The sequence below is a fragment of the Xyrauchen texanus genome, chromosome 15 (assembly GCF_025860055.1).
Source record: "Xyrauchen texanus isolate HMW12.3.18 chromosome 15, RBS_HiC_50CHRs, whole genome shotgun sequence".
NCBI classification, from domain to species: domain Eukaryota; kingdom Metazoa; phylum Chordata; class Actinopteri; order Cypriniformes; family Catostomidae; genus Xyrauchen; species Xyrauchen texanus.
In genome coordinates, this window is record NC_068290.1 from 45,229,482 (window position 1) to 45,301,570 (window position 72,089).

The window sequence follows — 72,089 nt, forward strand, 5'->3', positions numbered from 1 at the left end:
ATTCAAATGTCTCAAACAGATTAAAGATAAATTAGGTAAAGTCATTATTGTTTTAGCAGAAATGCAGGGTCAAAGGTTGATTTTGGCTAATATTTGTACACCTAATGCTAATAATAAAGGCTTTTTTTAGATCTTGAAGGGATGTTGCAAGCCGCTGGTACCCCTCGTGATATAATATTGGGAGGAGATTTTCATCTTTTGATGGACTCAGTCCTTGATTATAGTGACACAAAAGTGTGTAAGCCCGCTAGAGCAACATTGATGCTTCACAAGACGTGTAAAAATCTTGGTTTCACAGATATTTGGAGACTTTTGAAGCCATCTAGTTGGGACTATACATATTTTTCATCAGTCCATAAAATTTACTCTAGAATATATATATATATATATAAGTAAACACCAACAATTCAAATGTCTCAAACAGATTAAAGATAAATTAGGTAAAGTCATTATTGTTTTAGCAGAAATGCAGGGTCAAAGGTTGATTTTGGCTAATATTTGCACACCTAATGCTAATAATAAAGGCTTTTTTTAGATCTTGAAGGGATGTTGCAAGCCGCTGGTACCCCTCGTGATATAATATTGGGAGGAGACTTTCATCTTTTGATGGACTCAGTCCTTGATTATAGTGACACAAAAGTGTGTAAGCCCGCTAGAGCAACATTGATGCTTCACAAGACGTGTAAAAATCTTGGTTTCACAGATATTTGGAGACTTTTGAAGCCATCTAGTTGGGACTATACATATTTTTCATCAGTCCATAAAATTTACTCTAGAATATATATATATATATATAAATATATATATATATAGTCACGGACCAAGTAGTCCGGCAATGAGGAAAACAGGAGTTTCTTGTTGAAAAATGGGTTTTTTTTTATTTACCCCAAAAATACTAAACAATAGAAACCAAAAAGTTAACAACTAGGCTTATAAAAGAGGTCAACAAAATATAAATTATACTCAAAACAGCATACAACAAAACAGGATATGAACTGAACAAACTGACCTAACTGAATGAGACACAAGGGAACATATATAGTGGCTTGGCCAAACCAATTTACACATAAAGGAAAAACAAAATGGACGACAAATACAAACAACTACAAAGTAAAACAAACTAAACCCAAAATCCCCCTCCAACATGACAGCACTTGGTATGGCTTAATTGGCAGGTCACAGGATATCACAGTCCTCCACCTTTGGCCACGCCTTTCTTCCCCCAGGACAGACCTCTCCAACATGGTAACAAAGAAACAATGATTAATAGAACAAAAAATATTTACATAACCCTACAATGTGAAAATGTGTGCACTCCATTTAAACAGTGTATGGCTAAAGCAAATAAATGTATATTATACCTGAAATAAACTATGTGATAAATCATGAATTGTTTGGGGTGTGGCTAACTGCAAAAATAACTTGACCTGTGTACTTAAAACATGGCTTGTGTGCTATATTACCCTTGCGTTAAATCATATGATGACTGCAGACAGTAAGACACTTCTTCCATTATACCGGAATGTAAACGTTACAGTTAAGCTAACCTCAGGTTACATTAGCTCGCTCGCTCATCATAACGTTAAAGATATGGCTGTGAAATTATTCGACATAATTCGTAAAATTACACCCATTAAAATTAAGTAGTCTATGTATATGATGGTGTATCAACATAATAACAACAATAGCATGCTAGCTGGTTACCAGGATTTGGAGAAGGATTTTGAGTTTCGAAGATCTCTAGCGCAGTTGACCAGACAGAGTGTGAGAGCCGTTATGCAGATTTGCTACTTTCCCGCGCGATATGGCCAGGATGTGACGTTTTTTTGTAGTCAATTTGTAGTCCATGATGATTTTTTAAAAAATCAGCTTCAATATCAGATTAAATTGACCTTTTAGTATATGCAATTGTGTCTGCTGTCATTTTACATTTACATTTACATTTATTCATTTGGCAGACGCTTTTATCCAAAGCGACTTACAAAAGAGGAAGAACATCAGCGAATCATCTTAGGGAGACAGTGGTACAAAAAGTGCCATATTACAAAGTTTCACTATCATCATAATAGTATACAAAACAGATTTAAGTGCAACAAGAAATGTAAATATATATATATTTTATTTTTTATTTATTTATTTTATTTTTTTTTTATTGACCGGTTAAGTGCTTTTGGAAAAGATGTGTTTTTAGCCGTTTTTTGAAGATAGAGAGTGAGTTAGCTTCCCGGATTGAGTTGGGAAGTTCATTCCACCACCGTGGTATGATGAAACTGAAAGTCCGGGAAAGTGTTTTGGTGCCTCTTTGTTTTGGTACGACAAGGCGACGTTCCTTAGCCGACCGCAGGCTTCTGGTGGGAACGTAGCTCTGCATAAATGTTTTAAGGTATGCTGGAGCAGACCCAGTGACTGTTTTATATGCCAGCATCAGGGCCTTGAATTTAAAACGGGCATGAACCAGCAGCCAGTGGAGAGAGACAAACGTGAACTAAATGTATGCTAGGATTTAAATAAATAAAAACTCGCAAAATACATAGACCTAGGCCTACAACTTTCAAGATCATTCAGGCTAGGTCTAGCTGTTGAAAATCATTGATTTACAATGAGTAATAAATATTTATATATATGAGTAATTTCAGACATTTTAGACATTGTTTTGACTTAAATTTCACATCAATTTGACGTCTTATTTCCTGACATCAAGTCAACATCGATTTAATGTCAATGATATTGACCTGAGATGTAGGGACCAGAAAAAACATGTCAGATTGATTCCTTTGTTGTGCCTCTTTACAACCACAAGGAAATAATTACAAAATATAATGGAAATATGCATATTCATGCATGTCATACATGGTGGTCAAAATCTTGACTATTTGTTGATGTCAAATTGATGTCAAGGTGCCCGCTGGGTGGTTATTCATCCTGTGTGGCTTGGGCCATCACAATAAATATATATATATATATATATATATATATATAAAGTCCATCATTTAATCTGTTGTTGATTGCTTAATTGGAAACATTTTATACTCAGATCATGCCCTGTTGAGTTCCTGTCTGTCACTCTGTCACACACTGTCACGTTGTGTCGAAGAAGCGACACTAGGGGTCTCTCTTGAGCGCCGAATATACCTCTGATCTATGAAAAATGGCCAATGAGAAGTTGGCAGACAGAATTTGCATGTCCCGCCCTCGGACTTACGGGTATAAAGGCAGGGAAATACGTCTGTTTCATTCAGAAATGTTCTTGGGAGCCGGTGGTCGTGTATGCAGAGAGCCGCGAGTCACACACCTGTTCCTCTACCTCTGAGCGATCTGCTGTTGGATCTACGCAAACTTAAAAGAGTGTTGTTAAAAGAGTATTTTCCTCTTAAAGAGCAATACACAGTGGCGTTGAACGTCATTTCAGGACATGTCTTTATAAAGATGCCTTTCCGCCCCTGTGTAGTTCCTGGATGCGGGTGCACCTCCGCCAGGTACGTCCCCGCGTGTACCCGGCTGGCTGTTAGGCGAGATCCAAGTTCTTTATGTATTTAAAGCTGTGCCACATGTTATCTACCATTTTTGGGAGTAGTATACACCTCCCTAAGGCGGAAGATTCTCTGGAAGTGGTGATTACTGCTTTTGGAAAAGGTCATCAGTAAATTATTCCCTGCTAGATTCAGAGTCTAGGAGATAGAACTTCAAATTCTCTCAAGAGATTATGGGAGAAAGAGTTAAACTTTGTATTGGAGGAGGGAGTGTGGACTAGGATTCTAAAAAGCATCAAGTCGGTATCTACCTGTATAGATGCAAGGGTGTGACTCATGCAATTCAAGATTCTACATAGATTTTTTTGGACCCCATCTAGATTGTATAGGCTTTGTCTTAAAGACACACTCTCATGCTGGCTTTGCCTATCAGAGGATCGAGATGCGACCCGTGTTTTTTGGTAGAAGGTACAGAGATTTTTGTGTGACGTGTTGGGCATTCGGATTTCATTTACCCCAGACTCTGTGTTTTGGGTGATGAGATGGTCATTGACGTAGGAGATATAAATATAAAAAATACGGTCCTGACCATTGCTATGACAGGCAAGCAGATTGTTTTAAGGGGTTGAAAGTCAGTTGGAGTGCCCTCAATTTGGGAGTGGTGTGAGGAGATGGAGAGGGTGGCCTTCGAAGAGGTCACTTGTAGAAGGCTGGGGATATGAGATTAATTTAAAGGGAAATGGGGTAGTTATTTGTTGTTTTTGTGGGACTCTTGGAGTAGGACTTTGGAGAGAAAGGTGTAGTTTTAGAGTTGTATGATTATTATATATATATATATATATGTTTTCTATTTTATTACATTTTTACATATTTATTTTTATTTTAAATAAATAAATTTAGAGCTGTGTCCGGGTCCTCGGCACAAAGTCGAGTTCATTCCATGTGGGGGTTGGTCTCCGCCAAGGCTGCGCTTTGTCACCAATCCTGACTGTGATATTCATGGACAGGATATCGAGGCGTAGTCAGGGTGGGGAAGGTGTGCGGTTCGGTGGGCTGGGGATCTCATCGCTGCTTTTTGCAGATGATGTTGTCTTCATGTCATCATCGGTCCCTGACCTTCAGCTCTCACTGGATCGCTTGGCAGTTGAGTGTGAAGCAGCTGGGATGAGGATTAGCACCTCTAAATCTGAGGCCATGGTTCTCAGCAGGAAACCGATGGAGTGCGTACTCCAGGTAGGGAATGAGGTTTTGCCCCAAGTGAAGGAGTTCAAGTACCTCGGGATCTTGTTCACGAGTGAGGGGACAATGGAGCGGGAGGTTGGCCGGAGAATCGGGGCAGCGGGGGCGGTATTGCACTCGCTCTATCGCACCGTTGTCACGAAAAGAGAGCTGAGCCGAAAGGCAAAGCTCTCGATCTACCGGTCAATTTTTGTTCCTACCCTCACCTATGGTCATGAAGGTTGGGTCATGACCGAAAGAACTAGGTCGCGAGTACAAGCGGCCGAAATGGGCTTCCTCAGAAGGGTGGCGGGCTTCTCCCTTAGAGACAGGGTGAGGAGCTCAGTCATCCGTGAGGAGCTCGGAGTAGAGCCGCTGCTCCTTTGCGTTGAAAGGAGTCAGTTGAGGTGGTTTGGGCATCTGGTAAGGATGCCCCCTGGCCGCCTCCCTAGGGAGGTGTTTCAGGTACGTCCAGCTGGGAGGAGGCCTTGGGGAAGACCCAGGACTAGGTGGAGAGATTACATCTCCACACTGGCCTGGGAACGCCTCGGGGTCCCCCAGTCAGAGTTGGCTAATGTGGCTCGGGATAGGGAAGTTTGGGGCCCCCTGCTGGAGCAGCTGCCCCCGCGACCCGACTTCGGATAAGCGGTTGAAGATGGATGGATGGATGGATATTTTTATTTTCTGTGTGTCTGTGTACTTATGTAAGACCACAGGGATGTTCATTTGGGGTCAGGGTGGGGTTCATGAGTGGGGAGGGGTAGTAGAGGGAGTTAAATGTTGATTTATGTTAAATCTGTTTTGTTTTTATTTGTCTTTTTGGAATCAATAAAAATTTTAATAAAAACATTTTTGACAGCCAATGCGTTTTTGACAGCCAGTTGCATTTAGCAATTAATCCTGTTCTAGATTTGTCCTGATTTGTTGCATATTCTCTTTCATATATGAGAAATAAAACATCAAAATATATTTAATTCTATTATTTTCTAATTGTCTTGAAAATATTAAGAACATTTTACAGCATATGAGCATTTTGTTGATCCATTTGTTATAAATATAAGTGCCAGGACTCTAAACCCACACAAGTGAAGAACTCAATTTCGTGGATGTTTTCTCCTGTTTATGTCAATGTTTCCCATCATGGGTGTTTTATTTGTTCCCGTGTTTACCCGTTATTTTGTACTTGTTTATTTCTTTTCATTAAACTCTTTTGCCGCACCTAGATCCAGCTCCTGAACTTCCTTCCTATACGTTACACACATACAATCTTCTGAGGTGTGTGTGTCTTTAAGACAAGCCTATACAATCTAGAGGGTGTCCAATAGAATCTATGTAAAATCTTGAATTGCAATAGGTGCACCCTTGCATCTCTAGATGCAGACTTGATGTTTCTTAGAATCCTAGCCCACACTCCCTCCTCCAATACCAAGTTTAAATCTTTCTCCAATAATCTCTTTATAGAATTAAAAACTCCGACCCCCCCATCTCTGAATTAGCAGGAGTAATATACTACTGCTTTTAGAAAAGGTCATGAGGCATCAATCACCTCTCACAGAGCATCTGCTGCTTTGCAGAGTGTGTGCTACTCCCAAAAACAATGCAGAGCAGGTGGTGCAGTTGCAAATACCTATAGAACTGAGATCTGGGAATCCCAAAATGTTGAACCACATTTTTGAAAGATTTCAATACTCCACTCTCATATAGGGCACTGAGTGTAGTAACCCCCTCACAATCCACTTTGACCAGCAGAAAGGGACATATCAATACATAATTTAGGGTTCAGCCATATGCTTGAGGCAACATTTAAATACATTTCTGAATTAAACTCTCTGGACACTTTTGTCCATACTGAGTGCAAATGCGAGATAGCAGGGTGTAACTTCTCTGAGTAGTTTGATAGAAAGGTTTTGCAATAGCAAAATAGGGGCAAGAACTTCCTGTTCAATACAAAGCCAGGGAGGGTCTCTCTCAGATGGAAGTGACATGTCTGAGACCGAAGGCATAATAATAAAACAAAATCTTGGGTAGGCCTAGCCCACCTTTGTCAATCATCCTATGTAACTTAGTAAAATGTAATCTAGGATGCTTACCATTCCAAATGAAGGACTTTGCTATGCTGTCAAATTGTTTGAAATAAGAGAGGGGGACATGTACAGGGAGAGATTGTAACAGGTAGATACTTTTTGGAATACAATTAATTTGAATAACTTTAACCTTCCAAATCATAGATAAATGTAATGAAGCCCACTTGCCCACATCACTCGAAAACCTTTTATAAAGGGGTCAAAATTAGCTCAAATACATAATGCACTGTTTGGGCAACTGGAAGGCGGCAGGCTGGAAAACCGTTACTGGGCAGTATGCTGTCAGAGACAAAGCTTCGGATTTTGAACAATTGACTCTGTATCCGGAGAATTTAGAAAAGGAATTAACAATTCTATGGAGGCAAGGCATAGATCTAATTGGGTCAGAGACGAATAATAAAATATAATCTGCATAAAGAAAAAGCTTATGCGCCACACCTCCTGCCACAACCACTGGATAATCACCTTCCCTTCTTATCGCAGCTGCTAATAGTTCCAGGGCTAGACAGAACAGCGGCAACTATATGATTTATTTTTCTCCATATGTGGCAACACCTCTAAACTCACCAGGGCATGATCTGAGACTAAAATGTTTCCAATTGAACAGTCAACATCAGATGAAATGAGAGACTTTATATATATATATATATATATATATATATATATATATATTAGACTGATGAAAAAAAATCCCTACCAGATGGGTTCCAAAGTCTCCAAATATCTGTAAGACCAAGATTTTTACACATCCTGTGAAGCATCACTGTTGCTCTAGGGGGCTTGCACACATTTGCTTCACTATGATCAAGGATTGAGTCCGTCAAAAGATTTAAGTCTCCTCCCAATAACATATCATTAGGTGTGCCAGCGGCTTGCAACATCCCTTCAAGATCTATAAAATAGCCCTGATCATCAGCGTTAGGTGCGTAAATATTAGCCAAAATCAATCTTGGCCCCTACATTTCTGCTAAAACAATAATGACTCATCCTAATTTAGCTTTACTCTGTTTTAGATATTTGAACTGTAGATGATTTCTTATCAATGTAATGAATCCCCTGCTCTTACTAGAGCCAGCACTAAAAAAAATATGTCTACCCCATATATTCCCAAATTTTTCAGCTTTCTCCTAGGAAAGTTAGTGTTTCTTCAAGAAACACATATCATATTTCTTATGTTTATGAAAATAAATAACCTTCCTTCTTTTTATGGGGTGTCCCAACACATTCACATTCCATGCGGAGAGAGACAATCCACTCATTTTAACAATTGACATATATATAAAAAATAGATTGTGTGTAAAAAAGAAATTTATTATAACGACCACATTCCAACAATAGTGCAACAGTCAAACCCTGAACATCCCCTGGAACAAAACCAGCATCCATCCCTTTAAACTCAAAAAGTCCATGTACTCCTACGAGAGTCCCCACAACAACTTTGCCGTCGGATTGCTCAAGTGCAGTGTATCTATACACATTTTGTGAGACAGAATTACACAACAGAAAATAATCTATAAAACAAACTCCAGCCAATGGGAGGCATAAGCACAAAAAACATGCAGATTCATCCACAAACTCCAGCCGCTAGGTGGAACCCTCACAAAATAAACAAAAAAGGCACTTAGTTCCTTGAACAGTCAAGTGAATGTTCATCGAGTCAGGCCCACTAACTTAGCTGTTACATGAGTACAACAACTGACCTCATCAGTCAGAAACAACCTGCAAGGAATATTCCATGAAACATACTCCAGCCAATAGGAGGCAGAAGCACAAAGAACGTGCAGACTCATCCACAAACTGTTCAAAGGAGTGTTATACCACAAAACAAACTCCAGTCACTAAGTGGAACCAGCACAAAAAGAAACAAAAAAGGCGCTCAGTTCCTGAGAATGTTCAGTGAGTCAGGCCCACTCGGCTGCAACATGAGAACCACTCAGACTTTTTGAAGGACATTGCTAGCAGTGGGCATTTAAATATTTTGTGGCCATTGTTTGTATCTATTCTCAATTTGGCCAGGAACATCAGTGCAAAAGTGACCTTCCGTTGATGTAAGAGTTTCTTGCATTCCTTGAATTGATTACGTTTCTCTCTTGTCAATTTCACAAAGTCTGTGAACAAGATTATGTTATGCATCTTCCAAGAAATCATTCTTTACTCCTCGCCTCATGCAATACAAGATCACACAAGTGAGAGACGTACACATTTGTAATTGAGTAGTGCAAAAAGATGACACTTTCTAAAATGCTAAATGTAAACATAACATACTATGAAATAGTGTTCTATGGACATAGCAGTTATTGAGGCAGCCAGGTTTAAAGTGACAATGAATTAAAGTGCATCACTGGACATTGGACGTTGGAAGGTGTACAGGTGTGTGTGTGTGTGTCAGTCAGTCCAGTCCCTGTATTGAGGAGTCTGATGGCTTGGGGGAAGAAGCTGTTACACAGTCTGACCGTGAGGGCCCGAATGCATTGTGGGGTCATCCACAATGCTGGTTGTTTTGCGGATGCAGCGTTTTATGTAAATGTCTTTGATGGAGGGAAGAGAGAGACCCCTATGATCTTCTCAGCTGTTCTCACTATTCTCTGCAGGGCTCTGTGGTCCAAAATGTTGCAAGTCCCAAACCAGGCAATGATGCAGCTGCTCAGGATGCTCTCAATAGTCCCTCTATAGAATGTAGTGAGGATGGGGGTGGAAGATGTGGTTTTCTCAGCCTTCGAAGAAAGTAGAGATGCTGCTGGGCTTTCTTGGTAATAGAGCTGTTGTTGAGTGACCAGGCTAGGTTCTCCGCCAGGTGAACACCAAGGAATTTGGTGCTCTTGACAATCTCCACAGAGGAGCCGTCGATGTTCAGCGGAGAGTGTTCACTATGTGCTTTCCTGAAGTCAACATCCATCTCTATTGTTTGGTCCACATTCAGAGACAGGTTGTTGGCTCTACACCAGTCCGTTAGCCGCTGCACCTCCTCTCTGTATGCTGACTCATCGTTCTAGCTGATGAGACCCACCACGGTCGTGTCATCAGCGAACTTGATGATGTGGTTCGAGCTGTGCTTTGCTGTAGTCATGAGTCAGCAGAGTGAAAAGCAGTGGACTGATCACACAGCCTATTTGGTGCTATTTTTGTTAAATAACCCGACTTTTGCGGCACATGGACATCAGAGCAACTGGTGTTCATGTTTACCATTGCCAGACACTGCTCAAATATAGGATTCATGCAACAACCAAGCTGCATGATGACCTGCAGGAGGCGCTACGCAAACTGGGCTTGCTGCGGAGACCAGGCCTCCAGTCCTCGGCATCGCCTGATGGTAGTGGCCGGGGGAGAGGATGTGCGAGGAAGCGGAAGCACGGCAAGAGGGCGGGGGTCCATGCTAGGCTAAAAACAAACCCTAGACGGCCGGCTCACTCGTCTGTCCTGCTCTCAAATGTTTGCTCCCTGGACAATAAACCGGACTACATCCGACTCCAGCAGGCTACACAACGTGAGTTTAGAGACTGCAGCGTCTTTGTTGCTCAGCGACAGAGCTCCGGACATGCTGACAGAAATGCAGCTCTGTGCGGTAAGATTTGTGGTGGTGGCTTGTGTGTTTACATCAACACGGAACGGTGCAAGAACTCTATGCAAGTCTCTAGCTACTGCTCATCGCTGGTGGAGCTTGTGACTGTTAGATGTAGCCCTTTTTATTTACCACCGGACTTCACCACTGTTATCATAACATTCCCCCCAGTGCTAACGCTAATGAAGCGCTCTGTGAACTGTATTGGGCTATGAGCGAACTGCGGAATGCTCACCCTGACGGACTCACATTGTCACCGGAAATCTCAAGACAGTGCTCCCTAAATTCCATAAGTATGTGGACTTTGCAACAAGAGGGGCGAACGCGCTTGATCTTGTTTACACAAACATCCCAGGCTCGTACCGGGCGGAGCCCCTCCCCCACCTCGGCTACTCAGACCACATCTCTGTTATGCTAATTCCAGCATACAGGCCGCTCGTCAGATGCACAAAACCACTTCAGAAGCAGGTGAAAACCTGGCCAGCAGGAGCCATCTCAGCTCTTCAAGACTGTTTTGAGTGTACTGACTGGCAAATGTTCAGGAAGGCTGCAACATATGGTGACTCTACCAACTTGGAGAAATACACAGCATCAGTGACCAGCTACATCAGCAAGTGCATTGATGATGTCACTTTCTCCAAGACCATCACCACACGCTCCAACCAGAAGCCGTAGATGACTGCGGAGGTGCGCGTGCTGCTGAGGACCCAAGACTCTGCCTTCAGAGCAGGCAACAAGGCAGCCCTATGAACAGCAAGGGCCAAAATGTCCCGGGCCATCAGAGAGGCAAAGCGCGCACACGCCCAGAGAATCCACAGTCACTTCCAGGACAGTGGTGACACGCGGCACATGTGGCAGGGCATCCAGGCCATCACCAACTACAGGACAACATCAGTTGCCTGTGACAAAGATGCCTCCCTTCCAGATGTGCTGAATGACTTCTACGCTTGGAGCGTTCTGTAGTTGCTAATAGCCCCATAGAGTTCACAGAGCGCTTCCTTAACATTAGCGCTGGGGGTAATGTAAACTCCTGTTATTATGACTCTGGTGAATTCCCATGGTAAATAAAAAGGTCTGCATCTAAAGTCACAAGCTCCCACAGCGATGAACAGTTGCTAGAGACTAGCACAGAGTTCTTGCACTGTTCCGTGTTGATGCAAACACACAAGCCACCACAGCGAATCTTACCGCACATTGCTGCATTTCTGTCTGCACAAAACGAGGCGAGCCTGTCTAGCTGAATGGCGGCGTCCGGAACTCTGTCGCTGAGCCACGTCTCCGTGAAAACAAAGACATTTTAGAGCAGGATAGACAGGAGAGCCGGCCAGCCTTCTAGGGTTTGTTTTTAGCCTAGCATGGACCCCCGCCCTCTTGCCGTGCTTCCGCTTCCTCGCACACCGCTTACGACGTCCTCTCCTCCGGTCACCGGCATCAGACAACGCCGAGGTTTGGAGGCCTGGTCTCCGCAGCAAGCCAAGGTTGCATAGCTTCTCCTGCATATCATCATGCAGCTTGGTTGTTGCATGAATCTTATATTTTATTAGTGTCTGGCGATGGTAATCACGGAACACCAGTTGCTCCAATGTCCATGTGCCGTAAAAGTCGGGCTAATTAAAATTGCACCATTTTGGATCCGGAGCGACTGCTGCGTGCTACCGCACCGCCAGCTTGGAACTTGAATGTCAAGCAGACTCGAGAAGAGCTAATTTAGGAATTTCACCATATCTCTGTCTTCTTTGTCGTCAGAAATACCAACATTTCAGATGTTTTGCCGGTTACAAGTCTTAAGGCCTTTCAACTTTCCCAGATGCGCTCCAAGTTCCACCTTGGTTGCTAACGGGTTAGCAGCTAATTCCCTCTCCGATGACTCCAGATAATCGATCCGTTTCTCAACATCCTCAACTCTTGTAACCATCTCAGTGAATTCCGTCTCAATGGCAGTGATCGATTGACGTATAACAGCAAGATCCCCCAAGTCATCAACGACCTTCGTCAGCATTGCCGATATGTTCAAACGTTGACGCTGAAGCTCTTTCACCTCACTGGTCAAATAGTCCCAGGCTTTCGGCCTGCTGCTCAGGGGCTTCAGCTTGAGCACATAAGAGTCTCTTAATGACTCCAGAGCCAGAGGATTTTGAATTCTTTGACATATTGTCTTCATAGAACAGCTATGGAACAGGGTGTATCGAATCTCACTGGTTTAATTCACAAAAAGCATTAAAACTAGCAAACTGCGCAGAGCTCGACGTTCATGTGTCCAAACTGTGCATGGTGCAACGCCTGTCCCCCTAAATGTAGATTTTCAGCAGATGGAGTGTTGTATTTTATTTAAAATGTAATTGCTTTTCATTTACCCTCTTTAGCCATAGCAAAAAATATCTTTGACAATATAAACATTCTATATTAGACAATCTATAAAAATAGCCAGTAAAATGGATTAATATGATACCTGCAAAAAATTATATTTGTTTTAAATATTATAAGCTCAAGATTGCTATGGAAAGGGGTGAATGCCACCCAAACCCCTTCTTTCTTTCGTGGACTTAAGATGAACATACAGTATTTTACTTGAAGTTAACACAAAATACGTCTTTTATAAAAAGAACAAATACATCTTATTATAGCATACCAATTTTTTGCATACAGTCATTAATCTTTAAACTTTTAATAAATTAGTAGCCTTTTTTATGCTTTTTAACTTTTTTTTTTACTAAAGACAATGTACAAATTGTACATCAAGAAAGAGAAATAAAAATTATTTTGAATAACCATATCAAATAACCATTCACAACATATTTGATAAATAACATGTGTAATTCATTCATTTACATGTTATATTTTATTTCAAATAAAGTGTAAAGAAAGTTAAGGCATCACCTCCATTTTTAAAATATTAAATGAGATAGGACATCAAACCTAGTATTTTAATTAATTTTGTTCAAAAATCAAGAATCTTAAGGAAACAATCTATCTAAATTAATGTATTATATTTTTTAAGCCAATCCCATTTATTACATTCCAGACTTTTATTATTAATTATAACATTTCATTTTCTCCATTTGGTATATTTCCAAAATCATTTCTCTCCATCTTTGAAATTGTGTGGGTTCTGGTTTAAGACATTTTTTTTTTTGTAAGGACAATGGCATTTTATCCAAAATAAGGTTTTCTTGATGTATTTCTATTGTGCAGTTAAATATTAAATTAACCTGTCTAATAACTTCATTCCAATAAATTGTCAATAAAGAGCAATATAGAATTTCACTGTAATAAGCATTTTTTTATTTTCTCCACAATTTCTCCCCTTTTCCATGTTATTGTATTTACTTTGAATAACAGGTGTCATAAAAAAAAATCTAATTTTTATCTTCCAAGCATATTCCATCCAAACACTGGATTGAGTAGTATGGAATGTATTTTTATATTTTATTTTATTTTTATTTTTAATTCATCCTCCCACCTACATATAATTTTATTCAGAGTGTCCTGTATATCTCTTACAAGTGCACTCCTAACATTTGTATTGGATTAGTTGTATTGTATGTATCAATTATATAATTTATTAATGGATGCATTTTTTTTATTATTATTTTACTTAAACTTCTGTTATTAATTATCTTCTTACCTTTAAATAATAATAATCCAAAAATGAATTTGGAAGCTCACAATTTTTTGATAGGTTTAGACCTCTATCTGCCCAAAGGTATCTAATATATTTGGCATGAAATCAGGATCTTTAGAAATGTATCATATCTTTTTTTAATTTTACAATATGATTTTTTTTCTAACCAAATTTGAAAAGTACTATTAATACAAATATTATCTATAAATTTATTTAGGTTGAATTTGGCAGCTTTATAATAATGTATTACATTTGGGAATTCTACAACTCCAAGCCTTTTTGACATCTTAAGAATTTAACACTAATTCTAGGTTTCCTATTATCCATATATATTTACAGAGTAGTTTATTCCATTGTCTAAAACACTTTTTGATATACTAACTTGTAGATTTTGAAAAAGGAAAATAAACTTTGGGAGAATATTCATCTTTATAGTCTCTATTTGTTTTGTAATCAATAGTATCCTATATTTATTTGTAATAGTTGTAAATTATATATATAATGTTTCTTCTTGTTGTGTAAATGTCTTATCTTGTACTGTGTAAATCATGTGTTTTAAGTGATTTCATGTAGAACTCTTGAGCAGTTTAAATGCATTTTATAATTTTTTTTAAATATTTTTAAAACAATATCTTGTGCAGAATTAATTAAAATTGTTATTTTCATAATCACCAGCTTTCAGCAGAGAGCCAAATCCCGTTCTCGCGGGAAGTGAATCACGTTCTCTCACACGTCACTAATTTATGTGCACGAGCGCATAATCTAATCTGAAAGTCAGGATCAAAGCCTGAGTTGACAGAGAGAGTTGATGAGCTACATCATGGTACCAGTTAAACCTGATTGGATTGGCTTGAATTTGTCAACCTGAAACCAATCCTGAAATCCCTGAGTTTGTCCAGCAACCTTCAGGGTACAGTCCTCTGATTGGGAAACCTTGTGTTTAACACTCAATCTTAAGTAAGCGTTGTTTTCTTTTCTTGTGTTTATTGTATGGTTCTGGTTCATTGATGTACATTTATTTTCTAAATGTGATTTATCTGATTTTACTTGTAGAAGGACTTCACAGGTTTAATGCTCATTCTGAAAGGGATTTCACAGGCCTGAGTTTAATGTTTATTCACCGCCTGTACCATAGTGGGGACTTTGAGCAGCGTTTGGCTGTGTGATCCATGAACTCTGGAGGCTTTCAAACTTTGTTGCACCTTTTGCAGATTCTTAAGTGGACCAAGCCTCAGTAATGAATTGAAGAACTTTTTGATTTGATTTACCATGGCACTAATATATTTTTGCATGGGGAAAACTATTTGGATTACAACAACGAATGCTTTCATCCATGGACTTGTGTATTCTTCATTCGTTGTTTGGAAAGGACATTCATCATCATCATTCACATCATACAGATAAGACTATATAATTTCTTTCATACTGCTGATTTGCATTGCGTATGGTGTCTGTCCTTCATTTGTATTTTTTTCAGTTTGGAATGCCCAGTTCCCAATGCTAAGTCTAAGTCCTCGTCATGGTGAAGTGACTCGCCGGATGGTGGAGGATGAATCTCAGTTGCCTCTGCGTCTGAGACATTCAATCCACACATCTTATCACGTGGCTTATTGAGCACATTATCGTGGAGACATACAGTAGTGCGTGCGGAGGCTTCACGCTTATTCTACGCAGCATCCACGCACAACTCACCACACCCCCACCGAGAGCGAGAACCACATTATAGCGACCACAAGGAGGTTATACCATGTGACACTACCTTCCCTAGCAACCGGGCAAATTTAGTTGCTTAGATGAACTGGCTGGAGTCACTCAGCACACCCTGGATTCGTTAGTAAGTGTAGTTTTTAATTGTTAATAATATAAAAACAATTTCTGAACTGCAGATCAAACATTTATTTAAATTTTATCATCAAAATGGTGTTTAAATAAATAAATTCATTAAAACTTTAATCAATTGTTATTGTATTATTTTTATCAAATGAAGTGCTTTTATTCAGAATCTAACAGCACAATCTAAAATACATTGGAGTTATATTTGATCAAATAAAGTGCAGAAACTACAGAGCATTACAGATGTAAGACATTGCCTACATATAACACAATTACTACTGAGTGATTATTATTATTATTATTTATTGTAGTAGTAGTATAACAATGAATATTACATTTCTGTCATACTTTAATTTAAAATGAGCTTTATTATTATTATTAATATAGCTTTTTAAAATTGTATTATGTGTTAAGACCAAGTTGCTCTGACGTCACGACGAGGTTCCCACTCCAGAAAAGCAGGTCGCTATGTGACTACAAGTGATTATTAAACCACAAAGGCTGCTATTTAATTAAATAAGTATGTACTCTGTTTGTGCCTGGTGCTACAAAGTGAATTTGTGCTCTGTTCACTGTCATCTGCTTCAAACATAGCCCTCGATGTACAAGACTGTGTTCCCTGTATGAGCCAAGGAGGATTAAAAGGAATGTGCAGCTGGCGTTGCACAACACTGTCTCCATACATTCACAGTGCGCCGCTTATGCAAACTATATCACATAAAAATCACAGCTTTTGTGTAAAATAATCACACTAGGATATAACGTGATTTTAATATGTGCGCTGAATGTTTACATAATGACATCCTTACGTCAGATGACTTTATCATTACTTTCACAGAAACCCCTCTAAAAAAAATGTACAGTCTTTTGGAATAAAGGTTTAAAATTGCTGGATTTTATTGTGGAGGTGTTTAATGGTGCATGACTTTATTTAAGAATATATTACAGTTTTCAGTTAATATATTTCAGTTTGTCAATAGAGGTATTCATATGTACTGAAGTTACCAATGAGAGCATTAGAGAGAGAGAGAGAGAGAGAGAGAGAGAGAGAGAGAGAGAGAGAGAGTGAGAGTGATGGTGCTGTCAGTGTTTAATTGGGCATGCAGATTGCTGTGGCCCTACAGATGAGCAAAGACACTCTTCCTTTGTCTCCTCCCAAACACTAATGATCACACATACAATGTCCCAATTCACAAAACACATCAGCATGTGTCATTAAGTGAGAGACCTCACCTTTACAACACACACCTACAGTATATTTTTATGATGTCCTGTTTTGCAGGAAATCAGGCACAGAACGAGCAGTATGGCTGGTGGCATTGTCATGCTGGAGATTCATGTCAGGATGAGCCTGCAGGAAGGGTACCGCATGAGGGAGGAGGATGTCTTCCCTGTAATGCAGAGCATTGAGATTGCCTGCAATGACAACAAGTTCAATCCCATGATGCAGTGACACACCGCCCCAGACCATGACGGACCTCTACCTCCAAACTGATGCCACTCCAGAGTACAGGCCTCGGTGTAACGCTCATTCTTTCGACGATAAACGTGAGTCCGACCATCACCCTGGTGAGACAAAATGGGGACTCGTCAGTGAAGAGCACTTTTTGCCAGTCCTGTCTGGCCCAGCGAAGGTGGGTTTGTGCCCATAAACAATGCTGTTGCCCGTGATGTCTGGTAAGGACCTGCCTTACCACAGGCCTACAAGCCCTCTGTCCAGCCTCTCTCAGCCTATTGCGTGCAGTCTGAGCACTGATGGAGGGATTGTGTGTTCTTGGTGTAACTCTGGCAGTTGTTGTTGCCATCCTGTACCTGTCCCGCAGGTGTGATATTCGGATGTACCGATCCTGTGCAGGAGTTGTTACACGTGGTCTGCCACTATGAGGACTATCAACTGTCCTTCCTGTCTCCCTGTAGTGCTGTCTTATGAGTCAGTAGAAAGGTCTCTTTAGTGTCCTAAGTTTTTACAACTGTGACCTTAATTGCCTACCGTCTGTAAGCTGGTAACGTCTTCACGACAGTTCCAAAGGTGCATGTTCATGAATTGTTGATGGTTCATTGAATACAGTGTCCTGAAAAATGCATGTTCCTTGTCAAAAAGCTACACTTTGATGCTGTGCTGATTTAGCGCTTTGGGAACAACTTTAGGTGTGACCAGCTGTGAATATATGTGCAACACATCAATGAAATTGACCAGAATTTATAGCCTCTGCTGGTGACATCATTGGATGCACCCGTAGGAGGGCTATAAATAGATGTGTCACAGGTGTATCGTCAGGTATTTTGTCTGATCACTCTGTATGTGTAATGCTTCATGAGCCTGTCAGAAACTTTCTACTTTCCTCTGTTAGGAGTTAGATTTTGTTAGGCAGTGAGCAGAAACCTTTCTCTTTAAAAAAAAAAAAAAAAAAGAAAATGACTGAAAGACAGAGCAAGCGGTGTGTGTTCCCTTGTTTACGCTCTATGGCTGAGAGGGACACACACCAGTTTTGTTTTGTATGTTTGGGGGAAGAGCATTCTGCTCTTGCGTTGGGGCGGGGCGGGTGCAAGCATTGCGATCTGTTCTCAGTCAAAATGCTTTGCACTCGTCTTGCCTATTTCCAAAGTCAGCGCCCACAATTCCATAGTAATACTTAATTCCATAATTCCATAGAAACATTTGAGTCTGTGGACTTCAAGTTACCCACCTCCGAGCATTACGGGCATGATAATAAATCATCGGAGAATTACTCGAGGTGATTACTCGTGCGGTGGCCAGGCTTCAATCAGACTGACCACGCGAACAAGAGACCCCAAACGCTCCAAGTTGGAGGACAGATTTCTGTCTGGTGGCCAAGGGAAGGGAAGGCCTCATCAGTCCCTTCCTTTCTTTGATGACCTCCATGACGAGCTCTCTCGCTCATTGAGGAAACCTTATACTTCCCGAGTCTTTGTGCCCCTGACGTCGATATATTCGACTATCGTGGGTGCTGAGGCACAGGGGTATTCCGTGATGCCAACAGTTGAAGGGACATTTGCGGGTTATCTCTCGCCTGGCTCGGCATCATCGTTAAAAAAAAACACTCTCCCCACAAAGCCGTGCAGGACCACCTCCACGCTTGTGGGGAAGGCTTATCAGGCAGCAGGTCAGGCTGGTGCTGCCCTGCACACTATGGCAGTGTTACAGGCGTACCAGGCTGATCTGCTTAAGGACCAGTGTGTGGGCACCACGGTCGACGAGGAGGCTTTCTCTGAGCTTCGTCGAGCCACGGATCTGTATCTCCGCACGACCAAACAGATGGCCCACACCATTGGCCGGTCTATGTCTACTTTAGTCAGCACGGAGAGACACTTATGGCTCAACCTGTCGGGCATCAAAGACAAGGACAACGTTTTCCTTCTCGATGCCCCCTCGGGACGGGGTGCATGTATCATCCACTTCAACCCTCCCGATACCCCCATGAAACCTCTCCATTCCCGCTGCCTCTGCTGTTTTGGGAGTTAAAGGCTTCCAGCTAAATGTTGGGTGTACCTGCCTTAGTCTAGGACATGGAACACTCGACATCCCCTCAACAGGAAGTGTCAAAATTTATACCCATCTCAGAGAACCTGGCAGCATGGAAACTTCTGCCAGGTATTTCCATGTGGGTCCTAAGAACAGTAGAAAAAGGCTACAGAATTCAATTTGTTCATCGGCCTCCGCGTTTCAACGCTATGGTTTCCACTACCATGAAACCGGAGCAAGCATGTCTACTGTGGAAAGAATTGCAAAATCTCTTGGTCAAAGGGGCCATAGAACATGTTCCCCTTCCAGAGAAAGAGTCAGGTTATTACAGCAGATACTTCCTGGTTCCCAAGAAGGGTGGGGTGTTGCGTCAAATCTCAGATCTTCAAGGCTTGAATCGCTCAGTCAGGGCATTCATTTTGAAGATGCTAACTATCAAGACGGTCGTGTCCCAAATCCAACATCACGATTGGTTGGTTACGATCGGTCTCGTGGACGCATACTTCTTATAGAAATTCTGCTACAACACAGGAAGTTCGGGTTCTTCCATTCGGCCTAGCCCTATCACCCCGCACATTCACGAAATGCATGGATGCAGCACTGGCACCTCTGCAGCACTGGCTCCTCAAACTGTTCGTCAGTATCAATGAATACTAGGTCTCATGGCATCTGCATCCTCGGTGATCCCTTTGGGCCTTCTGCACATGAGACCGTTTCAGTTGTGGCTCAGTCCCCAAAGGCTAATAAGTGTTACGCACCGCACGCTTCGTACCCTTTCTATGTGGTTCAGACCCTGGTTCCTTACTTTGGGTCCCACTCTACGTGCGTCTTGCCATCGCAAGTTGCTAAAGACAGACGCATCCTTGACAGGCTGGGGAGCAGTCTTAAGTGGTCGTCCAGCTCAAGGGGAATGGGAGGGTCATCAGCTCTATTGGCACGTCAACTGCCACTGCCCTGTATTTCTGGCCCTGAAATACTTCCTCCAGCATTTGAGAGGCTGCCATGTCCTGGTGCGGGTGAACAACACAGCAGCAGTCTCTTACATAAATCATCAAGGAGGTCTACGTTCACACCAGCTGAACACTCTGGCACATCAGATTCTCCTTTGGGCCTAGGGCAAGCTCCTGTCAGTCAGGGCAGTTTATATCCCTGGATGCCTGGGAGCAGATTTACTGTCCAGACAGAAAATACAGACGGGGGAGTGGAAACTCCACCCCGAGGTAGTGGAACAAATCTGGGTGAGATTTTCCAGGGCAGAAGTGGACCTCTTCGCCTCTCAACAGACAGCGCAGTGTCCCCTCTACTTCTCTCTGAGTCACCCAACCCCTCTGTGTCTGGACACGATGGCGCATACATGGCCCAGAATGGGCCTGTATGCATTTCCCCCAGTTTCTCTGCTCCCGGGAGTTTTGGCCAGAGTTCGCCAGCAAGGGTCCTGCCTCTTACTGATAGCGCTGCACTGGCCGAACAGGGTATGGTTCTCTGAGATAATGTCTCTCCTCGATTGCTCGCCTTGGGCGATTCCAGACATTCTGTCTCAGGAGCAGGGGACAATATTTCATCTCCGGCCCGAGCTGTGCAACCTTCATGTTTGGCCCATGAAGGGTACCAACTGAGGGACACTGGGCTTTCACCTGAAGTTATCGAGACCATTCTAAGTGCTAGGGCTCCCTATTACGCCAAGTTATGCCAATAAATGGGGTGTCTTTGAAAGATGGTGCAGTGCACATAATGCAGATCCTGTTAACTGCCAGATTGTTTCAGTTCTGGACTTTCTGCAGGAAAAATTGTCAGCAGGCACTCTCAGGGTTTATGTGGCCGCTCTTTCGGCTTGCCATGCCTTGATTGATGTAGTGCCGTTGTGGAGACATCCTCTACTCGCTTACTTCGTTCGTGGAGCCATGCGACTGAGACCTCCTGCTAGGACCAGGATCCCTTAATGGGACAAAGCAATAGTCCTTGAGGGTCTGGTTGAGACCCCCTTCGAACCTCTAGAATCAGAGTCCGATAAACTTCTGACTCCCCAGATGGGTTTTCTTATGGCAATTACTTCTCTAAAAAGAATTGGGGATCTAAAGGCTCTGTCTGTCTTGCCAGCCTGCTTAGATTTTGCCCCAGGAATGGCTGAAGCTAATTTGCACCCTCATCCTGACTACCTGCCTAAGGTTCCTTTCTCGACTGTAAAACATCGGAGCAGGAAAGACTTCATGGACTTTGTCCAGTCCGTGCCCTTCAGACTTATGTCCACCACACTAGCCAGTGGCATAAGTCAGGGCAACTATTTGTTTGCCTTGGGGGCTGCAACAGGGGGGCGGCCGCCACCAAGCAGGCTACGTCGCATTGGGTGAGGGATGCTACAAGGTTCGCCAGTAGGTATCAGGGCTCACTCTACCAGAGGGGTCGCCTCCTCTAAAGCCTTGGCTAGAGGTGTCCCTCTGCAGCATGTTGGTGACGAGGCAGGCTAGTCCTCTCCGCAAACATACATACGATTTTTTAGTTAAGATGTTCATGAGTCATAATCTTATGTCCTTGAGTCAACATCACGTCTCATGCCTGAGACCTCTCGTGCTATATATATAAGTGCTTCTCATAGTACTTCTTTACTTGTTAAATAAAGGTAAAGTTTTCTTTTAGATCCATTACTGGGAACATTATCAGCGCTCTCTCTCTCTCTCTCTTTCATATCCATCTGTCTAATATTTAGAGAAGGATTAAATATTTCTGGTTGAGAACACTCTTTGAATTCTTAAATAAGCACTGACACACACACAGCCCTGCACGGTTTTCTCTTGTATGCGGCCCCTCTCTGGGACCAAATCACAGTAACCTGACCCACAGGGATCCAATCTGTCCAATAATTAGCCACTGTGGAGGACAAAGGATTTATTTGCAGGAATTTCATACAGCTGGGATAGAATAATGTGTTCGTGCGCGCGTGTGTGTGTGTGTGTGTGTGTGTGTGTTTTGGTGGTCACTGGAATATCACCTCTGACTGGTGCCTCATAAAAGACACCAAATGATAATGAGAAAGAGGTTGATAATTGAATTCCTGAAGCATCTCAATCCATCACACATCCACTCCAGTTACTGGAGTTTTTTTTATACATTTATACGAAATGATTTTTATTTTAATTAATTAAATACATTTTAACTTCAGAGGACCAGTCAGAATTACTTTAAAATATCTATAACTTAAAATTTTAAAACTAATTAAATCTGATTAAATAAAATATTTATTGGTGGAATGGTATAAACATTCATCCATTGCATCTACATACTGTAAATGCATTCACTTTATTAGGTACATCTGTACACCAACATATTCATGTGATTATCTAATATGCCATATATCTAATATATCATGTGGCAGAAGTGCAGTGCATAAAATCACACAGATACAGATCAGGAGCTTCTGTTAATGTTCACATCAGCCATCGTAATGGGGGAAAAATTTGATCTCAGTGATTTTGACCGTGGTGTGATGGTTGGTGCCAGATGGGTTGGTTTGAGCATTTCTGTAACTGCTGATCTCCTGGGATTTTCACGCACAACAGTCTCTAGAGCAGGGGTACTCAACTTTGGAAAGCTGGGGGGCTCGGAAAGCAGGATCCCTTTAGCATCGAGGACCGCATTCTTTTTTGAAATTTTATTAAAACATATTTTAATTACTTTTTTTTATATTAATGAGGTGAGCTGACTATGCTACAGTATATTGTATTAAATACATCATGGACACATGTAATTATCACAAGTAAAATAAAACAATATATAGATATATATATACCAAATTTATTTTAACAATGTGGTTCTTTAAAAACATAAAACTGTGATATACTATTATTATAATGATCATATATAGGCCAATATGTTTTTTGTTTATTTGTTTTAAAAGATCTACACTTTTTTCAAGTAGGCCATATACTACCACTCTAAAAATGACAATGTACAAATCAAATGTTCAGTGCAAAAGTTTTAGGCACTTAAGAAAAATTTTAGGAAAGTAACGCAAATCACAAAAAAAAGCATTTGGGAGAAAGTTTTTTCTGTTATTAGTGTTCGCGACTAGCATATATTGCTGTTTAGTTCATTTGTCACCAGAGTTCTGATTCATGTCATGGATCCTTTTCACAGACCTCTCATGATGCGTTTTTTCCTTCTTTAACAACGTAAATGTAGCAAACATTTTATGTCTTCAATTTTATTAACATTGTATTACCCTGGAATACGTTTTTTAAAATTACTATAGCTGTGATGAGGCTTCTAACACAGCTGCTGAGGGAGTCTCTTCTTACTGCTGTTATCCAGCACTGTATATTTGTATCTTGTTTTGCAAAACTGTGAAAGCGTAATAATTTTTTTTCTTTTCTTTTGAAGTTGGAGCAAACAGGTAAGTAAAAATTGTATTTGCTGTGGTCCTCCCGGATGGGCTACAACTGCAGAATACCACATCGGGCACTTAGTGATCCTATGTTCTCAGTGAGTGTATGTAATTGTATATTACACAATTCTGTGAATCCTGATCAACAGTATCTAGGGTGAATCTGCCTTATATCTGATCAGCACAGAACAAAGCACAAGGGAAAATCTCTGGTAGGTTTTCCTATATGACATGTGACATTTGACCTCTGTGATGGGTTGGGGTGTTGAGAAGGATTGATTGTTTTTTTGCTTTGTGGATGACAATTTATATGTTCCATAACCCTACCTTGCCCTTCGTGACCCCTCAGTGAACCAATCGGCCAAGAGCCTTGACCCATGTCTATTAGAGACAGTACTAATCAGCAATGACGCTATTAAAATCATTCTCACTGACAGCTTACCAACACTAATGTTCAAGAAACATACAGGCATACATGCATATTAATAGAGCTATAAGTAAATGATTGATATGAGGGATGTTTTCTATGCATATATATTAAGAATACCAGCATATGCCGTTGAGATGATTTCCTATTTGAATTGTTTATGGAAATAATATTAGCTTTCAATTTGTCTCTTTTGTTCCTATAATGAAAGAATGCTGTAATTGTCATTTGGGTCTTTGCTGTACGGCTCTGTAAACACACACTTGATGTTCAATTTAGAGACAAATGCTCATGCTGAAAAACCTAAAGGCATCAAGAATGCATGCAGAAAAAGAGGAGTAAGAATAAATAAAACAAATGAAGAAATATGAAATATTTGTATAAAAGAACATTTTCTGTGTGTCATCATGTGAACACAGTTCAGGTTTTGCTCAGATAACAGCATATTTCTAGTCTCTCTCCCTATAAAAAAAAATACAAAAGTTATAACGTTGTACCCGAGTAGAATCTTACCTCTCTTCCTCAGTGTCGAAGATGGATGGCCTGGATTCTCCACCAATCACAGTTAAACACATTGGCTGCAGCATTGATTGATGAAGTATTTAAGTCGTCAATCTCACATCACCTGTTTTTTTTCTGCTTCTTTATGTGGTCACTGTGAGGAGACCTGACAACTCTAAAATATTACAAATTTGCCATTTACTTTCAACGCCTCTTTGGATTTAGTGTGTGGCTTTTGTGCAAGTAAAAGTGTCATGAACTACTGTTATGAAATAAAGCAGTGGAGTAGTGGGGGCTAAAGAGGCGGCCATATTGTAAATTTATTACACTTCTTTTTATTAGTAGTAAGATGTTAAGCATTGTGTAATACAAATAAGTAGCCTAGTATTATAAGTATATTTTTGTTATAATTAGACATAAATATTAAGCATTTGTTTTATTTGTGTGCTCTTATGTGCTCTGTTCTCTGTCTTCCAAAAATAAATAAATATACATCAAAATTATATTATTGATATACTGTATCACAAGAGAAAAAGCACCACCGTCTAAAGTTACATTTTATATAATTACTGGACAACTCTGTTAACTTGGCCAGTTCTCAGTTTAATAGCATAAGTTGTTTAAATTCATAAAAATGTTAAATATGTTTGCATTTAGATTTTTTTACATATTTATTGATTCATAACACCAAGAAAAAAACAAAACATATATATAATGAATCAGTCACATTTAACATTAAACCCCCACTATAACCCCTCCCACTTTTTGGCCCACTGGAAGGCACCTGGCTGGAAAGCCATTACTGGGCAGTATGCTGTCAGAGCCAAAGCTTCGGATTTAGAATGGATTCGGATTGATTCTGTATCTTGAGAATTTAGAAAAGGCATTAATAATTCTGTGTAGGCAAGGCTAGTGGGGTCGGTGACAAATAATAAAATATCATCTGTGTAAAGCAAAAGGTTCTGCACCACACCTCCTTTCATCGCTACGATGTTAAGGAGGATATCTGGCGAAAAGTGAGCTGGGGTGGACAGCTTAAGTTCAGAGACAAAACTGTGTTTGTCTTTCCAGACTTTCCGCCTCAGATTGCCAAGAAGCGGCCCGCTTAATATGAGGTGAAATGTCTACTGAGGTCCATGTCAAATGTTAAGTACGGTCTAAAGGGTCTCACTGGCTTCAGAATCACAAAGAATGGCGCTGAACACAAATTTGATTCTCCGGCCACGGCATTGGCTTTTGTGAAACAACACCTACTACCTGATTGAATTGGCATAAAGTACTGGATGTTTTTAATTCTCTCTTGTTCAGAGACTATTGAAAGCACTTTTATTAACTGAGCGGTTTAATAGGTTTAGAATTTGTAAAAAAAATGTAATGTTTGTTTATTTGTATTAGATTACATCCACTGTATTTGTTATTTGTTTGCGGAGATGCGTCCAAGGTAAGAAACACAATATTTACATTTACATTTATGCATTTGGCTGACGCTTTTATCCAAAGCGACTTACAGTGCACTTATTACAGGGACAATCCCCCCGGAGCAACCTGGAGTTAAATGCCTTGCACAAGGACACAATGGTGGTGGCCGTGGGGATCGAACCAGCGACCTTCTGATTAACAGTTATGTGCTTTAGCCCACTACGCCACCACCACCATATCTCACATGCACATTGGGGTTATACCTCAGAGTAGCAAACAGTCTAGTTGGGGGAGTGTAAGGGCGGGGGGGTTTCAAGCTAGGGTTCTTAAAGTGTGTTAATATGTTCTTATTTCTTTGTTTACCTCAAGAGCACAAGATTGGGTCATTGCTTTTTTTCACATGCTTTTTTTGTAATTACTGTTCATTGTACAACTACTTGGGTTTCAATTTCTTTTTACTTATTTTTTTTAAATGATGGGTGGTAGGGCTAATGAAGATGGGTTGGTGTGATGGGTTAGCTGAAACTGTAAAAGTTGAATAATCCAGTTAAGCGTAATAAGGTTATGATCCATCTTAAAAAACTGAAAGCCAATTTTGTGTTTCTTCAAGAAACTCACCTCTGTTCTTCTGACCATTTTAGATTGAAAAAAGACTGGGTGGGACAAGTTTATCATTCACATTTTCAATCCAAGTCTAGGGGTTGTGGCATTTTAGTACATAAAACTACTCCATTTGTGGTATCACAAGTTATTCCAGATCATAAGGGCGGATACGTTATTGTAACAGGATCTTTGTTTTCAACTCCCCTAATTCTTGCTAATGTTTATGCTCCTAATTATGATGATGTTGCCTTTATTATCTCTTTTTTATCGTGTATACCTGACCTTCATTCTCATTTATTAATCCTGGGTGGAGATTTTAACTGTGTGATGTGTGAAAGAATATCACTCAAAAAATGCTATATCGCTTTAAAATTTGCAGCGAGTATTCAATCTTTCCTACATAAGTATGGTATTTGTTTTTTAATGCGTTTCGTTTTTTAAACCCAAATATAATTTATTTTCTCATTTGCATCAGTCCTACTGACGAATTGATAACTTTCATTTATTCAGGATTACTCATATGAAAGCATAGTAGTATCGGATCACGCACCAGCTGTACTTGAACTGAACTTTCCAAAAGCACCTCTAAAGCAGTATCAATGGTCCTTTAACCCTGCTCTCTTAAGTGATAAATAATTTGTCAAATTTATCTCCTCAAATATATCTTCTTTTCTTGAACTTAATAGGACTCAATGTATGGCTTATTCTACCATCTGGGAGACTTTAAAATGTTACTTACGTGGCTTAATAATTTCATTTTCATCTTATAAAAATAGAGAGCAAAAGAGGCAACTAGATGAATTATCTAGTTCTGTTTTGTATTCAGCTCATTCCAATAATGCTGAAGTTGTGGTCTCACTAGATGCTGAGAAAGCATTTGACTGAATTGAGTGAGACTCAATATAATATACTGTGTATATATATATATATATATATATATATATATATATATATATATATATGAAATGTGTATGAAGAGAACCCTATCGAAACACAAACTTGTCATAAAAACTGATGAATGTGAGCGGAGAGGACCAGCCTGCCGCATCACAAACTTGTTCAGGTATGAGCTGAGATGTCGACTCAAGGGCATAAGAGCCCGGAGTGCAGAACATCCAAACTAAAAAAGTCCAATGAATGTGTGCGGAGAGGACAACCTGCCACATCACAAACTTGTTTAGGCATGGGCTGAGATGTCGACTCAAGGGCATAAGAGCCCGGAGTGCAGAACATCCAAACTATAAAAATCTAGGGGAGAAGTAGAGGAGACATTGCGCTATCAACAGAGGCGAAGAGGTCCTCTTCTGCCCTGTAAAATCTACCCAGATCAGTTCCAAGTGGAGGGAGCCCTAGCACTTGAAATGGTCTCGATAATCTCAAGAGAAAACCTTCTGAACCTCATTTGGTACCCTTAGGGGCCAGACATGAAAGGTTTCACAATTCGTGCCAAGGATGAGAAGGTCCTCCCTGTTCGGAATCGACCAAGGCGAGCCGTCGAGGAGAGGAATTAGCTCCGAGAAACATATCCTGTTCGGCCAGCGCAGCGCCATTAATAGGAGGCAAGACCCTTGCTGGTGAACATCGCCAAGACTCCCGGGAGCAGAGAAACCGGGGAAAGAAATGCATACAGATGCATTCTGGGTCATGTATGTGTCTTAACGTCCAGACCCAAGGGGGCTGAGTGATTTCAGGGAGAAGTAGATGAGACATTGCGCTATTCATAGAGGCTAAGAGGTCCTCTTCTGCCCTAAGATCTCACCCAAACTTGTTCCAAGTGGAAAAAGCCCGGAATTTAAAAAGGTCTCGATAACCTCAGGAGAAAGCCCTGTGTCCCTCAGTTGGTACCCTTAGGGGCCAAACATGAAAGATTCCACAATTCGGCGCAGGGATGAAATATTTCCCTGTGCCTGAGATAGAAGATCCTTCCTGTTCGGAATCACCCAAGGCGAGCCATCGAGGGAAGAGATTAGCTCCGAGAACCAAGCCCTGTTCGGCCAGCGCGGTGCTATCAGTAAGAGGTAAGGAACCAAGATGGCGGCGCGAGTACATCGCGAGGCTCGCGGTCTCTCCAGATTCTGCAATTTTGCTATATTTTTGTTGCTCATTTCGGGTCTGTTCGTGCGGAACAGTTGTGCCTTTACATCGTACACCCGATGTGAGCTTTTGGATATTGGTTTGCGAACTTCCGACAGTTTTATGGACAACCTTCGAATGCTTCCTGAGATCGCCAGAACACCCGAGGCTATACACTCTGCCCGGCCGGGCGGAAGTGCTCGCAGGCGGCGTCAAGATCGTAAACAAAGGCGGGGGAAGCGCGGAGGACTAAGAGATAAGCTAAAGCTAACACCACATCGGCTCTCTTTACCCAGCATTTTCCTTGCCAATGTACGGTCGCTGTTGAACAAAATGGACGAGATTCGACTCAACATCACATGCAGCAAGAGACTTTTGAACTGTAATGTCCTAATCTTCACGGAAACATGGTTAAACAGCGGGATACCGGACAACGCTATTGAGCTAGCGGGACGCCATAAATTCCGGGCGGATAGAACAACAGATGGCTCCGGTAAGACCAGAGGTGGTGGATTGTGCATTTACATTAACAGAGCTTGGTGCACAAACTCTGCTATTGTTGGGAGACATTGTTCAGCTAACCTTGAGTTTCTCATGGTTAAATGTAGACCGTTTTATCTACAGCGGGAGTTCACTTCCACCATTATAACTGCAGCCTATATTCCCCCGGATGCTGATGCTAAGCTCGCTATGAAAGAACTTCACACAGCCATCAGTAAACAACAGACCGTCCACCCGGAAGCTGCGTTTATTGTTGCTGGTGATTTTAATCATTCAAACTTAAAGTCAGTACTACCGAAATTTCACCAGCATGTTTCCTGTCACACCAGAGGAAACAAAACTTTAGACCATGTTTACACAAACATGGCTGGAGCTTACGTCGCGAAACCCCTCCCCCACCTGGGGCAGTCAGATCACCTTTCTTTGTTCCTCACTCCCAAATATGCACCTCTCATCAATCGCGTGAAGCCATCAGTGAAGACCATCAAGGTGTGGCCTCGTGGGGCAGATTTCACACTCCAGGAAAGGTTTCTACACACTGACTGGAGTGTGTTTGCTTCTCAAGCCACCAGTGACTCTCACACGGACATTGATTGCTACACCTCCTCTGTACTGGATTATATTAATACCACCATTGACAGTGTTACAACCCAGAAGCAGATCACCATATACCCAAATCAGAAGCTATGGATGAACAGGGAAGTGTGACTCCTATTGAAGACACGCAACACTGCCTTCAGATCAGGAGATGCACAAGCCTATAGCACTTCCAGAGCAAATCTGAAAAGAGGCATCAAAGAGGCCAAGCACTGCTACAAGCTTAAGATAGAGGGACACTTTTCCAACACTGACCCTCGACGTATGTGGCAGGGCATTCAGGCCATCAGTGACTACAAACCAACTCACTCCACCCCCGCAGCCACTGATGCCAACTTCCTGAACGAGCTAAATGACTTTTATGCTCGCTTTGAAAGAGGCAACAGAGATTCTGCCACCAAGCTCAAATCCTCAGCAGACCACCCGCCAATCACACTCTCGTCTACAGATGTCTGCAATGCACTGAGCAGGATCAGCGTGCACAAGGCTGCAGGACCAGACAACATCCCTGGTCGCGTACTCAGAGCATGTCGTGAGCAGCTCGCTGGGGTTTTTACAGACATTTTCAACCTGTCTCTTGCCCAAGCAGCTGTACCAACATGCTTTAAATTCACTTCCATTGTGCCAGTGCCAAAACACTCCAGCCCGAAGTGCCTTAACGACTACCGCCCTGTAGCACTCACACCCATCGTAATGAAGTGCTTTGAGCGGCTGGTCCTGGCACACCTAAAAGACTCTCTACCATCCACATTGGACTCACATCAGTTTGCCTACCGTAGCAATAGGAGCACAGAGGATGCAGTTTCCATGGCACTGCACTCTGTGCTCACACATCTGGACAAAAAGAACACCTATGCACGCATGCTGTTTGTTGACTTCAGCTCAGCATTCAATACTGTCATCCCAACTAAGCTAATAGCCAAACTTGGAGACCTGGGCATCAACACCTCCATGTGCAACTGGATTTTGGACTTTTTGACCAACAGACCCCAGAATGTTCGATCTGGCTTCACCTGCTCCACGTCCATCACACTCAACACTGGTGTACCACAGGGCTGTGTGCTAAGCCCGTTTCTCTACTCCCTCTTCACCTCCGACTGCAAACCTGTGTACAAATCTAATTCCATCATCAATTTTGCGGACGACACTACGGTGATTGGTCTCATCAGCAACAACGATGAGACTGCCTATAGGGAGGAGATCAAGCACCTGGCCACATGGTGCACTGAAAATAACCAGCTCCTCAACACCACCAAAACGAAGGAGCTCATCGTGGACTTCAGAAAAGAGCCAAGAGGCATACACGACACCATCCACATCAATGGAATGGCTGTTGAGCGTGTCTCTAGTTTCAAGTTCTTGGGAACCCACATCTTGGCGGACATGTCCTGGACAACCAACACCTCCTGCCTGGTCAAGAAGGCTCACCAGCGCCTCTTCTTCCTGAGGACACTGAGGAAGAATCAGCTTTCCTCGACTATCCTGGTGAACTTCTATCGCTGTGCAATAGAAAGCATCCTGACCAACTGTGCTACAGTGTGGTATGGGAGCTGTTCTGTTGCAGAACGCAAGGCACTGCAGCGGTGGTGAAAACCGCCCAGCGCATCACTGGGACTCAACTACCTGCCATCGAGCACATCCAGAGGAAACGCTGTCTGCACCGAGCTCGCAGCATCCTTAAGGACTCCTCTCACCCAGCCCACAGACTGTTTTCTCTCCTGCCCTCTGGCAGGCGTTTCAGGTGCCTCCAGACCAGGACCAGCAGACTAAAGAACAGCTTTTTCCCCAGAGCTGTCTCTTTACTGAACTCTAACCCTCACTGATCCCACTCCCCTCATATACTGATAAACTCTCCTCTCCCTCCTCATACCTCATACACTTTGTTATTTGCACTGCTATAATGTTCATTTGCACTGCTGACTATATTATAGTAACAACTGTTTACATATGCATCTTGCACTACTTATCTGACTGGAATATCATTTGCACTGCCGACTGTTTATTTACAGTACCAATTGTTTACATATACATTTGCAAAACCGTACTTTAACTGTAATATGCAATTACTTTCCACTGCACTTTTACTCGGATAGTTTTTGTCCAATTTAATTTGTACTAATAGTATTTATTGCACTTCTGGTTAGACCCAAACTGCATTTCGTTGCCTTGTACCCGTACTTGTGTAATGACAATAAAGTTGAATCTAATCTAATCTAAAGAGGCAAAACCCCTTGCTGGCAAACTCTGGGCAACTACTACCTTAGGGTTACCCTGGGCCCTAAGGAGAATCCGACATGTCAGAAATACAGCTGACAAGAACGTGGGTCTCCTTGATGATTTATGTAAGAGGCTACCGCTGTATTGTCCACCCATACCAAGACATGGCAGCCTCAGGAGGAGGTATTTCAGGGCCAGAAATACAGCCATCAACCCGAGACAGTGACTGTGACAACCGAGCTGACGACCCTCCTATCCCCTTAAGCTGGACGACCACTTAAGGCCGCTACCCCGCCCGTCAGGGAGGTGTCTGTCGTTAGCAGTCTGCGACAACAAGACGCACCTAGAGTGGGACCCAAGGCAGAAAACCGGGGTCTGAACCACATAGAAAGGGAACGAAGCCTGAGGCGCGTGACCCTTTTTAGCCTAGGGGTTTTGGCCCATGGAAGAAATCCCCTGGCTTTTGGCCACAACAAAAACAGTCTCATGAGCAGAAGGTCCAGAGGGATCACCGTGGACGCGGTCGCCCTGAGACCTGGAAATCATTGATTCTGATAACAGTGCAACCTTGACCTAGCCTGACTTTGCTCAGGGTGATCTGAATGGACTCAATCCTAGCGGGAGACAGTTGTGCCCGCATTGTGATTGAACTCCATACGATTCCCCGATAGACAGTGTTCTGAGTGGGAGAGCTAACTCTCAACCCCAGAGAAACAGATGAGCTAAGACGATGTCCCTGTGCTGAACTGCCTGTTCCTGGAACTGCGCTAGGATCAGCCAGTCGTCAACATAATTCAGAATGCAGATGCCCCAGAGTCGCAAGGAGCCAGCGCTACATCATGCATTGTGAATGTGCGGGTAAAAAGGGCTAGGCTGAGTGAAAGAACCTGACTCTGGAAGACTTCGCCCCCGGAAGTGAACCTCAGAAACTTTCCATGTTGTGGCAGAACTTCTAAATGAAGTATAGAAGTGCGTCACAAGATAGATGGTGACCAGCCAAATGAGTTGTAGGGCTTGAGACACGACCGTCTTGACAGGCATCATCTTGGACTTGAATACCCACAGGCAGTTCAAGCTTTAAGATCTAGACGCCACCCCTCACCCTCCATGGGAAATGGGAAGTATTTAGTGTAATAACCTGACTCTCTCTCTGGAAGGGGAACACATACCATAGCCCCTTTAACCAGGAGATTGAGTTTTTTTATTTTTACATAAAAACAAATCCGGTTCACAGTAGTGAGAACACACCATTGAAACACGGAAAAGCGCGAGTGAATTAAATCCTGACACCCTTATAAGACCCACAGAAAAGAATATATCCGGCAGAAGTTTCCACGCTGCCAGGACCTGTTGAGGGGTTGTCGAGTGTTTCGCGTCCTGAATAAAATGCAGGAACAGTGAAAACACTTAGTTTTGACGGAAGCCTCTGCAACCGAAACACCAAGAGGTGGCGGGAATGGAGGGGCTTCGAGGGGGTACCGGGTGGGGTGAAGTGAAGCACGCGCCCCGTCCTGAGGGGAACTACCCCCTAATCTAGGCACAAGACCGTCAGGGTTTTCTCTTACTAGAATTTATAGTCCTGAGGTCTTGCTTCGGGGGCTGGCGAGGGCGGCGAGACTGTCCCCAATCCCTGGGAGGAGGAGCATGACTCGCCACGCTTTGCTTTTTAGCCTCCATTCAGTCAGGACCGAGGCGGGTCTGAGGCTTGCTCGTCAAGCGCAGAACCCACACTCAGGTTGTCCAGGAGGTCAGCCTGGTACGCCTGTAAAACAGCATAGTGTGCAGAGCAGCACCAGCCTGACCTGCTGCTTGATAAGCCCTTCCCACTAAAGTGGAGGTTGTCCTACAAGGCTTTGAGGGGAGAGAGGGCTTCTTAAGTGACGATGCCGAGCCCGGCGAGAGATAGCCCGCAAGCGTCTCTTCGACCGGTGGCATCACTGAATACCCCCGTGCCTCAGCACCCATGATAGTCAAATATAATGACGTCGAGGGTATGTGAACACGGGAAGAAAATATATATATATATATATATATTTTTTTTTATTTTTTAATTTATTTTAGGGGTTCTCCATGAGCGAAAAAGCTCTTCATGGAGGTTATCAAAGAAGGGAAGGGACCCATGAGGCGTTCCCTTTCTTAGACTGGAAGATAAAATCTATCCCCTAATTTGGAGCGTTTTGTCCCCAATCCCTGGGAGGAGGAGCACGACTCGCCACGCTTTGCTTTTGAGCCTCCCTTCAGTCAGGACCGAGGCGGGTCTGAGGCTTGCTCGTCAAGTGCAGAACCCACACTCAGGTCGTCCAGGAGGTCAGCCTGGTACGCCTGTAAAACAGCATAGTGTGCAGAGCAGCACCAGCCTGACCTGCTGATTGATAAGCCCTTCCCACTAAAGTGGAGGTTGTCCTACAAGGCTTTGAGGGGAGAGAGGGCTTCTTAAGTGACGATGCCGAGCCCGGCGAGAGATAGCCCGCAAGCGTCTCTTTGACCGGCGGCATCACTGAAAACCCCCGTGCCTCAGCACCCACGATAGTCGAATATAATGACGTCGAGGGTATGTGAACACGGGAAGAATCTGAGTAACAACATCGAGCAATTCCTCCGTAGATTTTTTATCGCGGATGGAAAGCTCGGAGGCGGGAAGAGAATCGCAATCCACCTCATGATCCGAAGAGGCGTCGGAACGCGCTTCGAGATCATGTGAAGGACCAGCTGGGTTTGGGGAGAGAGTGAGAGAAAGGGATCAACCCGTCTCTTGCTCCTCAGCCAAATCCATGCAAGAGCCCCACGAACGATCTTTTTTTTTTTCGTGAGTGCTGACTAATATATGATAATATTTTCTAAACAGAAGAGAAAAGAGTACAACGTTCACTGCACACTGCCTAACTGATTCTAACTCCTAACAGAGGAAAGAAAGTTTTGACAGGGTTTGTGAAACACACAGAAACAGAATCGCTCTGAAAAAAGAGTTCTGACGACACATGGTGACGTATCCATTTATAGCCTGGCCGCAGGTGCATCTAATGATTACATCAGCTGAGGCTATAAATTCCGGTCAATGTTCATTGACGTGTTGCACACATTATTCAGCTCGGTTCACAGCTAGGGTTGTTCCCCGTAGCGCTTAGCAGCGCAGCATCGTAGTGAAGCTTTTTGTAAAGGGAACATGATTTGCAATTGTGTAAAAATCCCTGGGTGCAAATAGAGGTGGTATGTTGTACCCCAGTCATGTTAACATCTTTGTTCTGTTCTCCTATCCCTCCTACTCATCGTATTTTGATTAAGAATCCAATTATTAAACATTCTCTGAGGATTTGGACTTAAGCTTAAGTGTCTTTCTTCAGCTGCACCCATTGCCAATAATGTTTCCTTTCCACCCTCACTTTTTGATGGGGCTTTCAATATTTGGAAGTCACGAGGTCTAATTATGGTTGATCAACTATTTATAGACAATAATTTTGCTTCGTTTGACCATCTTAAATAAAATTTTTCATTGTCTAATTCACACTTATTCTGGTATTTTCAAACTCGGAGCTTTGCCCGAAAACATCTCCCGGAGTTCCCCTCTGCCCCTCCTAGTGGTGTTTTTAAATCAGCATAGATGTATAAGGGGTGCCTTTTCAAAGATTTATAATATAATTAATAACAAACAAAGCCCATCTAATAGGTCATTAAAATCTCTCTGGGAGGAGGACTTGGGTATTGTGTTAGAAAATTAAACTTGGGATGCTGTCTTCTTCAATTAGGTCTAGGCATAGGCTTATTCAATTTAAGGTAGTACATCATATTCATTGGTCTAGGGTGCAACTCCACAAGATATTTCATGATTTGGACCCCACATGTCCACGCTGTTTTGTGGAGCCAGCCTCTCTGTTTCATTCTTTTGGTCCTGTTCTAAATTATTAAGGTTTTGGGGGGAGAATTTTTTGTTGTTTCTCAGAATTTTTTACCACAGTAATAGACCCCAACCCTTTGACAGCATTCTTTGGGGTTCTTCCAGAAAATGTTAAACTGACAATTTTAGAGATTGATAATATTGCACTTTTCACATTGTTGGCTAGATGACTTATACTAATTAATTGGAAGCTGCCATCTCTGCCAACGTATCATCAGTGGGTTTTTGACCTACTTTTTGCCCTCAAACTTGAGAAGATTAAATCTCTTCATAAAATCTTGGAGCCCATTTTTAGATTACTTTAAGGAGAAGAGTTTTTTCTCTTGTTATTTGGATGTTTACATATTTATATAGATATTTTATTGTGATTATATGTTCATATGTTTGTGGGCATTTGTTATGCTTTTTTTCCACTTTCTAAAAAAACAAATGTTTAGGAGAAGCAATTTATCTACAGGAGTCTGCAGTTGTATGTAAGTGTGTTTATTTCATAGTTTTTAACATTGTTAGAGTGGTATTCATTGCTAGATCAGGTGCTGTTTGTTTACTGTCTTGAACGCGGGTCGCTTAAACGTGTGTTTGGTGTGTGTGCGCTATATTTGTGTTGACTTGTCCCATAGTATTCGCTGAGAGATTTGTTTAGACTTGTCACGTAATATTCATTGCTAGATTTGTTTAGACCTGTCCCGTAGTATTCACTGCTAGATTTGTTTTGATCTGTCACGTAATATTCATTGCTAGATTTGTTTAGACTTGTCACATAGGATTCATTGCTAGATTTGCTTAGACTTCGGGTTGGTTATCCAGTGTGTGTAAAACTATCGTAGTTTTAGTGTCTGCAAACAGTGCTTCACTTGTTTTAGAGTATTATTTATTGCTAAAGTGCAGCATAATTTATTTGCGCTGTACAGAAGTTGCGTTTGTTCCCGCGCAACCCTGAGTTTCGGTTTCGGGTGACCACGTGACTAGCTTTGTTTTGCTAAGTAGCATTAAGGCGTGGCTGCTTTTTTCCACTGAACGGCTCGTTAAAGTGTGTATTTATTGGACTTAATGCTGACGCAGAAGCGGCAGCGGAAGTGGTGGTCCTCATGTAAAGCCCTCCTCGTGTGAAGACCTACTTTGGTAAAGACCAGCGAGTCTACCTGTGCGAGTCCACCGAGCAAGGACACTGACAAGGCTCCACTCACCAAAGCACTTAAGTATTTTTCTATTCTATCTCTTTTATTATTTTACTTATACATACATACTAACATTTCTAGTTCACTAATAACACATGCCTTCAAGCACATCCCTGTTATCTGTTGTAGACCGTTCACAAGATACAGATGCAAGACAAAACGCAACCCACACAACCTACAGCCGCTTTGCACTTCAACACCTGCTCCACTCTCGTTCTCAGTTGGACTCTGGAACTGCCAGTCTGCTGTGAACAAAGCTGCCTTCATCCCAGCTTTCGCCACACAGTCCACCCTCAGCATCCTGGCACTGACGGAGACATGGATACGTCCTGAGGATACAGCAACACCTGCTGCTCTCTCCAACAACTTCTCCTTCTCCCACACCCCTCGACATACTGGTAGGGGTGGGGGAACAGGTTTGCTCATTCATAATAACTGGACTTTTTCACCACAGGCTTCAATATGTAACAATACATCTTTTGAATTCCATGCCATTACTACAATGCAACCCACAAAATTACATGTTGTTGTCATCTATCGCCCCCAGGTCAGCTGACAAGCTTTCTTGAGGAATTGGATGTCCTGCTGTCCTCCTTGCCAGAGGATGGCAGGCCACTTGTGGTTCTTGGCGATTTCAACATACACCAAGACAAGCCCCAGGCCATTGAACTGAATACTCTTCTGGCCTCATTTGACTTGGAAAGACTACACAACACAGCAACTCACAGGTCGGGCAACCAGCTGGACCTCATTTTTACATGTAACTGTACCACCTCTAATATTCTTGTTACACTTTTACATGTCCCTGATCACTACTTTGTTCAATTCAACATGATTCTCCCATCCATTGTAAAACCGACTCCACCTTTGGTTTCCTTTCGCAGTAACCTCCGTTCCCTCTCACCCTCTCGCCTTTCCACTGATGTCTCTGCCTCTCTTCCCACAATAAATGTATTTTCCATGCTTGATGTAAACACTGCCACAGACACACTTAGCTCTACTTTAGCAACCTGTCTAGACAACATCTGTCCTCTCTCCTCTAGACCAGCACGGACTACACCACCCAGCCCCTGGCTGTCTGACGTCCTTCGTGAACATTGGACTGATCTCAGGGCAGCTGAGAGGAGATGGCGGAAATCTAAAGATCCAGCTGATCTAAGTAAATATCAGCTTCTGCTTGCAACTTTTTCAAATAACGTTAAAACTGCAAAAACTTCATATTACCAGACCAAGATCAACAGCACCACAGACACTCGTAGCTTGTTTAGAACATTGAACACACTTCTCTGCCCTCCCCCTCCACTACCTGACACATCACTGACAGCAGATATATTTGCCACATTTTTTACTGATAAGGTTACAGCCATCAGCAATACATTCACTGCACCACACCCTGTCAAACACCTGGCTCCTGTATGCAACTCTTCTTTCCCTATGTTCTCTCCTTTAACTGACACTGAGGTCTCTAAACTCCTCCTCTCCAACCACCCCACAACCTGTTCCGTTGACCCCATTCCATCACACCTTCTCCAGGCCATCTCTCCGTCCATCCTACCGGCACTTACACACATAATTAACACATCCCTTCTTGCAGGCACTTTTCCCACTACATTTAAGCAGGCTCGAGTAACCCCACTGCTGAAAAAACCTGCACTTAACCCCACACAGATAGAACACTACAGACCAGTCTCTCTCATCCCATTCATAGCAAAAACACTTGAAAGGGAAGTTTTCAATCAGATCTCTGCCTATCTCTCACAGAACAAGCTGCTGGATGACAATCAGTCAGGCTTCAAAAGTGGACACTCCACTGAGACTGCCCAGCTGTCTGTCACTGAGTCGCTGAGACAGGTGAAAGCTGAATCCAGATCATCCATTCTGACTCTGCTGGACCTTTCTGCTGCCTTTGACACAGTCAACCATCAGGTCCTACTCTCCACCCTCTCTAAACTGGGCATCACTGGAACTGTGCTTGACTGGTTCAACTTTTATCTCTCAGAAAGGTCCTTTGAGGTAGCCTGGAGAGGGGAGGTATCCAAGCCACACCAGTTACTTACTGGGGTACCTCAGTGATCAGTGCTTGGGCCACTTCTCTTCTCCATATACACAACTTCACTGGGACCCATCATCCAGTCACATGGTTTCTCTTACCACTGCTACGCTGATGACACGCAACTCTACTTGTCTTTCCAGCCCAACGAAACCACAGTGACTGCTCAAATCGCTGCCTGTCTGGCAGACATCTCAGCCTGGATGAAGGAACACCACCTTCAACTCAACCCAGCCAAGACCAAACTCCTTGTCTTTCCAGCCAACCCTGCTGTTGAACACAACATCACCATGCAGCTGGGTCCAACTACAGTTTCACCTTCCAAAACGGTCAGAAATCTAGGGGTAACCATTGATGATGAGCTAAATTTCACAGACCACATTTAAAAGACTGCAAGATAATGTAGATTTACACTCTACAATATCAGGAAGATAAGACCCTTCCTCTCTGTACATGCCACACAACTGCTCGTTCAGTCCCTTGTCATAACTAGACTGGACTACTGTAACGCTCTCATTGCAGGCCTTCCTGCATGTGCTATTAGACCTCTCCAAATGATCCAGAATGCAGCAGCACGTCTGGTCTTTAATGAACCTAAGAGAGCACGTTACACCACTTTTTGTCTTTCTCCACTGGCTGCTGGTTCATGCACGTATTAAATTCAAGGCCCTGATGCTGGCATACAAAACAGTCACTGGGTCTGCTCCAGCATACCTAAAAACATTTATGCAGAGCTACGTTCCCACAAGAAGCCTGCAGTCGGCTAAGGAACGTCGCCTTGTCGTACCAAAACAAAGAGGCACCAAAACACTTTGCCGGACTTTCAGTTTCATCATACCACGGTGGTGGAATGACCTTCCCAACTCAATCCGGGAAGCTAACTCACTCTCTATCTTTAAAAAACGGCTGAAAACACATCTTTTCCAAAAGCACTTAACTGGTCACAAAAAATAAATAAAAAATGTAATCTTAAATCTGTTTTGTAAATATGTTTTTGGATAAAAGCGTCTGCCAAATGAATAAATGTAAATGTAAATGTTAGTCCCTTCCAGATGGATCACAGTGGCTTGCAACATCCCTTCAAGAGCTATAAAAAAGCCCTGATTGTCGGCAGTTAGTTAGTAGAAAAAAATCAACCTTTGCCCCTGAATTTCTGCACATTTTGTGAGACAGAATTACATAACAGAAAATAATCTATAAAAAAAACACCAGCCAATAGGAATAAACACATAGAACGTGTAGATTCATTCACAAAACTTTCTCGAAGGTGTGTTCCTCCAGAACACAAACTCCAGCCGCTAGTTGAACCAGCGCACAAACAAATAAGTAAATAAAGCCGTTCAGTTTTCTTGTAGACTCAAACGAATGTTCAGTGAGCTGGCTGTTTCATAAGAGCAGCAGATGAATTTATCCTTCCAATGTCCTGCAAAAAATACTTCACAAAACTACTCCACAAAACAAACTCCATCCATACACACAAAAAACAAGCAGACTCATCCACAACACTGTCCCGAAGGTGCATTATTCTACAAAACAAACTCCAGCCGCTAGGCGGAACCAGCACAAAGAGAAACAAAAAAGGCGCCCAAATTCCTCAGACAGTAGAGTGTATGTTCAGCATGACGGCTCACTCGGGGGCCACATGAGAAACATCAAATGGTTACTCACTCCATTGTCTCTATGAAGGACATCGCTTTTTGTGGGCATGCAAATATTTTGCGCCCATTCTTAGAATCTATTCTCAGTTTCGCCAGAAGCATCAGTGCAAAAGCAATCTTCCATTGATGTGTTTCTTGGATTCCTTGAATCGATCATGTTTCTCTCTTATTGAATTTGCAAAGCGTGGTAACAAGAAAATGCTGTAGTTTTTCCAAGAAAGCTTTCCTTTGCTCCTCGCCTCGCATAATACAAGATCTTTATCGGATGATCTCAGAAATTTGGCCAGAATTGATCTGGGCCTGTCTCCCACAGCCAATCTGTGATCCTGGTCTCTGTGAGCTCGCTCGATTTCCTGCTTGTGGCCTGTTATGTGGAGCAGACTTGGGAAGAGCTGGTCTAGGAATTTCACCATATCTCTGCCTTCTTCATGCTCAGGAATTCCAACAATTCGGACATTGTTTTGCTGGCTATGATTCTCCAAATCCTCCAGTTTTTCTAAAATGCGTTGCAAATCTACTTTGGTTGCTAGCAGATTAGCAGCTAATTCCCTCTCCGATGATGCCAGATAATTGATCCGTCTTTGAATCGTACCTCTGAACCTGAGAAAAGGCTTGGATGATGACATCACCACTGCATCGGAGAGTGTCCAGGCATCTGACCCGTAAGATTCGACTGGGCTTGCCGCCTTCGGGCCTGCCTGCCCACTCGGAGGTGGACGCGCAGATGGCCGACATGCTTACCCGCGCTGCCGTGAGTTCGGGCTTCAACTGTAACCCCCCGTCCTCCCCACATCCTACGCGGCTGGACGACTTGTACCTTGGTGCCCGGCGGCGCTCACAGCCACACCCCCCCCCTCGGTACCATGGAGGGCACCTTTTACTGCCCGTAACCAACCCCTTCGCTCGTCCGCTCTCACTATTTCCTCAACCGGGCTTTGTACAGAGTCCCGTTCAAAATGCTCACGCTGAAACAGATTCTCACCTGCTTAGAGAATCTTCGCAGGGAGGCGTCTGTCGTTAACAGCCTGCGATAACGAGACGCACCTAGAATGGGACTCAAGGTAAGAAACCTTAGCCACATAGCAAGGGAACAAAGCACGCGGCGCATAACCCTTATTAGCCCTAGGGGACTGGCCCTTGGATGAAATCCCCTGGCTTTTAGCCACAGCTGAAATGGACTCATATGGAGCAGGCCCAAAGGGATCACCGTGGACGCAGACGCCATGAGACGTAGTATTTGTTGATACTGGTGAACAGTGCAACATTGACCTAGCCTGAGTTTGCTCAGGGTGTTCTGAATGGACGTGATACGAGCGGGAGACAACTGTGCCCGCATCGTGATCGAATTCCATATAACCCCCAGATAGGTGATTCCCCGGGTGGGAGAGAGAACGCTCTTTGACATTGAGTCTCAGACCCGGAGAAACCAGATGAGCTAAGACAATATCCCTGTGCTGAACTGCCAGTTCTTGGAGCTGCGCTAAGATCAGCCAGTCGTCTATGTAATTCAGAATGCGGATGCCCCGGAGTCGTGAAGGACATTTCGTGAATGTGCAGGGTTATAAGGCTAGGCCGAATGGAAGAACCCGATACTGGAAGGCTTCGTCCCCGAAAGCGAACCTCAGGAACTTCCTGTGCTGTGGCAGAATTCCAATATGGAAATATGCGTCCATGAGATCGATCGTGATCAGCCAATCGTAATGTTGGATCTGAGACATGAATGTCTTGACAGTTAGCATCTTGAACTTGAACACCCTGACTGAGCGGTTCAAGATCTAAAAATGGACGAAACCTACGGCCCATGATAGTCGAGTATAAAGACGTCGAGGGTAGGTGAACACAGGAGGTATATGGGTTCCTCCATAAGTGAGAAAGCTCGTCATGGAGGTCATCAAAGAAAGGAAGGGACTAATATAGCGTTCCCTTTTTCTTTTTTTATTATTATATTATTTATTTATTAATTTTTTGGCCACCACGTCTTATAGTTTGGAGCGTTTGGGGGGGGGGTTCTCTTGTTCGCGTGGCTAGTCTAGCTGTAGTCTGGCTCCTCAAAGTCACGCTAATCCTCAATCAAATGTGGATCTACTGACAAAACTTTCCACCTGACTCAGTATCTGTTCCATCAAAGGGCTATAGAGAACAAAGTGACAAAACAAAATGAAGAAAATAAAGAAAAAGTAGGACTAAAAGATCTTGAACCTGAGAACGTCCTAAAAGTTCTCACAGATCCAGTATCGAAAATATATGCATACTTTTAACATAGAGCCATACCAATTTTTTATGTTGGAAATCTGATTGTGCATTCAAATTTTACTGTCAAACTTAGAGATATAACTGCAGAAGCTAATGTTGTCCTTCTGCAAGCCAGACACTGTCACTACCATGATGGCAGAAAGAGTAGTGGTGTCAAGCCTACACTCTACCTGGAGAGACAAAAGCAGCTTCCTAATGATGAGCTGTCCATTGACCAGGACACCAGCACTTACATAGGAAGCAAAGGCAAGCTGTATCTGAAGACCTTCTATACAGATCTATACAGATACAAGGTCTCCAGAAGATTTGTACTCACTGTTCCCTTTACAAAAAGCTTCACTATGATGCTGCGCTGCTAAGCGCTACGGGGAACAACACTAGTTGTGACCGAGCTGAATAATGTGTGCAACACGTGACCGACCGGAATGAACATGAACATTGACCGGAATTTATAGCCTCGGCTGATGTAATCATTAGATGCACCTGCGGCCAGGCTATAAATGGATACGTCACCAGGTGTCATCAGAAACTCTTTTTTCAGAGTGATTCTGTTTCTGTGTGTTTCACAAACCCCGTCAAAACTTTCTTTCCTCTGTTAGGAGTTAGAATCAGAATCAGGCAGTGTGCAGTGAACGTTGTTCTCTTTTCTCTTCTGTTTAGAAAATATTATATATATACTGTATATATATACACTCACCTAAAGGATTATTAGGAACACCTGTTCAATTTCTCATTAATGCAATTATCTAATCAAACATGGCAGTTGCTTCAATGCATTTAGGGGTGTGGTCCTGGTCAAGACAATCTCCTCAACTCCAAACTGAATGTCAGAATGGGAAAGAAATGTGATTTAAGCAATTTTGAGCGTGGCATGGTTGTTGGTGCCAGACGGGCCGGTCTGAGTATTTCACAATCTGCTCAGTTACTGGGATTTTCACGCACAACCATTTCTAGGATTTACAAAGAATGGTGTGAAAAGGGAAAAACATCCAGTATGCGGCAGTCCTGTGGGCGAAAATGCCTTGTTGATGCTAGAGGTCAGAGGAGAATGGGCCGACTGATTCAAGCTGATAGAAGAGCAACTTTGCCTGAAATAACCACTCGTTACAACCGAGGTATGCAGGAAAGCATTTGTGAAGCCACAACACGCACAACCTTGAGGCGGATGGGCTACAACAGCAGAAGACCCCACCGGGTACCACTCATCTCCACTACAAATAGGAAAAAGAGGCTACAATTTGCAAGAGCTCACCAAAATTGGACAGTTGAAGACTGGAAAAATGTTGCCTGGTCTGATGAGTCTCGATTTCTGTTGAGACATTCAGATGGTAGAGTCAGAATTTGGCGTAAACAGAATGAGAACATGGATCCATCATGCCTTGTTACCACTGTGCAGACTGGTGGTGGTGGTGTAATGGTGTGGGGGATGTTTTCTTGGCACACTTTAGGCCCCTTAGTGCCAATTGGGCATCGTTTAAATGCCACGGCCTACCTGAGCATTGTTTCTGACCATGTCCATCCCTTTATGGCCACCATGTACCCATCCTCTGATGGCTACTTCCAGCAGGATAATGCACCATGTCACAAATGTTCACTGTACTAAAATGGCCCCCACAGTCACCAGATCTCAACCCAATAGAGCATCTTTGGGATGTGGTGGAACGGGAGCTTTGTGCCCTGGATGTGAATCCCACAAATCTCCATCAACTGCAAGATGCTATCCTATCAATATGGGCCAACATTTCTAAAGAATGCTTTCAGCACCTTGAATCAATGCCAGGTAGAATTAAGGCAGTTCTGAAGGCGAAAGGGGGTCAAACACAGTATTAGTATGGTGTTCCTAATAATCCTTTAGGTGAGTGTATATATATATATAAATATATAAAAAAAAAAGAAAAAAAAAAAGAGAGAATGACTGAAAGCCGCAAACGGTGCGTGTTCCCCTCTTCTCTATAGCTGAAGACGACACACATCAGTTTTTGCTCTGTTTGTTTGGGGGTGCGAGCACGCTGCTCTCGCGTTGCAGCAGGGTGGGTGCGAGCACTGCGATTTGCTTTAACAGGCAGAGTGCTTCGTGCTCGCCTCGCTTGCTTCCGGGAGTCAGCACTCATGAAAAAAAACTAAAAATAAAAAGATCATTCGTGGGGCTCTTGCATGGATTTGGCTGAGGAGCAAGAGACGGGTTGATCCCTTTCTCTCGCTCTCTCCCCAAACCCAGCTGGTCCTTCACATGATCTCAAAGCGTGTTCCGATGCTTCTTCGGATCATGAGGTGGATCGCGATTCTCTTCCCGCCTCCGAGCTTTCCGTCCATGATAAAAAAAAATCTACGGCGGAATTGCTCAATGTTGTTACTCAAGCGGTTGCCAGATTGGACTGGCCACGTGAAAAAGAGACACCAAACCCTCCAAATTAGGGGATAGATTTTATCTTCCAGTCTAAGAAAGGGAAAGCCTTCTATGAGTCCCTTCCCTTCTTTGATAACCTCCATGAATAGCTTTTTCACTCATGGAGGAACCCCTAAAAAAAAAAAAAAAAATATATATATATATATATATATATATATATATATATATATATATTTCTTCCCGTGTTCACATACCCTCGACATCATTATATTCGATTATCGTGGGTGCTGAGGCACGGGGGTATTCAGTGATCTGAATCACTGAATACCTCTCGCCGGGCTCGGCATCATCACTTAAAAAGCCCTCTCTCCCCTCAAAGCCTTGTAGGACAACCTCCACTTTAGTGGGAAGGGCTTATCAAGCAGCAGGTCAGGCTGGTGCTGCTCTGCACACTATGCTGTTTTACAGGCGTACCAGGCTGACCTCCTGGACGACCTGAGTGTGGGTTCTGCGCTTGACGAGCAAGCCTCAGACCCGCCTCAGTCCTGACTGAAGGGAGGCTCAAAAGCAATGCGTGGCGAGTCATGCTCCTCCTCCCAGGGATTGGGGACAGTCTCGCCGCCCTCGCCAGCCCCCGAAGCAAGACCTCAGGACTATAATTTCTAGTAAGAGAAAACCCTGACGGTCTTGCGCCTAGATTAGTGGGTAGCTCCCCTCGGGACGGGGCGCATACTTCACTTCACCACTCCCGGTACCCCCTCGAAGCCCCTCCATTCCCGCCACCTCTTGGTGTTTCGGGTTGCAGAGGCTTCCGTCAAAATTGGGTGTTTTCGCTGTTCCTGCATTTTATTCAGGACGCAAAACACTCGACAACCCCTCAACAGGAAGTGTTCAAATATAATACCCATCTCAGAGATCCTGAAAGCGTGGAAACTTCTGCCAGATATATTATTTTCTGTGGGCGTGTTCTCACTACCGTAAACCGGATTTCTTTTTTATGTAAAAAAAAAAAACCTCAATCTCCTGGTTAAAGGGGCCATGGTATGTGTTCCCCTTCCAGAGAGAGAGTTAGGTTATTACAATAAATACTTCCCGTTTCCCATGGAGGGTGAGGGGCGGCATCTGGCTTAGATCTTAAAGCTTGAACTGCCTGTGGGTGTTCAAGTTCAATACGATGCCTGACAAGACGGTCGTGTCTCAAGCCCTACAACTTGTTTGGCTGGTCACCATCGATCTTATGACGCACTTCTATACTTCATTTAGAAGTTCTGCCACAACATGGAAAGTTCCTGAGGTTCGCTTCCGGGAGCGAAGTCTTCCAGTGTCAGGTTCTTTCACTCAGCCTAGCCCTTTTTACCCGCACATTCACAATGCATGATGTAGCGCTGGCTCCTTGCGACTCCAGGGCATCTGCATTCTGAATTATGTAGACGACTGGCTGATCCTAGCGCAGATCCAGGAACTGGCAGTTCAGCACAGGGACATTGTCTTATCTCATCTGTTTCTCTGGGGTTGAGGCTCAACGCCAAGAAAAGCGTCCTCTCGCCCACTCAGAACACTGTCTATTGGGGCATCGTATGAAGTTCAATCACAATGCGGGCACAACTGTCTCCCGCTAGGATTGAGTCCATTCAGATCACCCTGAGCAAAGTCAGGTTAGGTCATGGTTGCACTGTTATCAGTATCAACGATTTCCAGGTCTCAGGGTGACCCCGTCCACGGTGATCCCTCTGGACCTTCTGCTCATGAGACCGTTTTTGTTGTGGCCAAAAGCCAGGGGATTTCTTCCAAGGGCCAAAACCCCTAGGCTAAAAAGGGTTACATGCCTCAGGCTTCGTTCCCTTTCTATATGGTTCAGACCCCAGTTTTATGCCTTGGGTCCCACTCTAGGTGCATCTTGTTTTCGCAGGCTGCTAACGACAGACGCCTCCCTGACAGGCGGGGTAGCGGCCTTAAGTGGTCGTCCAGCTTAAGGGGATAGGAGGGTCGTCAGCTCGGTTGTCACAGTCACTGTCTCGGGTTGATGGCTGTATTTCTGGCCCTGAGGCTGCCATGTCTTGGTGCGGGTGGACAATACAGCGGTAGCCTCTTACATAAATCATCAAGGAGACCCACGTTCTTGTCAGCTGTATTTCTGACACGTCAGATTCTCCTTAGGGCCCAGGGCAAGCTCCTGTCACTCAGGTCAGTTATATCCCTGGATGGCCAGAGTTCGCCAGCAAGGGTTTTTGCCTCCTATTAATGGCGCTGTGCTGGCCGAACAGGGCTTGGTTCTCGGAGTGAATTTCTTCCCTCGACGGCTCGCCTTGGGCGATTCCGAAGAGGAAGGATCTTCTATCTCAGGCACAGGGCAATATTTCATCCCTGCCCCGAATTGTGGAATCTTTCATGTTTGGCCCCTAAGGGTACCAACTGAGGGACACAGGGCTCTCTCCTGAGGTTATCGAGGCCTTTTTAAATGCCGGGCTTTTTCCACTTGGAACAAGTTTGGGTGAGATCTTAGGGCAGAAGAGGACCTCTTCGCCTATATGAATAGCGCAATAAATATGCATTCTTGGTCTCCTCTACTTCTCCCTGAAATCACCCAGCCCCCTTGGGTCTGGACGTTAAGACACGTACATGACCCAGAATGCGTCTGTATGCGTTTCTTTCCCTGGTTTCTCTGCTCCCAGGAGTCTTGGCAATGTTCTCCAGCAAGGGTCTTGCCTCCTATTAATGGCGCTGCGCTGGCCGAACAGGATATGTTTCTCGCAGTTAATTCCTCTCCTCGACAGCTCGCCTTGGGCGATTCCGAACAGGGAGGACCTTCTCATCCTTGGCCCGAATTGTGAAACCTTTCATGTCTGGCTCCTAAGGGTACCAAATGAGGTTCACAGGGTTTTCTCTTGAGGTTATCGAGGCCATTTCAAGTGCTAGGGCTCCCTCCACTTGGAACTGATCTGGGTAGATTTTACAGGGCAGAAGAGGACCTCTTCGCCTCTGTTGATAGCGCAATGTCTCCCCGAGTCGCCCAGTCCCCCCCTTGAGTCCTTATGTCCTTGAGTCGACATCTCAGCCCATGCCTAAACAAGTTTGTGATGCGGCAGGTTGTCCTCTCCGCACACATTCATTGGACTTTTTTAGTTTGGATGTTCTGCACTCAGGGCTCTTATGCCCTTGAGTCAACATCTCAGCTTATACCTGAACAAGTTTTTGATGCGGCAGGCTGGTCCTCTCCGCTCACATTCAGCTGTTTTTATGACAAGTTTGTGTTGCTATAGGGTTCTCTTCGCACACATTCATCTAACTTTATGGGTTAGATGCTTTGCTACTCCAGACTCTTATGCCCTTGAGTCGAAATCTCAGCCCATGCCTAAACAAGTTTGTGATGCGGCAGGCTGGTCCTCTCCGCACACATTCATAAAAATTTAATGGTTTAGATGTTTATGCTACTCTGGGCTCTTATGCCCTTGAGCGACATCTCAAGCTCATGTCTGAGACCTCTCGCATTTTTGTGAGTACACTGCGCAACCGTAGGGGTCCGGACAGCCCCAAGTGCGGCGGCGTGGGTATTGCGTTCCCCGTAGCGCTTAGCAGCGCAGCATCATAGTGAAGCTTTTTGTAAAGGAACGTCTCGGGTTACATGTGTAACCCTTGTTCCCTGAAAAAAGCGGAATGAGATGCTGCACTGCTATGCCGCACTGGGACGTCCCAGGACTGCTCTTCAAAAAGAAGTATCTGACGACACCTGGTGACGTATCCATTTATAGCCTGGCCGCAGGTGCATCTAATGATTACATCATCCGAGGCTATAAATTCCGGTCAATGTTCATTGAAGTGTTGCACACATTATTCAGCTCGGTCACAACTAGGTTTGTTCCCTGTAGCGCTTAGCAGCGCAGCATCTCGTTCCGCTTTTTTCAGGGAACAAGGGTTACACATGTAACCAAAGACGTTTCCTATCGTAGCTTTTTCGTTTTTATTATGGATAACATGTTAATTGATACTGATTCTATGTTTCAAACATTTGTTCTTATCAAAGTTTTTTTTTTTTGGATAAGTCGTATGCATATTTTGTACCTTAACATTTTATTAAACAAAGAAATCTCCAAGAATAAAGGCCCTTTGTGTGTTCTTTCTAATTAGATCTTGTTAGTGACTTTTACCATATGTCAAAATCAAATCACTTTATTGTTACATGACCATATGCACAAGTGCAACAGTGGATGAAATTCTTGTGTGCTGTTTCGAGCAACATAGCAGTCATGACAGTGACGAGACATATACCAATTACAACAAACAACATACACTCACCTAAAGGATTATTAGGAACACCATACTAATACTGTGTTTGACCCCCTTTCGCCTTCAGAACTGCCTTAATTCTACCTGGCATAGATTCAACAAGGTGCTGAAAGCATTTTTTAGAAATGTTGGCCCATATTATTAGGATAGCATCTTGCAGTTGATGGAGATTTGTGGGATGCACATCCAGGGCACGAAGCTCCCGTTCCACCACATCCCAAAGATGCTCTATTGGGTTGAGATCTGGTGACTGTGGGGGCCATTTTAGTACAGTGAACTCATTGTCATGTTCAAGAAACCAATTTGAAATGATTCGAGCTTTGTGACATGGTGCATTATCCTGCTGGAAGTAGCCATCAGAGGATGGGTACATGGTGGCCATAAAGGGATGGACATGGTCAGAAACAATGCTCAGGTAGGCCGTGGCATTTAAACGATGCCCAATTGGCACTAAGGGGCCTAAAGTGTGCCAAGAAAACATCCCCCACACCATTACACCACCACCACCAGCCTGCACAGTGGTAACAAGGCATGATGGATCCATGTTCTCATTCTGTTTACGCCAAATTCTGACTCTACCATCTGAATGTCTCAACAGAAATCGAGACTCATCAGACCAGGCAACATTTTTCCAGTCTTCAACTGTCCAATTTTGGTGAGCTCTTGCAAATTGTAGCCTCTTTTTCCTATTTGTAGTGGAGATGAGTGGTACCCGGTGGGGTCTTCTGCTGTTGTAGCCCATCCGCCTCAAGATTGTGCGTGTTGTGGCTTCACAAATGCTTTGCTGCATACCTCGGTTGTAGCGAGTGGTTATTTCAGGCAAAGTTGCTCTTCTATCAGCTTGAATCAGTCGGCCCATTCTCCTCTGACCTCTAGCATCAACAAGGCATTTTAAGCCCACAGGACTGCCGCATACTGGATGTTTTTCCTTTTCACACCATTCTTTGTAAACCCTAGAAATGGTTGTGCGTGAAAATCCCAGTAACTGAGCAGATTGTGAAATACTCAGACCGGCCTGTCTGGCACCAACAACCATGCCACGCTCAAAATTGCTTAAATCACCTTTCTTTCCCATTCTGACATTCAGTTTGGAGTTCAGGAGATTGTCTTGACCAGGACCACACCCCTAAATGCATTGAAGCAACTGCCATGTGATTGGTTGATTAGATAATTGCATTAATGAGAAATTGAACAGGTGTTCCTAATAATCCTTTAGGTGAGTGTATTTACACAACACATTTTACATATCTAATGTACACATAATTACGCAACACAATAATAATATACAATGTACAGTAAAATTCCAGTCAAGAAAGAAAGTATTCCAAACTTTTATAGACTTGATTTGGTACAATTCTATAATTGCGATCAGACTCACAAACAGCTTGTGCAAGAGTGTGCGGGGGAAGAATACCGCAATTCTGCACTAGTTGAATCTCCAATTTGCCATGCACGTCTGGTACTCTAAAAAGTTGGACAGGGTTGGCAGGTCTGCAGTCATGATCATGTGCAGTGAGGAGTTCAGTTTCACTGGGGTCACACAGATATCTTCTGTAGTTTCTGCATCATCTGCATGTCACTGTACACAAAGTAAGTGTTGATTAAATCACCCTGCCATTCAGTTCTGGATGATTTGCTGAGACAACTGTTATTTAGTTTACTATTGTATAATAACTATTATATATTTAGTTATTTACTCATAAATGTTTTATTTCAAACCTTTCTATGAAGGAAAGGCTATCGGGCATGCTGAACATAATTTAGCACAGTGATATTGACAGTAATCATAATGGGGACAAACAATAATAGCATTGATTAGGCAGAATTGTTCCAGCTGGCTAGTGATCTTTGACCTAAGACCTGAACACACAAAATACAATACAAAATGTGTAATCACCATGATGCTCATCATATATCACACACATGCTGCTCCTACACAGAGAAATGTATTTATCGCTGTCTCTCTCATGATATTTTAGGTTTCATGTTTTCAAGAGATCTAGGAAGAATCAATAATAGGGGATATAAAAATGTTGATTTGTTTGAGGGCATCAGGATATGTACTTTTTAAAGTAATTGTGCATTTGTCATATCATGTTGAAGAACATTGTAAAAGTGAAGCAAGGGGATGTTGTGTCTGAGTAAGAATGCGATATTCCCTCTGACTGTTCTCAAAGCCCAGTCTGATCAATGAATGCAGTTAGTGGCATTTTCCTGTCTATGCAAATTAATGGCTTCACTCTTTCCTTAGCTTCACTTTATTGATTTGTTTTATTAGCTGATTGATTTTTGGCTCTCATTTTTGCTTATCATTATGAGAATGGATAGCATCAACAAAGACAAATGAAACATATTCCCAGTCAGGGTAGGGGGGTACTGGGTTCCTGGACCTCCATAAGACTTAAACGTTTTTTTTTTTTTTTCAAAGTTTCATCAAAGTTAGAATACTAGAAATATAAAAGTAAAAAAAAAAAAAAAATATCCAAGTAATTTTCCTGTCACAACACACCATTGAACATTATCAATCCCAGTTCCCCGTCTATCGCTCACTCAATGCTTTTGTCCCCTAGCGACACTAGGGGACTTTCTCGAAGGCCTCGGTTACCTCTGAACTTGAGAAAAGGCCATTGACAAATTGGCAGACAGAATTTGCATGTCCGTCCCCCGGACATGTCAAGTCAATTTTATTTCTATAGCGCCTTTCGTTGTGATACATCGTTTCAAAGCAGCTTTACAGAAGACACATATGTGAGAACACATATGTGAGAATGCTGTTTGTAGATTACAGCTCAGCATTCAACACCATAGTGCCCTCCAAGCTTGATGTGAAACTCCGGACTCTGGGCTTAAACAGCTCGCTGTGCAGCTGGATCCTGGATTTCCTGTCAGGCTGATGTCAGGTGGTTAGAATGGGCAGCAACACCTTGTCATCACTGACCCTTAACACTGATGCCCCGCAGGGCTGTGTTCTCAGCCCACTCCTGTATTCCCTATACACACATGACTGTGTGGCAACACATAGCGCCAATGCCATCATTAAGTTTGCTGACGATACGACGGTGATAGGTCTCATCACTGACAATGATGAAACAGCCTAAAGAGAGGAGGTGCACACTCTGACACGCTGGTGTCAGGAGCACAACCTCTCCCTCAACGTCAGTAAGACCAAGGAGCTTGTGGTGGACTTCAGTAGGAATGACAAAGAACACAGCCCCATCACCTTTAATGGAGCACCGGTGGAGAGAGTCAGCAGCTTCAAGTTCCTCGGTGTCCACATTACTGAGGAACTCACATGGTCCGTCCACACTGAGGCCGTTGTGAAGAAGCCTCACCAGAGCCTCTTCTTCCTGAGACGGCTGAGGAAGTTTGGAATGAACCAGCACATCCTCACACGGTTCTACACCAGCACTGTAGAGAGCATCCTGACTGGCTGCATCACCGCCTGGTAAGGCAATAGCACCGCCCACAACCGCAAAGACCAGCAAAGGGTGGTGCGAACTGCCAGAAACATCATCGGAGGTGAGCTTCCCTCCCTCCAGGACATATATAACAGGCGGTGTGTGAAAAAAGCTCAGAGGATCATCAGAGACTCCAGCCACCCGAGTCATGGGCTGCTCTCACTGCTACCATCAGGCAGGCGGTATCGCAGCATCAGGATCCGCACCAGCCGACTACATGACAGCTTCTTCCCCTAAGCAATCAGACTTTTGAACACTTGATCTCTCACGATCAACAATCAGCACTGCACTTTATTAATTATATCTTGTATCACACACTGGACTGTCAAATATATTCTCCCCAATTCAACTACTGTATATATATTTGATATACCCTTACCCTTATTTTTTATTTTTATTGTATGTGTATTCTATATTGTGTGTATTGTTTACTGTACATTGTATATTGTGTTGTGTAAGTATGTGTACATTTGTTATGTAAATTGTGTTGTGTAAATATGTTGTTTATTGTAATTGGTACTTCTATGTTATTCGGAACTGCACACAAGACTTTCACCTACTTGTGTACACAGTAGTGTGACAATAAAGTGATTTGATTTCATTTGAAGAATCAGGCATTAAAAAATGAAAAACTGTAATGTCTATAATGTTAATGAATCATCATTGTGTAATTAGATAAAATACTTAAACGTTTTTAAAAATAAGTAATTAAATAATAATTGTATTAATAACCCCAGTGGACAAGCTGAAGGCGACTGTGGCAAGGAACACAAAACTCCATAAGATGTTGATAATTGGAGAAAAATAACCTTGGGAGAAACCAGACTCACTGTGGGGGCCAGTTCCCCTCTAGCTAACATTATGAATGTAATGTAAATATTACTTATGTATAGTTAAAGTCATGGTTTAAAATGATTAAACTAACTAAGTGTTAAGGGTCAGTGTTTAAACATTGATTTTGTTTGAACTGTAAGATTAATGTCAATGTCTTTGAAGTCCATCCTGGATTAACTGCAGAAGTTCACATACAGTAGATGCAATTGTCCTTGTTAATTGGCTGATGAAGGCTTTTGTTGGCAATTGTTAGTCTATGCTTTCATTTCAAGATGGTAGTCCATCAATAGACCGAGGTGATGCCCTCATTTTATACGTGTATAAATGGAGGGAAAAGTACATCTGTTCATTCAGCTTTTACATTGAGGAGCCGAGAATATAGTTCAGCCGTTACAGTGGCCATCAGGGAAGCGACACTAGGGGTCCCTATTCAATCACGCCATGTGCTGAACCGTGTACGTGAGCTGCAATTTCTAATGCTGGTTATATTATTAGTCTCTAGATCTAAATCATAGACAGCATACTGCCAAGTTACGGCTTTCCAGCCGAGCGCCTTCCAGTGCCCCAAATAGGGCATCAAATATTTGGGCATTTTATTCCCAGCTAATTTGTGTGATTTAGTTAGAGTTAATTTTGACCCCTTGATAAAAAGGTTTTTGAGTGATGTGGACAGGTGGGCTTCATAACATACTATGATTGGGAAGGTCAATGTTATTAAAATTAATTGTATTCCAAAATGTAACTACCTGCTACAATCTCTCCCTGTAGATGTCCCCCTCTCTTATTTCAAGCAATTTGGTAGCATAGCGAAGTCCTTGTTTGTAATGGTAAACGTCCCAGATTACATTTCAGTAAATTACATAGGCCGATTGACAAAGGGGGGCTAGGACTAACAAGATTTTGTTTTATTATAATGCGTTTGGTCACAGAGATTTGGTTAATTGGTCGCTTCCACCTGAGAGAGCCCCTCCCTGGTTTTATATTGAACGGGAAGTTTTTATCCCTATTTCGCCATTGCAAAGCCTTTCTATCAAACTAACCGGAGAGGTTAAATTACACCCCGTTATCTAGCATTTGCAACTCGGTATGGTCAAAAGTGTTAATTTGGACATTTATTTAAATATTGCCTCAAGCATATGGCTGAACCCTTAATGATGTATTAATCATTAATCAAGTCCCCTTTCTGCTGGTCAGACTGGATTGTGAGGGGGTTACTAAACTCGGTGACCTATATGTGAGTGGAGTATTGAGATCTTTTGAAAATTTGGTTCAACATTTTGGGATTCCCAGATCTTTAGGTATTTACAGCTGCACCACCTGTTCTGTATTGTTTTTGGGAGTAGCATACACCCCCATAAAGCAGCAGATACTCTGGGAGATGTGATTACTGCTTGTGGAAAAGGTCATGATGCATCAATGTATTACTCCCTGCTAATTCAGAGTCTGGGGGAGGGAACATCAACTTCCCTTGAGATTATGGGAAGAAATATTTAAATTTGATATTGGAGGATTGAGTGTGAGCTGGGATTCTAAAAAAACGTCAAGTCTGCATCTAGAGATGCAAGGGTGCGCCTTATGCAATTCAAGATTTTACATAAATTCTATTGGACCCCCTCTAGACTGTATAGGCTTGAACTTAAAGACACACCCACCTGCTGGCGATGCCAGTCAGAAGATGGGGGACACAACCCATGTTTTTAGGGGGTGTGTTAAGATCCAAGAGTTTTGGTTGACGTTTCAGATATTCATATGTGAAGTTTTGGGCACTCGAATATAATTTTGCCCCAGACTCTGTATTCTGGGCGAGGGGGCATTCTTTAATATTGGGGATGGTCATTTAAAAAGTTGGGTCTTAGCCAGAGTTATGAACTGCAGACGAATCATCCTCAGGGGATGGAAGTCATCTGGGTTGCCCTTGTTTCAGGAATGGTGTGGGGAGATGTGCAGGGTGTCAGCATTAGAGGAGGTGATTTGTAGAAGGCTGGGAAAATGGGATTTGTTTGATAGGAAGTGGGGTGGATATATGGCTTTTTTGAAGGGTTCTCTGGGAGGGGCAGTGTATAGGGATTTCTAGTTTTGATGTGTATGTGCATTCTTGTTTTTTGAAAGTATACTTTTTATGTATTTTTTTATGTTCTAATTGTTGGTGACCACTGTAGTGCATGTTTTGTGTCGGGTGGGGTGTTCGGGGGGAGGTGTTAAATGTCTATAATTGATTCCACATTTTATGTTGTGTTTGTTTGTCTAATGAATGGAATCAATACAAATTGTTAATAACAAATATACTCAGAATTTAGTCTTACTCTGTCTCTCAAAGTTTAACTAGCCAAAGTTAACATCCATTTTACAAGTGTGTGTGTGTGTGTGTGTGGGGGGTGGGGTTCTTAATTAAACTACAATCTTCATTTTTGTAATAATAATCAAGCTGTCATGGGAGAATTGTACAGTCTGCATATTGTACACAGTGTGTGTGTGTGTGTGTGTGTGTGTGTGTGTGTGTGTGTGTGTGTGTGTGTGTGTGTGTGTGTGTGTGCAGGTGTGACTTTCCTCTGAAGCTTCTGGCAGTGATTTCATGCTCTTTCATCTCTTTCTCTGGTGGTGGGATAATTATCTGGGCCATGCGGTTCAGTACCTGAAAAACCCACAGGCTGTAGTACGTGACTCAGGAATGTTGGCATCACTTTATGCCAGCTAATCAGATTTTCAAGAGCAAATGTGGAAATAATTATACCCCAAACTTTTGGGTACAAGTCATATCTGTGCTGTTCTTGCAGGTAACAGGTTTGTTTTGATTATTGTTGTAAACAAATACAAAGACTTGTCTGGTATAATTCTTGCAGAACGTCTGAATGAAAATCTTTACAGACATCAAGAGTATGTGTTTGCTGTTTCCATTTTTTTTGTACATCCAAATGATGTCGAATTTTATAGATAATAACAATAGCATTTGCTTCAAATGAAACCACTTTCTTTCTAATTATGTATGACAAATCCTTCCAATCACTATCGACAGATCTGTGTAAGTTTAATATGTGTAAGTGCATATTGCTGTTCCCTCACCTGACTAACCACAGAAACCAGACAGAACAAACAGAAGTGAAACATGGGTTTCTGGCACAGGATGCATCATATTTTCATGCCTATATAAAGAGACACTATGGCCATGTTAAAACAGCAGCAGAATATGTTTGTCAGTCCTGTATTGTGTGCAAAATTCACAGTTCGGACAAACGCGTTCTATAACCAAATTTACACCCATATATTTTCAGGACTTACAACCAAATTTTTGGCATACCAGTGCTGTGTGAAAGGAACCACACTGGACAACTAGTTGTCTGTAATGTCAAACAATGTGATGTATCATGTATGTGTTGTGTGATATGAACTGTGTGTCATTCGTAGATTCAGAGGCTGTCTTAATCTAGGCGTGAGCCGCATGACTCAAACGCTGAGCTCTACACTCTGTAAAAAATGCTTACCACTACTGTCAGTTAATTCAAATTTGATTCATGATCTCAAGCCTCAATTAGACTCATTTAATTTTGCGGTGTCAATTGTGATAAGATTTTCTGTGTTATGGATGCCACCATCTTTGACTTCAGTCACTGTCACTATGGTTACAGGTGTTAGAAAACCAATTGTTCATTCATACAGACAGCATTTAAGCCGCTACTGTTAGATGTTGTATGAACAGAACATTTCGAGACTCACACCTGCAAGTAAATACAGTTGTCAGTCCCACACATTGACTGTGTGAACATAGCCAGTGAAAAGTGGCTGATGTAAAAAAAAAAAAATGACAAATGACAAAAATGAAAAGTGTTTATCTTTAAAAATGAAATCCCTACACCACAAAGAAAGAACAATTTCTAATGCTGGTTGTAGTCTTCATAGCTTTAAAGGAACTTGTACATTCTCATATGAAATAAGAAGTCCTCCCTGCTTAATAATCTGACCCTAAAAGTTTCTTTGAACTCTTCCTATGTAAGGGGTAAAGGAGAAATGTCTCAGTTACAACTGCCACCTTGATTCTCTGAAAGGAGTGGTGTTGGGTCATTCCTGAATGATTAGTTGATTTTGAAAAAAATAATATTTCGTATGACTCGGACAAATGAGTAGTGATAAGTTAATTTTGTTGTGGTTGTGCATGCGCAAAATCCATGTTCGTGTTGGACAGCCGCATAGACTCTGTACAGGATACAAAAATAATTTGTTCACCTCCCGATTCTTTTGTTCATTTTTCACGTGACATCCACTTAGGATATGTACAGGAAACAGAATTGATTGGTTCTCCTCACGATTGGGTCTTCAAATCTGAGACTTTCGTTCACTTAACACATGACAGCTGCATAAGCTCTGTGTTGGAGACATTATTTAATACCTTCCTTAAATACAAGTGGCTAGTTAGCTCTTGTATTTGTCCTTGCAGTTACACACAGTGTTTCTGGTTTCAAATTTTTTAAATTTGATTAGTTTTTGATTAATTTATTTAATTCTTGCAATTTAGAACTTTGTGAATATTTCTGTAATGATGGTTCTTTTCTATAACATGGAATCTGTGAATATTTCTGTAATGATGGTTCTATTCTATAACATGGAATCTGGTAATAAAGTGTTAGTTAAAACTTTAAACCAGGGTTCCCCAATTAGTTTTCACCAAAGGTCAACAATACAAAGCCAAGGGCCACCGCCCTTAATGATATGAAAAAATGTTTGTGCTGCTGCTAATATTATTATTATTAATATTGTTGTTATGATTATTTTTGTTAAGAGTCGTGACATAAATATCCAGATTTTTTAAATATCCTGAAGTTCTTTTTCTCAGTATTATTAGCCTGTTTTATTTATTCAAACAATTATAAAAATTTTATTTGTATACAGATAAACAAAATTATGCAACTTTGTCTGTTGAAAAAACAAACAAAAAAACTGAATGAAATAATGAAAAAAGAAATAAAGAAAATAAAGAAAGAATTTTGTTTTAATTAACAATCTGTCTCTCCATGAGAGTCAACTGTTCCTGTTCATCTCCAAATGGGATCTACTCCCTGCACTTTTCCTAATTGCAAATTCAGTTATTACACCTGTTAACATTTATATTGTTATTGTTCCTCCTTAGATCAGAATGCGCACTATCCAGGTTCTTGATGGTATTCATTGTAGAATACGATGACTCACAGATGTAGGTGGAGCTGGTACCCCCGACAATTCTATAATTGAACCTTTTATACTGCTAACATAAACCTGATCTGTTTTTGAAAGTCTGCTTATGGTGTTTTGACTCAAGATGGCGCCGAGTATGGCTGCTGCGTTGCTAGCTCTGATTCAACACTGCGGTTTATTGTTTGTTTTGTTTACAGTTCTTTGTTTTTTTGTCTTGAATGTTGTCTGCCTTATTGTTTACGACAGACAAACGCTTTTGGACATTGGTTCTACAATTACACATCGAAAACCGGACTTCAAATTCCTCAGTGCCGACCCGCTGTTTACAAACACGCCGGCGGAGCCCTTTGTCTGGGCTGCTCGGCCGCAGAAACGCAGAAGGAAAAAGGGAAAAAGAGCCGGTGTTCTCATCAGAGTAAGACGTCATGCAAATCAACCCCCGCTACCCAGTATACTACTGGCAAATGTTCAGTCTCTGGACAACAAGCTCTGCGAGCTGAGAGCACGGATCTCTTTCCAACGAGAGACGAGAGATTGCTGTGTTATCTGTCTTACAGAAACCTGGATGTCTGCGGAGATTCCAGACTCGGCCATCGAAATCACGGGCTTCTCTGCTGCCAGGTGCGACCTTGCTGGCCATCGAACATGATGCTATGGCAGTAGTTGACCTGGTGCTACTGGAGCAGTTGATCAACCGACTACCGAAATGGATGGAGGAATGGGTCCAGTGCCACCACCCGGCATCACTGGGTGAGGTGGTCCAGCTGGCTGAGGACCACATGGCGGCGTATTCGGAGGCAAGTGAGCCCTCTTCTCTCTACCCCCCTCCCTCTCTCCTTTAACTCAAGTCAAGTCAAGTCAAGTGGTTTTTATTGTCGTTTCAACCATATACAGTTAGTACAGTACACAGCAAAACGAGACAACGTTCCTCCAGGACCATGGTGCTACATAAAAACAACAAAGGACCAACATAGGACCACATGAGACTACACAACGAAATAAAATACCTATATAAAAAACCTATATATATCTATATAAAGTGCACGTGCAAACATGTGCAAAAAGTACAGGACAGTACAACAAATTACTGACAATGAACAGGACAATAGACAGTGCAGCGCCGACCAGTACTCAGTAGTGCAAAAAGATGACAGTTTCTAAAGATGTAAACATAACATACTATGAGATAGTGTTCTATGCACATAGCAGTTATTGAGGTAGCAGACAGTTATAAAGTGACAGTTATTAAAGTGCAACTCAGGACACGTGTGTGTCAAACCAGTCTCTGAGTATTGAGAAGCCTGATGGCTTGGGGAAGAAGCTGTTACACAGTCTGGCCGTGAGGGCCCGAATGCTTCGGTACCTCTTGCCAGACGGGAGGAGGGTAAAGAGTTTGTGTGAGGGGTGTGTGGGGTCGTCCACAATGCTGGTTGCTTTATGGATACAGTGTTTTTTGAAAATGTCTTTGATGGAGGGAAGAGAGACCCCAATGATCTTCTCAGCTGTCCTCACTATCCTCTGCAGGGCTTTGCGGTCCGAAGCGGTGCAAGTCCCAAACCAGGCAGTGATGCAGCTGCTCAGGATGCTCTCAATAGTCCCTCTATAGAATGTAGTGAGGATGGGGGTTGGGAGATGTGCTTTCCTCAGCCTTGAAGAAAGTAGAGACGCTGCTGGGCTTTCTTGGTGATAGAGCTGGTGTTGAGGGACCAGGTGAGGTTCTCCGCCAGGTGAACACCAAGAAATTTGGTGCTCTTGACGATCTCCACAGAGGAGCCGTCGATGTTCAGCGGAGTGTGTTCACCTTGTGCTCTCCTAAAGTCAACAACCATCTCTTTTGTTTTGTCGACATTCAGGGACAGGTTGTTGGCTCTACACCAGTTCAGTCAGCAGCTGCACCTCCTCTCTGTATGCTGACTCGTTGTTCTTGCTGATGAGACCCACCACGGTCATGTCATCGGCGAACTTGATGATGTGATTCGAGCTGTGCATTGCTGCACAGTCGTGAGTCAGCAGAGTGAACAGCAGTGGACTGAGCACACAGCCCTGGGGGCCCCAGTGCTCAGTGTGGTGGTGGTGGAGATGCTGTTCCCGATCCGGACTGACTGAGGTCTCCCAGTCAGGAAGTCCAGGATCCAGTTGCAGAGGGAGGTGTCCAGGCCCAGCAGGTTCAGCTTTCCAATCAGGTGCTGGGGAATGATTGTGTTGAATGCTGAGCTGAAATCTATGAACAGCATTCGAACGTATGAGTCCTTATTGTCTAGGTGGGTGAGGGCCAGATGGAGGGTTGTGGTGATGGCATCGATCCGTTGAGCGGTTTGAACGATCACGCAAACTGCAGTGGGTCTAGTGAGGGGGCAGCTGGGTCTTAATCTGCCTCATGACGAGCCTCTCGAAGCACTTCATGATGATGGGTGTAAGTCGCGACGGGACGGTAGTCGTTGAGGCAGGACACTGAAGACTTCTTTGGCATGGGGATGATGGTGGTGGCCTTGAAGCACGTTGGAACAACGGGCTGCTCAGAGAGATGTTGAAGATGTCGGTAAGAACATCTGCTAGCTGGTCTGCACATCCTCTGAGCACTCTGCCAGGAATGTTGTCTGGTCCAGCAGCCTTCCGTGGGTTGACTCTACGTAGAGTTTTCCTCACATCTGCCGTGGTAAGACAGAGCACCTGGTCGTTGGGAGGAGGGGTGGACTTCCTCGCCATCACGTCGTTCTGCACTTCAAACCGAGCGTAGAAGTCGTTCAGCGCATCTGGAAGGGAGGCATCTTTGTCACAGGCAACTGATGTTGTCCTGTAGTTGGTGATGGCCTGGATGCCCTGCCACATGCGCGCGTGTCACCGCTGTCCTGGAAGTGACTGTGGATTCTCTGGGCGTGTCGCGCTTTGCCTCTCTGATTGCCCGTGACAGTTTGGCCCTAGCTGTTCTTAGGGCTGCCTTATCGCCTGCTCTGAAGGCGGAGTCTCGGGACCTCAGCAGCGTGCACACCTCCGCAGTCATCCACGGCTTCTGGTTGGAGCGTGTGGTGATGGTCTTGGAGAAAGTGACATCATCAATGCACTTGCTGATGTAGCTGGTCACTGATGCTGTGTATTCCTCCAAGTTGGTAGAATCGCCATATGTTGCAGCCTCCTGAACATGTGCCAGTCAGTACACTCAAAACAGTCCTGAAGAGCAGAGATGGCTCCTGCTGGCCAGGTTTTCACCTGCTTCTGAAGCGGTTTTGTGCGTCTGACGGCGGTCTGTATGCTGGAATTAACATAACAGAGATGTGGTCTGAGTAGCCGAGGTGGGGCGGGGCTCCGCCCGATGCAGCGCCTGGGATGTTTGTGTAAACAAGATCAAGCCGTTCAGCCCCTCTCGTTGCAAAGTCCACATACTGATGGAATTTAGGGAGCACTGTCTTGAGATTTGCATGGTTGAAATCTCCGGCGACAATAAACAGTCCGTCGGGGTGAGCGTTCTGCAGTTAAGCTCATAGCCCCATACAGTTCACAGAGCTTCCTTAGCGTTAGCGCTGGGGAATGTAAACTCGGTTATGCAAACAGTGGTGAATTCCCGTGGTAGATAAAAAGGTCTGCATCTAACAGTCACAAGCTCCAACAGCGATGAACAGTAACTAGAGACTAGCATAGAGTTCTTGCACCATTCCGTGTTGATGTAAACACACAAGCCACCACCGCGAGTCTTACCGCAGAGAGCTGTATTTCTGTCGGCACGAAGCGAGGCGAGCCCGTCTAGCTGAATGGCGGCATCCGGAACTCTGTCGCTGAGCCACGTCTCCGTGAAAACAAAGACGCAGCAGTCTCTAAACTCACGCTGCGTAGCCTGCTGGAGTCGGATATAGTCCAGTTTATTGTCCAGGGAGCAAACATTTGAGAGCAGGATAGACGGAGAGCCGGCCGGCTAGGGTTTGTTTTTAGCCTAGCATGGACCCCGCCCTCTTTCCACGCTTCCGCTTTCGCACACCGCTACGACGTCCTCTCCCCGGCCACCGGCATCAGGCGACGCCGAGGGCTGGAGGCCTGGTCTCCGCAGCAAGCCGAGCACGCGTAGCGCCTCCTGCAGGTCATCATGCAGCTTGGTTTTTGCATGAGTCTTATATTTGAGTAGTGTCTGGCGATGGTAGACACGAACACTGGTTGCTCCGATGTCCATGTGTTGCAAAAGTCGGGCTTTTTTAACAAAAATAGCACCATTGTGGATCCGGAGTGGCCGCTGCGTGCTACCGCGCCGCCATCTTGGATTTTCTCCGCCATCTTGGATTTTCTCGTCCTGTTATGACCGCAAAACCGGTTCCCCCATCATGTGGGCTGTTTTCCCTAACCCTCTCCAATCTCCCCCATAGGCTGTTTATTCTGTTGCCGCGGGTGTGAAGTCCGGGTCGGTCTGCTGAAGCTGCAGGGATCCTGTTCATTTCCAGAACCATTGCTCTGTGATGGAGGAGACATTTGTCCGGATACTCAACGTGCGAAAAAGAGTCAAGACAACAGAGTGGAGTACAAAGGCCTTGTCCTTGCTTCAAATCTCTGTCAAGTTCAGCTAGCGGTTATGCCCAACAAACACCAGGCTTCCCATAGACAATGCCAACAGCTTAAGGCTGTTCTCTTGGTGGCTGGAGCACCAGATCTGTGGGGGGATGGAGCTCTTTTAAGGGTTTCGGTACATATTTTTTCATGTATTTTAGCAGGTGTGCCTGGTAGACCGCATATGCAGTAACCCTCTGGGGTCTGAGGGTGTTTTGAGCCCTGGAGAAGTTTTGACATGCCTTGACATTTGTGCTTTTTTCAGTTGCTTAAAAACATATTAATGGCTAAAGTCTGATAACACAAGCTGGGCTACAATTATATGTGTATTGAATTGGATCGTCTCAACACATTAGCGTATGAATGGCGCGCTCTGCTGGTGGGTGTGATCACATTAGCTACAATGAGCTCAGCCAGCTGAAACATGTATATCACTTTGTTTCATACAGATTACATTGCAGGAGAATATTTGTTTAAATTTGAATTGTTTTATTTAAAAGTAGACATTTTAAGCTTTCTTTAGACATATGTTTCATGTTTGTGTGATAAGTATTCGTGGAGTTTCAGTTCATTTTTTTCTTTATTTTATAAAAGTACAAGATTTTGTTGTTATTGTGAGTGTACACAAATAAAAGTAGACCCTTTATAGTTTCTAAGGATGTATTACACTTATCTGTATACCCAAAAATGATGGAATTTTAAGTTGTTTCCGCTGTAATGACGAAAATATCCAGCAGGCCGCGCTGGTGCGTCCGTCGACCCCAGAGGGTTAAAGACCAAAGAGGACGTGAGCGTACACAACTTGGATGGATGCACAAGCTTTGATTTACAAGTCATCGTTGAAGAAGAGGGGCATAAGTGTGCCGCGATAGCCTCTTTGACTGGCTCTGAATAACCTCTCTGCACAGCACGATCATCATCTCCACTGAACGTGGTCTCACCATGTGTGCCAATAGTGGGTTGCAAATCACCAGGGGTGATCTGAACAGGCAAAGTTGCTTAAAATTAAGGAAAGGAGACGCGAGGCCTGAGCCGGTGACATTCCACTTTTCATCCCATCCTCACTTAAATTACCTCCCTTGTTCCTCAGGAGCCGCAGAGGTTGGATATCAGGAGGTGAGGGGACCAAGGTCGGCTTTTAGAAAGCAAGCTGAAGGAAAGGTATCTTGAGTTTCATGCACGCACATTGTATGCAGTTAGTCTCAATGAGCACTATAGCGCTTGATTAGTCTCATTCCCTGACAAACCAAGCTAAAAGATGTGATACAGTATATAGTATACCTCTGGAAAAAATTAAGAGACCACTGCAAAATTGTCAGTTTCTCTGGATTTACTATTTATAGGTACGGTTGAAGTCTGAAGTTTACATTCACCTTAGCAAAATACATTTAAACTCAGTTTTTCACAATTTCTGACATTTAATTGTAAAAAATATTCCCTGCCTTAGGTCAGTTAGGATTATTACTTTATTTTAAGAATATGAAATATGAGAATATTAGTAGAGAGAATTATTTATTTAAGATTTTATTTATTTTCTTATTTCTATTTGTTAGTATTTGGTAACATTGCCATTAAATTGTTTAACTTGGGTCAAAAGTTTTGTGTACATTTATATTTATGGATTTGGCCTTCTGATTAACAGTTATGTGCTTTAGCCCACTACGCCCCCACCACCACCACCACCACTCCCCAGTTGTGTAGCCTTTTACAAGCTTCTCACAATAAGTTGTTGTAATTTGGCCCATTCCTCCAAAAAGAACTGGCATTGACTTCTTCCTTGCTGAGCAACCTTTCAGGTACTGTTGATAATGGACTTGTATTACTGTGGATATATATATATATATATATATATATATATATATATATATATATATATATATATATATATATATATATCCTTGTCTACCCGCATATTTCCTCCAGAATCTTCACAAGATCATTTGCGGTTGTTCTGGGATTGATTTGCACTTTTCACACCAAACTACATTCATCTCTTGGAGACAGAATGCATGTCTTTCCTGAGCGGTATGATGGCTGCATGGTCCCATGGTATTAATAACTGCATACAGTGCATCCGGAAAGTATTCACAGCGCTTCACTTATTCCAAATGTTTTATGTTACAGCCTTATTCCAAGATGGATTAAATTCATTATTTTCCTCAAAATTCTACAAACAATACCCCATAATGACAACGTGAAAGAAGTTTGTTTGAAATCTTTGCAAATTTAAAAAAAAATAAAAATGAAAAAAAAAATCACATGTACATAAGTATTCACAGCCTTTGCTATGACACTCAAAATTGAGCTCAGGTGCATCCTGTTTCCACTGATCATCCTTGAGATGTTTCTACAACTTGATTGGAGTCCACCTGTGGTAAATTCAGATGATTGGATATGATTTGGAAAGGCACACACCTGTCTATATAAGGTTCCACAGTTAACAGTGCATGTCAGAGCACAAACCAAGCCATGAAGTTCAAGGAATTGTCTGTAGACCTCTGAGACAGGATTGTATTGATGCACAGATCTGGGGAAGGGTACAGAAAAGTTTCTACAGCATTGAAGGTCCCAATAAGCACAGTGGCCTTCATCATCCGTAAATGGAAGAAGTTTGGAACCACTGGGCCTCTTCCTAGAGCTGGCCACCCGGCCAAACTGAGCGATCGGGGGAGAAGGGCCTTAGTCAGGGAGGTGACCAAGAACCCAATGGTCAATCTGACAGGGCTTCAGCGTTTCTCTGAGGACAGAGGAGATACTTCCAGAAGAACAACCATTTCTGCAGCACTCCACCAATCAGGCCTGTATGGTAGAGTGGCCATACGGAAGCCACTCCTCAGTAAAAGGCACATGACAGCCCACCTGGAGTTTGCCAAAAGGCACCTGAAGGAATCTCAGACCATGAGAAACAAAATTCTCTGGTCTGATGAAACAAAGGTTGATCTCTTTGGCCTGAATGGCAAGCGTCGTGTCTGGAGGAAACCTCATCAACTGCCAATACCATCCCTACACAAGCATGGTGGTGGCAGCATCATGCTGTGGGGATGTTTTGCAGCGGCAGGAACTGGGAGACTAGTCAGGATCGAGGGAAAGATGAATACAGCAATGTACAGAGACATCCTTGATGAAAACCTGCTCCAGAGCGCTCTGGATCTCAGACTGGGGTGAAGGTTCATCTTCCAACAGGACAATGACCCTAAGCACACAGCCAAGATAACAAATGAGTGGCTACAGGACATGTCTGTGAATGTCCTTGAGTGGCTCAGCCAGAGCCCAGACTTGAACCTGATTGAACATCTCTGGAGAGATCTGAAAATGGCTGTGCACTGATGCTTTCTATTCAACCTGATGGAGCTTGAGAGGTCCTGCAAAGAAGAATGGGAGAAACTGCCCCAAAATAGGTGTGCCAAGCTTATAGCATAATACACCAAAAGACTTGAGGCTGTAATTGGTGCCAAAGGTGCTTCAACAAAGTATTGAGCAAAGGTTATGATTTTATTAGTTATTATTAGCTAGCGAATTGAGTTGCTGCTGGCTCCAAAGGAGGAGACGACGGGCGAGTTTTTGCAGGGCAAAAAGTACAGCCAACAACTCTAGGCAGTAGATATGCCAAATTGGCGTAGATACGCCAATTTGGAGGTGTCTGTGGTGACCAGGACGCATCGGGACACCTGCTGCAAGGGGGCTCCTGTCCGTAGAAAGAAGAGGTATGTCCAGGGTTTGAAGGTTTGGCGCCATGCTCATCTCAGGACTCAAGTCTGGAGCCAGTGCTAAAGCGGTCTCATATGCATCAACCCGAGTGGTGTGACCGCCGCGGAGGATGCCATGTGCTCTAGGAGCCTCTGGAAAAGTTTTAATGGGACCGCTGTGCCTGGCCTGAATGTGGCGAGGCATTTCATCACTGACTGCATGAGCTCGTTAGTGAGGTGTGCTGACATTGAGTCTAACTCCATGATGAGAAAAGAGATGCTCTGAACCGGCGTGAGCTTGCTCTTTTCCCAGTTGACCTGAAGCCCTAAACGGCTGAGGTGCCTGAGCACCTGGTCCCTGTGGGCGCATAGTAACTCTTGAGAGTGGGCCAGGATGAGCCAGTCATCGAGGTATGCGGAGCGGGGTAAGGGCTGCTTCTGCGACCTTCGTAAAGACGCGAGGGGACAGGGACATGGGAGGACCTTGTACTGATACGCCTGGCCGTAGAAAGGGTCAATGTCAAGGCAATATTGAGACATGGATGTACACGTCCTTCAGGTCTACCACTGCAAACCAATCTAGATGCGGATGCAAGCTAAAATGTGTTTTTGCGTGAGCATTTTGAACAGGAGTTTGTACGAGGCCCGGTTGAAAACTCGCAAGTCCAAGATCGGTCGTAAGCCGCCGCCTTTCTTGGGTACGATGAAGTAAGGGCTGTAGAAACCCTTCTTCATCTCGGTTGGAGGGACAGGCTCTATCGCGTCTTTGAGTAAGAGAGTCGCGATTTCCAAGCGCAGGGATTTGGCATCTTCGCTGTATACTGCGGTAAAGCGGACACCATCGAGGGCAAATTTAATTGTATAACCGAGTCGAATGGTCCTGGCCAGCTAACGTGATGGATTGGGAAGTGAAAGCCACGTGTCCAAACTACGAGCTAGGGGCACTAAGGGGACGATTATTCTTGACGTACCAAGCAGAGCGGAGCAGGTAATGTGGTGTCAGGAGGCAAGGGTGCGTCCCGAGGCTCTGGTGCTGAGAGAAGACTCAAAGTACTTACCTACCTTCACACACCCGGCAGGGGGCAGGTTAGTGACTGAGGAGGAGGTCCCGTGGAGGCGTCCTCTGGAATCATCAGAACCGGGCGGCCGGGGAACAGTCGTGGGGCTGAAGGCGAGAGGTCTGCGTTGAGCATACCAGGACTGTTTAGGTGTGGTGGCAGAGTGCCGTGAGAACGGCATTTGCAGGCCAGGTGACCCAGAAACAAAGGAAATAGCTCTTTTATTGAGAATGTGGGTAACGCAGCCTGAAGGGGGTGCGGCAAAGGAAATTAATTAAACTGAGGATTCTCCTCCCGGCCCTCCACCGTGGGATGGAGTGGTCTTCTTACAAGCTCCGGAGCGAATGTCTTGGTCTCTGGGTCGGGCGTCTAATAATGTTTTGGTAGATCATGCCTTAAAAACATATATAAAACAAATAAATGTAATCAGGCCCTGATTGCATGTCTCATGTTTTTGTGTGTATGCGTGTGTGTGTATGGACCATTTTAATTCAAATCAGCTAATAAAGTAGGTACTAAAGTACAAGCCTATATAAATATCTTGCAAGCAGCTATGATCAGCAATGGAGAGAAAAAACGCTAAAGATGCTGTAGCAAGTTTACCGACATCCATGCTTTTTTATTTTTTTTTGACTGGATAAATTATGACTACTATCAAAAAATTGTCATGTTACTGTTGTAACCTCCATTCCCCGTTGGAAGGAACGAGACGTTGTGTTGATTTTAGTGACACAAGGGGTCTCTTCTGAGAGCCTCTGAACTTGAGAAAAGGCCAATGTCAAGTTGGCAGACAGAATTTGCATGCCCCACCCCAGGCATATGGGTATAAAGGGGAGCGGGGGAGCGAATGTCAGACAGGTTTTCACTGAGGAGCCGAGAATAAGGTTATAGCGCATTACAGTGGTAGGGATAGTGATGTGGCAAGGGGAACACAACATCTCGTTCCTTCCATCAGGGAACGGAGGTTACAACAGTAACCATGACGTTCCCCTTCTGTCACTCACTCAACGTTTTGTCGATTGTAGTGACACAAGGGGTCCTACTTCAAAATTCCATGCACTACCCGAGTTATGTGACTGCCGAGCCAAGTGCAAGCATGCTGCTGCGTGCTAGAAGCAGCTGGGTCGGCTAAACATAACCCTCCCCAATGCCCCTAATGAAAGGTGTCATATACCGCTCTTAGGTTCACAGCACCCATATGGGAATGGGCAACATGACTTGTATGGGAGCCAGCTGGCCAGCCGTGCCTTTTCTCTCTCTATGTTTCTCGTCATAGAGCTAAAAAGCTATAGATCCGTCGGGGAAGGCGTCCTTTTCCGTTTATATTCTTTCAGGGGGAAAAGGCCCTGCAGTCCACATGGATACACAAAGCACGTACCAGACACAGCAATGAAGAGGCTGGGTCTGCCTCCTCCCAGGGCAGCTGCGCTTGCAGGTTCATGACCTAAACCCTGAAGGGGTTCGTAGGAACCTAGGGCACCTCAGTGAAAACCTGTCTGCCATTCACCTCATCCTAAGACCGCTCATGGTCTTAGGATGAGGTGAGCATCTGCCGGACCGAACTCCAGGCAAGTGTTGCTGACAGAGAAAGCTTACAGGTCCCCAACCCTCTTGATGGAAGTGAGCACGATCAGGAGGGCCGTCTTCAAGGAGAGGGCTTTGAGCTCGACTGCATCAAGTGGCTCAAAGGGGGGTCTCTGAACCACTCTGGACCACTGAGAGATTGCAGGAGGGGAACAGGCTTGGCCGGGAAGGGTTCAACCTCCGGGCACCTCTTAAGGAACCTGATAATCAAGTCATGCTTACAAAGTGACTTGCCGTCCAATGCGTTGTGGTGGGCAGTGATAGCAGCAACATACACCTTCAAGGTGGAGGGGGACAGCCTCCACTCCAACCTCTCCTGAAGGAATGAAAGCACTGACCGAACTGCGCATCGCTGCGGGTATTCAGATCCAGAAGAGCACCAATTTGCGAACAGACGCCACCTGAGGGTATAAAGCTGCCTGGGGGAGCTCTGGCTCGGTTGATCGTGTCTACGACTGTCGGTGGTAGACCACTTAAGTCTTCCGCTTCCCGTCCAGACATGGAGGTTCCAGAGGTCTGGACGCAGTGCCAGGGGGTGCCCTGTCCCTGAGAAAGGATGTCCTGGCTGTCGCAAGGAGCATGAGAGCCGAGAACCAGGTCTGAGTGGGCCAGTAAGGAGCCACTAATGTGACCTGTTCCTTGTCCTCCCTGACCTTGCACAGCACCAGTGCAAGAAGGCTCACTGGGGGAATGCGTACTTGCACAGCCTCCGGGGCCAGCTGTGTGCCAGCGCATCTGTACCGAGAGGGGCCTCCATTAGAGAGTAACAGAGCGGGCAGTGGAAGTTGTCTTGGGAGGCAAAGAGATCTATCTGTACCCTGCCGAAGCGGCCCCAAATCAGCTGCACCACCTGGGGGTGGAGCCTCCACTCTCCGCTGAGTGAGACCTGTCGCAACAGCTCTTCCGCTGTCGTGTTGTGGTCGCCAGGTCCTAGAGGGGGTCCTGAAGACGGGGGGCGTACACCGCCTGTGGGGAGCTCAACGCTGGGGCTGAGAGCTGGGCCCGTTTGAAGCAGAGCTGCCTGGTTTAGTCACAGGGGGCACCCTCAGCGGGCAGACGGGGGTGGACAGCATTGTGGCGGCAATACGGCATGATGTGAGATATAGCTTCCGTCTGCCTCTTCAACGCTGAAAACTGCTGGGCGAAGTCGTTGATGGTGTCGCCGAAAAGGCCGAACTGGGAGACGGGCCGTTGAGAAAGTGTACCTTGTCAATGAAGCGCATCTTGACCAATTCAGCCACAAATGGCATTCCTGGACCACAAGGGTGGCCACCGCCTGCCTGAGTCCTTGTGCTGTGACCCTCGTAGCTCTGAGAGTGAGGTTGGATAAAGGGCGCAGTTCCTGTAGCACATCTGGATCGGGACTACCCAGGTGCAGATTTTTAAGTGCCTTGGCTTGGTGAACTTGCAGGAGAGCCACGGCATGCAGGGCGGAGCCGGCCTGTCCAGTGGCGCTGTAGGCTTCGCAGTCAGTGACAACGTCGTCCTACAGGCCTTGGAGGGGAATACCGTGTGGTCCCAACATGTGGCGGCGTTCTCGGGACACAAGTTGATCGCAACCACCTTGCCCACCTGAGTGACCTCTGTGTAGCTGACCTCCATGTATCCGTGGACCGCCCAACTGTACAGGGTGGTGAGTGCGGACGACCTGTCGCAACAGCTCTCACTCAGCGGAGAGTGGAGGCTCCACCCCCAGGTGGTGCAGCTGATTTGGGGCCGCTTCGGCAGGGTACAGATAGATCTCTTTGCCTCCCAAGACAACTTCCACTGCCCGCTCTGTTACTCTCTAATGGAGGCCCCTCTCGGTACAGATGCGCTGGCACACAGCAGTAAAAAGGTGCCCCCCACGAACTCGTCGGCTCGTCATGCACTTCTGGGAAGAAAGGTAACGGGGCGGGGGGGTGGGGGTATGCGTGGCTATGACCGGTGCCCAGGCCCGAGGAACCTTTTTATGACCATCAGAATTGGAGAGAAACGACATCCAGGAACTACACAGAGGCGGAAGGGCAACTTCAAAAAGACACATCCTGAAAAGGATGTTCAGCGCCTGCTGTGTATTGCTCTTTTATGAGTGGAAACTCAAACTCTTTTAGAGGAAATAAACTCTTTTAGGAGGAGAAACACTCTTTCA

At 43.8% G+C, this 72,089-nt stretch overlaps 1 pseudogene; it reads left to right on the plus strand.

The window, feature by feature from the left end:
- The first annotated feature begins 30,033 nt into the window (after positions 1 to 30,033).
- LOC127655614 (uncharacterized) lies at positions 30,034 to 40,036 on the plus strand (annotated as a pseudogene).
- The last annotated feature ends 32,053 nt before the right edge of the window (positions 40,037 to 72,089 follow it).